Consider the following 72089-nt stretch of genomic DNA (forward strand, 5'->3'; position numbering starts at 1 on the left):
TTTGTCACTGATTCCTGGACATTGGTCTCCAGAATCTGCTGATACTGAGTGGAATCCATGCGTCCTTCAACTTTGACAAGATTCCCAGTCCCTGCACTGGCCACACAGCCCCACAGAATGATGGAACCACCACCATATTTTACTATAGGTAGCAGGTGTTTTTCTTGGAATGCTGTGTTCTTTTTCCTTCATGCATAATGCCCCTTGTTATGCCCAAATAACTCAATTTTAGTTTCATAAGTCCACAGCACCTTATTCCAAAATGAAGCTGGCTTGTCCAAATGTGCTTGAGCAGACCTCAAGCGGCTCTGTTTGTGCTTCCTCTGCATCACTCTCGCATACAGCATCTCCTTGTGTAAAGTGCGCCGAATGGTTGAACGATGCACAGTGACTCCATCTGCTGCAAGATGATGTTGTAGGTCTTTGGTGCTGGTCTGTGGGTTGACTCTGACTGTTCTCACCATTTGTCGCTTCTGTCTATCCGAAATCTTTCTTGGTCTGCCACTTCGAGCCTTAACTTGAACTGAGCCTGTGGTCTTCAATTTCCTCAATATGTTCCTAACTGTGGACAGCTTAAATCTCTGGGACAGCTTTCTGTATCCTTCCCCTAAACCATGATGGTAAACAATCTTAGTCTTCAGGTCATTTGAGAGTTGTTTTGTGACCCCCATGTTGCTACTCTTCAGAGAAAATTAAAGGAGGAGGGAAACTTACAATTGACCCCCTTAAATACTCAGATTCACCTGTGTATGTAGGTCAGGGGTCACTGAGCTTACCAAGCCAATTTGAGTTCCAATAATTAGTTCTAAAAGTTTTAGAATCAATAAAATGACAACGGTGCCCAAATTTATGCACCTGCCTGATTTTGTTTGAACAATTATTGCACACTTTCTGTAAATCCAATAAATTTCATTTCACTTCTCAAATATCACTGTGTGTGTCTCCTATATGATATGTTTAACTGACATTTTTTATCGTAACAACCAACGATTTATACAGGAAAATAATGACTATTAAGAAGGTTGCCCAAACTTTTGCATCCCACTGTATATATACTAGGGGCTCTGCCCCCTGCTCGCTTCGCTCGCCCACCCCTGGGTTTGGTTTAGCGAATATACAATTTAAAGAGATTGTTAGTTTCATGGGAATTGTTACATATGCATTATTTTCACTTTTATTTTAAAACTTTTGTAAAAACAATTATTTCCGTCCCCAGGTGTGGTTACATCTCTCTCTCGCAGGACATATAACGCTGCTTGCATTGTGAAGGGGTGCGGCTGAACGCACGCTAAGGAGATGCCATTGGATAATTTGCTGTCTTTCTGCTACTGGCAAGCTGCTTATTCTGCTTGCCTCGCTGCCCAATCATTTCAAAGCCTGTACAGCAGCTGACCTTTTGCCACTTTGCATCTCTCGCTCGCATTGTGAAGGGGGTGGCGAGGATTAGTTTGGCTGAACGCACGCCAAGGAGAAGCATTGTGATCATCTGCAGGCTTTTTGCTGCTGGCGAGCTACGTGTTTTGCTTGTCTCTTGTTGTTGTTTTAAGAGCTGGGAGCACATGAAGCGTGTCTGCCAACAGCAATCCAACAACTGCTAGGATAGATGTTAGATACTGAACACTGGAGAATTGGAAAACATTACCTGGTGTGTTGAATTCTAGTTTGTGCTGGAAGTAGTGGACATAAACACTACTACAGTATATGGCAAAAATCAACAATGTCAATGGACGGATTCCTACTGGGTGTTGCCAATGCCGTCTGGTGGATCCAATAAAAGGACCTTTCTAAAAGCAGTGCAACAAATGAATGGCATGAGAAATATGAACATCACTGTTTATCAGATTTATTCCTTCAAGGTTGAAGTGAATCCATCTGTAGTTGTACTCCTCATCCAAAATCTAAGAAAGTACTAGACGTTTATCAGCAACAAAATAGTGAATTTAACTTAATGCATGGACCTCTACAGTCAATGGTTTTTAATCCAATCAATCATGTGTGGGATGAGATAAAAAAATATATTGAGAGTAGTACACCAACAACTATGAGGAGATATATATATATATATAGGTGGTGCTGAAAACAATACGTTCCAACAATACTGTGCCACACTTTTGACACCTTAACGAGTCAATGCCCAACTTGCTATTCTGAAGATGTAGGTAATAAAGTAACCATACAGTATATAACATGTACATATGGCAATATATAATCATAGTTATACCACTTGACAAAGAGAATTGGGAAAGAAGTTGCACCAATATGGCATAAGGAGAGGAAGTATAGGAAACTAGCCATATTAAAAAAATAAAGGGCTCTACCAGGTGCTCATAATTTACAGTCAGTGCCCAAGGGTGTTGGGGTGGGGGTTTAATGTGCTATGTCTACCAGACCAACAAGTGGTAGTGTAAAATTGCCACTGCAAAAGACAGAAAGCCAATGAGCAAACCTGGGCATGCAGCATTTTAAATGAATTTTGGGATTGATGGACCACTGTGTCCTAGTGGCTCTGTTTACCCTGCAGACTGTGCTCTATCCCTGGGAATGTGTCCTTTTAAACTGAAATTTTTTGGAGTCAAATGTTTACCTCAACTCTCTAAAGGCCAAAATGTTAGGTTATTATTTTAATTGTGGTTTACCATAGAGATTATAACCATCCCAAGGAAACCGTGGAAACAATGTGGCATCCAAATGTCTCTGTTCTAGTTCTCCAAAAGTAGTAGGTGACTGTGTTGACCTTCCTGGCAAGCTTCGACTCCAGGGTCTTTTTTTTATCCAAAAGTGGTGGACATTTTAGAACACTAACTTTGTACAGTTTTTTGTTTTCAAAAATCTCACAAATACAGTACATATATTATTTAACTGTAACTAGACTATTCTTTGGCTTTGTTTCTATTCTTATTTTGTTACAAGTGAGAAATATTTAGTTTTCCTTTGTGTATGATCATTGCATTCTGTTTATTTTTGAATAAACCTAAAATCTTCACTGTCTCTTTCATACTTCCTAGGTGTTTCCTACCACCAATTACTGTATGCCTTTCTCTATATTTTTACAGAATCTGGATTGAACTCATTTTCCTATTTCTATAAATGTATAAGCATCTAAATTAATATTTGCACATATGGCAATTATACAAACAGATTACAGCTACATACTGATTATCTGTTGCCGATTATTTTTTATCTCTGGCTGCTCCTTGTACCCACCTCTCCATGACCTGTCCATGACTGTGTGTGTTTTGGCTATGAAATGTTGTAGGTGGAAGTCACACCTCAGCAGATATCTTTGGATGGTGGAGTGGTGAGCTTTTTCTTTTTTCCAGAAATAAGACATTGGTAGGGACCAAATAGTTAAACACATACCCCTAGTTCCAGAAATCTCCACAAAATGACCATCTCCTTCCCTGATACAATGGATTTGTATCCATTATTGGCTGTAATATTTCTATTATGTCTGATTGTTTAAGTCTTTTGATTCTATGTTGCATCGCTTCTCCTTGATCATAAATACACCTGACAGAATTGTGGTTTCTTCGAAATTAAACTTGTCATAGCTTTATTTGTTGCCGGACCACAGATTCTCATAGCGTATGGACCATTATTGTGTAAATGTACATTTTGTGCATCGAATGATGCGAATGCGAAAAGATTATTGTAGACGTGTATATTTTGCCTGTAGTGTTTGTGGATTTCACTTTCACCAAACAACAAATCTTTTAATTCTCGTGGATACGCTTCTTCATTGGGAAGCAACACTACTTTTTCATTGTGGCAACACAAATTAGATGATCTACAAGTCACCGACTTAAACTTTAAAGCTGAACAATATCTACATGCTTCTGACATATCACTTATGTCCATATATTCAATCTCTTTTTGCTGTTCCGTTATTTCACAGAGTTATAATTTCCGTTTGCTTGCACTAATGCGATCTTTACTCTCATTTTTTTTGATACTTTATAATTCTACTACTTTCATAAGCTTTAACTTGCTCTGCATGTGTATCGCGCCAACTTTCTTCTTCAATTAGTCGTTGCTTACTTTCCTTATTTTCAGATTATGCACATAGATTGTTATTGTTCTTTTTTGCATTTTTTTGTGCATTCTTTTCTCTCCAACGGTTTTGGGTCTCTTTTCGACGTGCTGCTCTATCTTCTTCACTTAATTGTGGACATGTCATCTTTAACTTAGAAATTTTTTTGGAGCTGCTCTTTCTTCTTCGCTTAGTCGTTTTTGAGGTTCTAGCCAACAACTGAGAGGTTAGATGACCGTGATCTTGTTTGAAAATGTTTGTAAGTAGGGCGTGACTTGCAAAGGTCACCATTTTACAGGACTTGCTTCCAAAGGATGTCAGTATGACATGACTTGACCGTGTCGTGGGACGTGAAAGTGTCTCTCTGTCTCTCATTAATGTGTCTCTCTTCAAAAGATCACATCTTGTCGCCAAAAAGTCTAATCCCAAGTTTTTTTTTTATAATAGAGAGGCTCGTTTTTATTTACTCTGTCATTGCAGTACTTCCTCTAATTATATTTAATAGCCATAACCCCTGGACTTCAAAAGAGGTAATATGCCTGAAGCTAAGCTTTTGAGCCTGGCCAGTACTTGGATGGAAGACTACTGTATCTAGGAAAAGTTTGGGTTGCTTCAGGAAAATATGTTGTTGACACTGGCCTGGGGCACTTACTCTGTGGTCTCTTCCGAGGACCAATGCCCCAGACAAGGACACTATGCTATAAAAATTGGCACCTTCCTTTTGATAAGATGTAAAACCAAGGTCCTGATTCTCCATGGTTATAAAAGATCTCTGGGCATCTTTCGAGAAGACTGGGGTGTTTCCTGATGTCCTGTCTAATTATGCCTTTGGTTCTTTTAGTCTAGACTGGTTCAAACTAATCCCTGTATATGCTATGCTTTGTATCTACCATGACCTTGTGCTGCCCACTTCTTGAAGGATGGATGTAATTACTTTATTTCATAACTATATGTTATTCTACTCACAGTTTATGCTACATGCCAACCTTTAAAATAAAAATACACACAAACCTAGCTTTATGTTTTTTTTTCTTTTTTTTAAGCTTTTGCTGTGGCTCATGGCTTATTCATGGTCATGTTTTTTAACTAACAATGATGGAGATAAGAGGTGTAGCTTTATTCCAGATGCCAGCCAATTCCTCATCAATGCAAGCGCTGAAAGCAATTTTTTAAAACCGTCCCTGAATTATATGTCAGCTAGTTCATTTATTTGAGAAATGGATAGTGGTTTCTCAGTCCATGCTTATCTTTGAATGAGCACATAATTCTATACATTCCAGGCTCATCTCAGTAAATGGCATAATCAGGTCATGCAAGGTAGTATTTATATGTTACCTCTGAATTGTTGGCCGTTAAAGTCCAAATTCAGCTTTTCTTCTCTTATTTTCTTTCTGCTGGAGGCCCCTAGGAAATTGTACTTGAACATAAGATGCATTTCTCTCCTTGCTGAATTTATATTATAGGACCCTTTTAACAAACACAAGTTCAGTATAGCCTTTTCTCTATCAAATTCATCCCCCTTTTACTAAGGAGGATTGGTGACTTTTTACTTTTTACCATACTCTGTTGCTTGAGGGCTGTTGGATTTTGTTCCATTCAAGATATTATTTAGATAGATAGATAGATACTTTATTAATCCCAAGGGGAAATTCACATACTCCAGCAGCAGTATACTGATAAAGAACAATATTAATTAAATAAAAATGCAGTGCAAGTTAAAAAATGTAAGGTGGAGAGTGTGAGACAAGTATAACAATCTATAATCTTGTGTCGTGTTAATGTTTAGCCCGGGTGGGCTAATTGGGGCTAATTGGGCCCGGGTGCAACATCTTATTGCAGATGTTGAAGGACGCCAGCCTTCTAAGGAAGTATAGTCGGCTCTGTCCTCTCTTCCACAGAGCATCCGTATTGGTAGTCCAGTCCAATTTATCATCCAACTGCACTCCAATTTTATTTATAGGCCTGCACCCTCTGCACACAGTCACCTCTAATGATCATGGGGTCCGGGAGGGGCCTGGGCCTCCTAAAATCCACCACCAGCTCCTTGGTTTTGCTGGCGTTAAGTTGTAGATGGTTTGAGCACCATTTAACAAAGTCCTTGATTAGGTTCCTATACTCCTCCACCTGCCCACTCCTGATGCAGCCCACAATAGCAGTGTCGTCAGCAAACTTTTGCACATGGCAGGACTCCAAGTTGTATTGGAAGTCTGATGTATATAGGCTGAACAGGACTGGAGAAAGCACAGTCCCCTGCGGCGCTATATATTTGTATTACTATATAGAGTATCTATCTTATGAATGTATCCAAGACAACTTACAAATTTAGAATACAGAGCAATTTTTTATAACAGTAGGTTAGGTGACTAGGGGCAGGATTTGAACTGGCAGTCTTAGTTAGTGATGTCCATTGTCTTTGCTGCTTCACCTCACAACTTCATTGAAATCAAAATCTATTGTCTAACTGATGTGCTTCCCAAACCAGGTTCTTCTATTTCCACACAATGTACAATATGTGAGCTTAATAGAGCATTGTTTTGAAAGAAGATTAATATTAGCTCACATGCTTTGTGTTGTATTATCCATCTATCCATTATTGATCTACTCAACCACTTGAGGGTCACAAGAAGCCAGTTCCTATACTGGCAGCATTAAAGCAAAAGCAGGAATCAACTCAATGTAGGGTGTCAATCTATTGCAGAGCACATTCATACTGTTCTGTGACTTTTACAGGAACTAATTTAAAGAGGACACTGACGACAGTGTATGTGGTTGCATAGATTGACTTATTTGTTTCTTTTTTAAAAATATGGAAGTATATGACAAGAAGAAGACCTACCGTACAACACTGCCATCAGCTATGCCCATCTTCTCAGTGCTGTGTTTAAATGAGAAAGCAGGGAGTCAGATTGACACTACTACTAATTGCCTGTGTATCTAACAGGACAAAGGCAAGCAGTTATTGCAGCCCTTCTGATTATTTAGAGGTGCATCACATATAGCATAATGTTTGATGTGATGTAGAGATCACTTATGGCCATTTTTATCATATAATACTGGTCTTAGTAAATCTGAAGTCTGTATATTAGAGTAGGCAGTTGGCAAGAGAATATCACCCTGGCAGGGGTACAGAGATGCAAGACAAATGTAGCAGTAAATGATCACTTGTGCAACCGAAAGTGAAAGTGTAAAACTGTGCCTATTATAGTGCTGACCTGTTGAGAGGGACTAAATATGTTCTTACACCTCTGTCACAATTTAAAAATGTATTTCAGGGGATAGCATTTAAGGACATTTACTGGGGCAATAACTACATTCAAGCTGAATCTGTTGTATATTATTAGGCCTGGAAATTTGCTGCAACAGAAAAACAGACCCCATCTATTAATGATGGCTCAGTAGTTAGCACTGCAGCCTTACAGATGCAGTATTAGGATCTCAATCAGAAAGTTCATCTTGTTTAGTTATCTAATAGGTGAGTTGTCACAAAATGACATCCAGGCATTTTTGGAAAGGTTATAAGGGTCTCCTGTAAATATGGTACCATTTTTATATACCTTCTTGAGCCGAAGTGCTTTCTATCTTCAAATCACTTTCTCTTAATTTCTGTCTGTTGCAACCTGTGTATATTTCAACTTCCTATAAAATAGTTTCAGAAACGGTGTATGTAATAGACTGAGGTCCCATCTTTTACTGTTTGAACCAGAGGATTAGGATACAATGGGCTGGAGTTGGATGGGTGTTTGCGTATTTAATATTGTACTTTAAAACCTGAATCCTTAAGAGAGTCAAAGTATCCACCCAGCAGAAGGGCCTGTTCAGTTGTACTGTGGAGGAGTGATTTATTTGATGCAAAGTATATAAACGAATTAAATAGATTTTTTAATAAGTTAAACAATAATGCAACAAGCAATAATTGTAGCATAACAATTCTTTATATCTGAAGCTGCAATAGATATAAAACCACAGCCTATTTCTAATGAGGTTGCAGTTATTTCTAATACAGTGTTAATGAACACATTTGGGTCACAGTTGGGTGTGCTCCACTTCCAAAACACACAACATAGAGTCTGGAACTAAAATGTTGCAACAAAAATTCAATTACAATGAACAGGGGACCAAAATAGAGATGTTTTCCCTTTGTTAGTAAACTTGTCATCCTGCCATAGACCACATGCTCCTGCAGCACAGTTCAAGATCAAATGTTTGCTAGCTGGGAACAGCCATTTTTTATTTGCTGCTTAGATCCTATACCTTTACCTAGAAGGCAAAATTATCTTCTGGTGCAGCCTCCATAGTTACGAAATAAACTACTTAAACTGTAGATCATTGTTCACTCAGTCCATATGCCCCAAGTATGTCTGATGGAGATTCTTCCTGCTGTTGCCAGGGACTTGCATTCTGTAGTCTGGTTCAGTCTTTGAACATGAAATGTGTCTGAAATCTGTATCCTTAATGTGGGGGTATTTCTGTTTTGACTAGTTGGAAATCCATCTCGGGGCAGAGGTACCCTGTTACAGGTGATCCAGATTAAAATGAATGAAAAAATAAATAAACTAAAATAAAATCATGCAGTGCAAGTTCACATGCTATGTATCTCTGGCCTCAATTCGTTTTCATGTAATGATCTGGCACTGTTCCTACTTTTTTTTTTTTTTTAAATGTCAGCATAGTCTAAGAGCATGCCTAACAATTCATAAGCAAAAAGGAAGAGGTTAAAAAACAGTAGGATTTATAGTTGGAAAAGACAAGTCTGTGCCCTTGTCTTTCAGGATTAATCCAAGAAGGTTCTGTTCATTTGTCAGCCTCTATCCGCATGCATTACTAATTAAGAGCTCTTTCCATGGGCTTCTAAAACGAGATTATCCTTCCTTTTATTGCTAAAAATCTTCTATAGCCATTTCCTTAAAATCACAACCTTTACTGCCCTTGTTCCTACATCTGCATTATAATTATCTAATTTAAGGAATGCTTTGTTATTATTTCCTTATAGTGAAAAGTCAAGCAAAATTGCCCATTTTATTGGCTAACTAAAAAGATTACAATATGCAAGCTTTCGAGGCAACTCAGGCCCCTTCTTCAGGCAAGATGTAATGATTATTATTTCCTTAAAATTTGGCTTATATGAATGAATAGAAAGTGCACCAAGATTCTTTTTTGACTAAGTTATTCAAACCAGGAACTGGCATTGTTCTCAGCCATAGATGCTTTTAGTTTTGAGGCAGTGTGGTGGCAGAATTGGGAGTGTTTTAATCTCACAGCCATAGAGACAAGGAATACTCCACCCATACATGATGGCTGAGAAAAACTTTTAACGTCAAGCTTTCACAGAGAATGGATAACACAGAATTCCTGGTACAATGGGCTTCAATGGACACTCAGCTTGAACAACAACAAACAATATCAAATCACCCATGAAAAAAAAATTCTGCTAAGTCATGTTACATAATCCACATTTTCGGTCATTAGTCATATCCTCCCAGTGTCCCAGACACACAAATACATTGTTAAATAAACCACTTATGGAAAATGCTGTCATACATGAGAAAGAGAAACACGTTCAAATGGAATCAACCCTTTAATAAGAATATTAATCTACCATCATGTTTCAATGAGCCAGGGTAACGAGGACAGGTATATGTTATGGATAAAAGCAGGAAAATGCAAGATATGGTGAAATGAAATTTCTTCTAAATAAGTTATCTAGTTTAAGTTACTTGACAATTAAATATGTGAGCATGCTGAACCTTTGGTAACATTATGATTATTTCAGTATCTGTAAGTAATTGCTTCATATTAAAACCTTTTCTTTCTTTGCTTTTTAAAGCGTAAGAGTGAGAGTACCTGATCTTTTGTGCTGAAAAGAAAGTGCTGTATGTCTTTGTGATTCATAATTTATTCATTGTAATGCAATACTAAAATCAGTAAACTAAACTAAAAATTATATATTTACTGTTCTATAGATATTGTTTAAAAGGTTAAAAATAATACAATAGTTGAAAAACACCAATTGTTGCATAAATTGTTGTGAGTAGGGCTTCTGCATTCATTAGCTTCTTTGGAAGGATTAATTGCAAGGTCTTCTAGAACAGGCTGAAGCTGCCTCACTGTTGATTGGAGGGCATGTTGTTCCCCCTTTAGAGGCCGTCAAATGACTGACTAGTGTTATTTACACGTATTCTTATCTCCCAAAGTTGGGTGTGTGTGTGTATATATATACCAGGGGTGCCCAATGCGTTGATTGCAATCGACCGGTAGATCACAAAGGTAGTGCAGGTAGATCGCGTTGCATTCAAAACATTTTTTTAAGCGTTAGTCTATCATGTATCCTCCCTATGGCATTTGCCACTTGATTAACATACAGGGCGACCAGTCTGAGATCTCTTTTCTTCTAACACACTGGTCATCCCGCACGTACGATTAAATGCACGAGCTACTGCAAAATTCCGGCTGTGATCTAGTTAGCCTTCCAATTTATATCAACTAAAGAAGGGATTTTAAAAAAAAATGTAAAATTGTATGTATGGGGTGGATGTGGAATTGGAAGAGGATTTTTTTTCTCACAATGTCACAATCAAAGTACATTTGTCTGACGTCCGAGGTTTGATCGCCAATGAGGGGTGCAGTGCAGTGTGTACGCCTGATGAGCCCAAAATAAGGTGAAACACGTGTCGCGTACTCTTTGCATTATTTGACATTTAACTATGTAACATTCTATGATCTGCTTCTCTCAACTGAGAGGGCACCCATGGTGGATGTTTGCCAACTTGCAGACCATCCACACGGGTTATCTGGTAGGTAACCACCCATACAATTAGATTGTGATTCAGACTATGAATGCCATGAATGTAATTAACCCGATCTACATACATGTGTATATATTTGTATATATATATATATATATATATATATATTGTGAACGATAGGGGGCGCTCTCTCCCTTGAACCCCTGTCCACGACTCCAGACACCAGGTAAAAGTCCAAATGTTGACTTTATTTCTCTTCCACAGTGCACAAAGCACACTCTCCTCCACAATACTCATAAATCTCACAATAATACAATAATAAACAAATAACCAATCCTCCAGCTCCCAGACGCGTTGCCACCCTTCCACCCAGCTCAGCTCATTGTCTGTGAGTTCCCAAAGTCCTTTTATAATCCCTGACCCGGAAGTGTTTCTGCCCAATAGTCCACAAGTCCTTTTCCCTTCCGGGTCAGGGTAAATCGTCCCTTTCTTCAACCCGGAAGTCCGTCGCTCTTCCTGTGACGAACCTCCGGGTCACAGGGCACGAAAGCCCTCGGTCCTCCCTGCAGCTCCCTCCTGTGGCCCCACGGCATCCAGCAGGGCTTTGCATAAAACTCCAATGTCCATGATGCCCTGCTGGTCTTCTGGGGATCTCCACGCTGCAAGGAGGGCTCCACCTGGCGGCTTGGGGGTATTGGCCGGGATAAATGGCCGGCCATCCATTACAGTATTCCCCCCCCAGCGACGAATTATTATTCGGAGCGGCCTGCCCCGAGAGGGAAGTCTTCCTCCAAGAGGACGTCCTGGTTGAGCCTTGATTAAAGCGAACATCTTGGTCCCTGGAGAACCTAGGGGGAATATTATTCCAAATTGACCTCTTGTCCCCCTCTCTCCAAGGACAGTTCCGCCAAATATGGCCCAACCTTCGGCACCCGTAACATTGCCTCTGTCCTCCTGGTATTCTTCCCCTACGGGACTGAAAACAATAAGGAACTGTTAGGTCCGCCCTTTTGCTGGGAGAGAAACCCTGCCGCCTCTACTGGTGCTTTTCTCTTTTGACTCTTTCCCTTTCTTGTCAGGAGACCCCCGTTTTATTATCGGGATCTCCTGCTTAATCTGGGGCTTGTCCACAGTCTGAGTCTCTCTATTAAGTAAAGAGAGACCCTTTACTGTTGCACCCCTTTACTTTTATAAATTACGGCGGCGGCGTCTTCAGGGCTGCCTCGCTCCGGGAGTCAGCACTGTCTAGCTGCCCCGGATCGATTAGCCCTTCCGCCGACCACTCGGTTAACGTACCGACCTCTTTTGTAGGGTACGCCGTGTATTGGCACCCGCTACTTATTAAACGCGGGCCCGGATCACACAGCGTCCCTCTATTATATACGATACGGGTCTCGCTTACCTGTATCGCCGCATCATTCATTACGGGAGGCTCCTCACCAAATCGCCGCACGTAGGCCCTCACCTTTTCCAACGGCTCTCTGGCTGCCGCTCCCAAATCCCGACGATCTTTTCAATGGTCGTCAGGACCTGTAAGATACTCGCTACGGGCTCGATTAGTTTTTCGAGCTCCCGTAAGTCAATATAATTATTTATTTCGACCGGCAGAACACTCACTTCCTCGTTTGTGTTACCTGCCGACCGGGAGCCAATGAGCACGCCCGCTTCAGGCACGTGCTCTGGCGGACGCGGAGGCTTCTGGGATTTGGAGTTCTCGGAGGGTCGAGTTGCCTTCTTCGGCGAACTGCGGTCTGCCTTTAATATTTTTTCGACATCCCGATCAGCTAATTCCCGACCCTCCTTACCTTCTTGTGTGTTGAGCGATGCCTCGCTCGCCTCCCCCTTCCCCTTCGGAAAAACCAAGTCCGTTCCTTCGGGCTTGAAGGTGCAAACTGCAGAACGCGGAGCTCCTCCTTCCCAGGATGCACCGGGTTTGCTACCGTGTCCCTCGTCGGCTGCCATCATGCGGAAGTCGATTTCTAGGTGCTCTGGCTTCGACAAGAGAAGGCCGTCGTCTTCGGGGCAGTCTCCTTTTCCCCTCGGAGCCTCCAGGTGGTCATCTCCAAGGTACATGCACGGGACAAGGTGAGAAACAATAAAAGGATTTTTAAAGTCGTTCCCGGCACGTACCTTAGAGGGATCGTTGCTTCCTGGAGGTTTCTCCGGACTTGTAAGGCCTCTCCTTAACTCCTCCCGAGCGTCGGCCATTGCACCTACGGCACTCCCGCTGGCGTTGTCGCTTTGCTTGCCCTTCTTCTTTCCCATTTTGGACTCGGTTTTTTCGGGTTTTGGCGATGCTGTGGTGATTCCTGATTCCGCAGTCTTCTCGGGGTTCGTTTCCCACAGAAATTTTTGATTCAGGTCCTCTGCAAACGACGCTAGAGTATCCTGCCGACTACGCCACTGTGAACGATAGGGGGCGCCCTCGCTCCCTTGAACCCCTGTCCACGACTCCAGACACCAGGTAAAAGTCCAAATGTTGACTTTATTTCTCTTCCACAGTGCACAAAGCACACTCTCCTCCACAATACTCATAAATCTCACAATAATACAATAATAAACAAATAACCAATCCTCCAGCTCCCAGACGCGTTGCCACCCTTCCACCCAGCTCAGCTCATTGTCTGTGAGTTCCCAAAGTCCTTTTATAATCCCTGACCCGGAAGTGTTTCTGCCCAATAGTCCACAAGTCCTTTTCCCTTCCGGGTCAGGGTAAATCGTCCCTTTCTTCAACCCGGAAGTCCGTCGCTCTTCCTGTGACGAACCTCCGGGTCACAGGGCACTGAAAAGCCCTCGGTCCTCCCTGCAGCTCCCTCCTGTGGCCCCACGGCATCCAGCAGGGCTTTGCATAAAACTCCAATGTCCATGATGCCCTGCTGGTCTTCTGGGGACCTCCACGCTGCAAGGAGGGCTCCACCTGGCGGCTTGGGGGTATTGGCCGGGATAAATGGCCGGCCATCCATTACAATATATATACTGTATATATATATATATATATATGTATGTATGTGTGTGTGTATGTATATATATATATATATATATATATATATATATATACATATATATGTATATATACTGTATATATACAGTATATATATATGTATGTATACAGTATAGCATTTTTAATGTAGGTAGGTCATTTCACCCTGGTCATTTTAAAAGTAGCTCGCAAGCCGAAAAAGTGTGGGCACCCCTGGTATATACTATATACTGTATAATATATACTGTATAAAGTGGAACCTCGGTTTGCGAGTAACTTGGTTTATGAGTGTTTTGCAAGACAGGCTAAAAACGAGCGAGGTCTTGCAATACGTAGTATGGATACACTTTGTCTGCTGAGCGTCATGTGATCACAACTGAGCTGATGGTTCTTCTCTCTCTCGGGTGTGTGTGTGTCTATGTCTCTCTCTCGCGCAATGTTCCTTGTATCACCCATTGATGGCAGGCGCTTATAGCATGTCTGCAATCTTTTTGGATATGCTTTTACGGCAAACTATTACTGCGCTGGGAGACTGCGATTGCTTTGGGATGCTCTTCCGGGTGTTGTCCTGTTGGGTGGAATCCCACAAGAGTTTAGAAACTCACTCACACCAGCCACGATTCTTTTCAAAGATAAAGTGCAGGTTAATTTGTTTTATGTATTTTTACTTTATATTTTGTATTAATCATTTTTATATGAATAGTTTTGGGTTGTGGAACGAATCATCTGAGTTTCCATTATTTCTTATGGAGAAATTCACTTTGATATACAAGTGCTTTGGACTGTGAGCACGTTTCCGGAACGAATTATGCTCGCAAACCGAGGTTCCACTGTATTCTCTAAATGCCTGAAGGCATTGAATCTTAAAATAAACATTTGTCAAAAAAATGGGAGCTGTTAATTTAGAATGGACTTGAACTTGGTTTAAAGCCTGCTTTTTTTATGGAAGAGTGAAGCACTGTTGGCAGCTGGCTTTGTAAGTGCAGCCCAGTTCTACTCTAATTCTATGACTGCATTTTTAGCTACAGTGCTGCAAACAAGAAAGAAAACAATAGACTTTAAAAAAGGTCTGCAAGCACAATACATTTACACCTGTTTAGACACTGTGCTGTGCTCTTTTGTAAAACAAACACTCAGGCTGGCAAAAACACCAAGGAAGTTATCCATCTCAAGCATTATTAGCCATTTGAATAGTGCACTGCTATTTTTCGCCATAGTTAAACCGCATCCTTCATAATCTGATGCAAATAATCAATAGTAATTTACAATATTGTTTAGTAATTGCCTAAATGAATAATAACAGTTGTCAAAGTACAATATTAGTTATAACCAAGATCAAAATTACACGTTTTTTGTGCCTCCTACTGGGCAGAAGTCTGGCTATGAGGTGTCCTGGCTGGTATGCCAGAGTCCTAAGTAACAATTCCAAGGACAGTCTAATAATAGTATTTTATGTCCATATGCGAGGATAGAAAGCTGGCCACTTAGTGCCCGGGGGAACACGGCATGTTTCTACCTAGGGAATGCTACTTTTGCATTAGTAATTGCTTCACTGCCTGTAGCCCTCCTGAGAAACACCACACACTGAAGGCGTACATACTACTCCTGGCAGTATCCACAGTCTAGTACTACCCAGAATAAATAGTATTGAGGCCATATACTGTACAGTATTCCCATGTTCTTGTCCTGAACAATCTAAAAATGCCCTCAGTCCTATTTTTGACTGGGCTCCACACTACAATGTTAAAATGAAACTTAATTTGCAGTAATCTAATTAATTTCACACAATATTTCACACAAAATAGGAGTGTCTTGTTGTAGGTGAGTCTTGTAAATGAAATGTATGTCAATGTAAATTACCACAAATCTTTCTTTTTAAAAAACATTTCCCCCTTTACATTTTTTTTCTGTCATTCTTCTATATTATATTCATATTGAAAGTGAAGTTTCTTTTCTCTAAACCTATGCAGGAGTAAGGAGGGTCTCTATTACTTTCATGTGATCATGATCAAAAATTTGCTATTGAGTTTAGTAAGTTCAGACTCTACAAAGTTCATTACGTTAAGAAAAATTGATTGTAGAGTGGGTTTTTGCATTGTGGAGAGCTTCTAGATGACTACATCCTAGCAAATATACAAACAATAAGAGCAAGTTGTTTCTGAGATAGCTACCCTGCACATCGAGACTGTAATTTAAGCAAGTTGCATCTTATTTGCCTTGTTACGTTCTCAAGGCCTATTTCTTGTGGTTCAGTTTAGTGCTATACTTATTCCCATATTTTTAAAAAACAGTTTGACATATGTCCAAATATAACTGCCGTAGACATTGTTTAATTTAACCTGGGGTTTTTGAAGTCTGTGCTGTTTAGTCACGGAACCAGGCCTATTGATTTGCTACATTTTTATACAAAAAAGCCTTTATTCAGCGGCCTGAGCTCCAAATCCACACGTACATACAATTGTAATCTGTTTCATGTAACACATGACACATAAATCAGATCAAGCCCAGTACCCGACTCAAGCTTAGAGTTGCTGTTTCTTTCTGCCGTGATCGGATAGTACATTTTCAGGGGGAAAAAAGTGTAGATTCATTTGTAATTGGGTTGATCACATTACATACTGAGATGGTGAGAAAAGAAAGCAGTGCTCAGTACTTGACTGATTAATACCACCGATGATCAAAGCCCCTCTTTTACAGCGTGTAGGTTAGGTTGTCCGTGAGATCTCAACACCAACCCTGGAGGCACACTGGAAAGTAAATGTTTAGTGTTCAGAATAAATTATTCCCCAAATACAATGCAGATGGAAAATGTACGATAATGACAAGTGTTTAAAAAGGGTCGAAGTTTGAAAAGCAGGCTGTAAATCGTACCTGATTTATGGCACTTTTTTTTGGATTAACTATGTCTGCCTGAGTGTTCAAAATATATGAGAACAGTGCAGTAAAATGTATGAGTAACAGAGGCACTTGTACCTCATGCCTGGTAATTAAGGACATGCTGAAACTTTGTGGTAATTTAATCAAAAAATTTTACCACCTAGGCACTTCTTTCTTTTTTTTCTGGATGCTACACAATACAATAAAATATGCTGACACATGATAGAATTTGCCAGTTGGCACTTCCATTTGTTATTGTATTATAATAATGAAAAATAATGGAATTATTTTAACATATTTCAAAGTGAAATATAATTTTATATATATAATAAGAAGCAAGTGGTCATATTTAGAAAAAGAAAATCTTATTATGCAGGTCAAAAATCATGATTTGCTTTATAATTGCATTGAATCGTACACTGTGATGTGAGCATAATCAGGTATAAATAGGGTTGTGATGTTTAGTTTTCAGGCAAAAGCAAAGAGACCGGCTACCACAATGGGGTAGTTAGTGCAGAAGGCTCATTGACGTCACAATTATCTAGGCTGTTATGGGCATGCGTCTGTGAAATGCGTACCCCCAATAATTTGGAAAGTTTGCTGCCTATGGCCACTATTGATCTGTAAAGGTCAGTGTTCACAGATGTATTTAGCCACCCTTGTACCAATTTATCTATCTATGCAGCTTGCTTCCTTTATTCGACTCAGTGCTTTGTGAGAAAAGAGCAAGAGAGAGACAAAAAGAGGTTTGGGCCTCTACCGTGTATATTCCCAATAGCACACAAAAAAAGCAAACTAATATGTATGACTGAGTAGTCACTTGAAACTGAGTCCAAAATGGGACTAACTAAATAAAGAAAAGGTAGCTGGTTTTATAGTCGGAGAGAAGGAAGTGGCGTGTCCAAGGGGCTATAGGCGGAAATGAGGTCAGGAGCACAGTGGGAACCAGAAGTGGAGTATGTTTGGGATTACAGATTACAAAGGCTTCCCTTCTGAGGATCTGCAGAGGAAGAAGAAAAGGTGGTAGTGCACTCTGTTAAGCCCTGGTCTGGCATACGGTGTTTAGTATCAAAGTAATTGTCATTTAGGTTATTCACTTTTGTGGTTATTTAACTCTTCATTTATTTGTGTATACATTTTTTATTTTTCTTATAATTTTATTGATTTTATTGTAATCATTCCATACAGATCAATTTTTACAAAAAATAGGACTGAAAACAAATCAACCCAACCCCCTCCCCTGGGAAAGAAAGCATGGCCAACGGAGTAAAACTAAAAGTTAGTCAAAATACATAAATTGATGAATTTACTAGGCGGATAAAAAAAAAAAAAAAGGATATTGGAAGAGAATATTTTTCCTCAGTGCTTTAAGAGCTTATTCTAAAATATTATTAATTAGATGCTGCCAGGTTTTGAAAATGTTCTGCACAGATCCTCTAACTGAGAATTTATTTTTTTTCCAATTTCAAATAGTACAGTGGGATGCAAAAGATTGGGCAACCTTGTTAATAGTCATTATTTTCCTGTATAAATTGTTGGTTGTTACGATAAAAAATGTCAGTTAAATATATCATATAGGAGACACACACAGTGATATTTGAGAAGTGAAATTAAGTTTATTGGATTTACAGAAAGTGTGCAATAATTGTTCAAATCAAAATTTGGGCACCACAAAAAAGAAATGAAATCAATATTTAGTAGATCCGCCTTTTGCAGAAATTACAGCCTCCAGACGCTTCCTGTAGGTCCCAATGAGAGTCTGGATTGTGGTTGAAGGTATTTTGGACCATTCCCCTTTACAAAATATCTCTAGTTCATTCAGGATTGATGGCTTCTGAGCATGGACAGCTCTCTTTAACTCACACCACAGATTTTCAATTATATTCAGGTCTGGGGACTGAGATGGCCATTCCAGAACGTTGTACTTGAGGCTGGAATTTGACTGCAACGTTCGCAGGTTGGATCCTGCCCTAGAAACATTTTGGACAGTTTTAAGCAAGATGAATGTACTCGATATTTGATTTTGAGTTGAATAACTGTATGCTTTGCGCATATGGAGCTCGAATGAATTCTCTGCATTGCTACCTTCTACTCCTTTTCTGAGATGCTGAGTGAGAAATGCTTTTCCCACTGTCCTCTTGGATCATTGAAAGGGAGGGACTGTAAAATAATTTTATATATTGCGACATGCTGTCTGAGTCCTCCAAACTGAGCAATATTTTTTCCAGCATTGAGGAAGGTGCGAGATAAGGGAAATCGGGCAGGTTCTGTTAACAAAGTTTATAATTTGAAGATAGTGAAAGAAATGTGTTGCTGGAAAGTTAAATATGTTTAATATTTGTTTGTGAGGGTTGGAAAAGGTGGTTTTCATGCAGAGGTGCCACAGACAAAGGATTCTCCATCTTAAAATGCTTCCTACATTGGTTCCATATTCTGAGTGAGTGAAGCATAATTGGGTTATAAGTATATTGGCGATAACTTGCATTTATTGGGGCACAAAACAGGGAATATAAAGAAGTACTGCAGGATTTTATTTCTATTGTTGACCAAACCTGTGTATGTTCATCTATTTGTGTCCAGGCTTTTATATGTTGTATGTTTGCTGCCCAGTAATAAAACTGAAAGTTAGGTAGAGCCATGCCACCTTCTGCCTTAGGTCTTTGTAGGGTCGCTCTTTGAATACGTGGATGTTTTGAGTTCCAAATAAATGAGGTTATGGTTGAATCTAATTGCTTAAAAAATGACTTATTGATGTATATTGGAATGTTTTGAAATAAAAAGAGAAGCTTAGGAAGGATATCCATCTTAACAACGTTAATTCTTCCAGCTAGAGTGAGATGAAGGGTTGACCATCTATGCAAGTGTTTCTTAATTTTTTCCATGCAGACGGCGAAATTTTGTACCATATCATCTGCATAATCCCCTTTATCTGATAAGCATTTCGACAGTGAACTGCCAGTGGTTTAATGGCGATTGCAAATAGCAGTGATGACAAGGGGGATCCTTGTCTGGTACCAAGTTCTAATTTAAAGTAGTCTGAACAAATGTTGTTAATATAAACTGAAGCTTCTGGATTGGTATACAGTCCAGTAGTAGTTTGATCAATGCACAAATATTCGGGTCAAACCCAAGTTTCTCTAATGTAGTGAACAGGTAGTTCCATTCAATCATGTCGAATGCTTTTTCTGAATCCAACGATAATAATATCTCTGGGGTGTTTGACTTTGCTGGTCAATATATTACATTAAACAGGCGCCGAAGATTGGAACCTAAGTGTCGGCCTTTAATAAATCCAGTTTGATCTTGTGATATTATCAAAGGCAGCATTTTCTCCGTCCTTCTAGCTAGGATTCTGAGAGTATCTTAACATCATTATTCAGAAGTGAAATTGGTCTGTATGATGCATATTGTAATAAGTCCTTATTTTGTTTAGGAAAGACAGTGATTAATGCTTGGCGAAAAGTTTGAGGTAGAATTTGATTGTCTCTAGCTTCTGTAAATGTTGCTAATAAGAGGGGAGCTAGCTGAGTGGAGAATTTCTTATAAAATTCTACAGGGTAGCCATTAGGACCAGCTGCTTTCCCGCTTTGAAGTGACTTTATAGTAGGGGTGCCCACACTTTTTCAGCTTGCAAACTACTTTTAAAATGACCAGGTCGAAATGATCTACCTACATTAAAAATGCTATATATATATATATATATATACAGTAATCCCTCCTCGATCACGGGGGTTGCATTCCAGACCCCCCTGCGATAGGTGAAAATCCGCAAAGTAGAAACCATATGTTTCTATGGTTATTTTTATATATTTTAAGCCCTTATAAACTCTCCCACACTGTTTATAAATATTCCCCGCATAGTTATACAGCATAATCCCGTTGTATTCTCTTAGATATTAGGTAAGATTCACTGAAATTATGTATATAAACACACTGTTTATATACAGTAAAACCTAAATATTATTTTAAAGATATTGAGTGTCTCCGATATCACATGTTACAGCCATTACGATAGACAGGCCACCAGCAATAAATACGTACAATACAAGAAAAATACTATACAGTAAATGTGTGTACAGTGACACTAAATGCACGTACATGTACTAAACACTGTAAGTAGAAAATTAATTATGGTTACTCACCAACAATGACACAATGACTTGTCCGATAACAATGAGTTTTATTTTACTGCACAACAAAAGAGAGCGTTACAGCCCTTAAAGGAGCCTCTTCAGGCAAATGTGTAGCACTGCCGTTGTTCTTCTTCTGGCAGTCTTCAATCCAAATCCCTAAAGCAGATTCCATCCAGACTACTGCCTTATTACATCCACTTACAACTCGTTTTGCACCCTGGTTAAAAGGACACTGCGCGTAGATCTTATATTCCTTTCCTACTTTTTAAATAAAAAGAATCGTAGCCTTCAACAAATCCAAAACGTTTACCTTTTCGGCAATCATTAACATCTTCCGTTTGCACTTGGGCACAGCCCCTGAAGCAGTAGCAGATCGTTTTGGAGCCATAATGAAGGGCTTGACTATGCACAAAGATAAACACAAAAGAGCACAACTCTTTACACAGCGAAACACGTTGATGCTGAATGAGTGAGACGAGACTTCCTGGTTAACACTACATTCAACAGGCAGGAACTTAACTGCGTGCTCTGATTGGTTAGCTTCTCAGTCATCCGCCAATAGCGTCCCTTGTATGAAATCAACTGGGCAAACCAACTGAGGAAGCATGTACAAGGAAGTAAAAGACACATTGTCCGCAGAACCCGCGAAGCAGCGAAAAATCTGCGTTATATATTTAGTTATGCTTTCATATAAAATCCACGATAGAGCGAAACCGAAAGTCAAAGCGATATAGCGAGGATTACTGTATATATATATATATATATATATATATATACATACTGAATATACTTTATACATAAAATGTATGTTGTCGTACCTTGCATAACTGAATAACCTTTATGGCACAAAAACTACAGTATTTGGATTTAATAATCGTCATGTGGGAAAAGGCTGACTCGCATAAATAAGTAGAGCTGAATAATGCAGTCCAATTAACTGCGATTTTAGGTACCTGTCCTTTCTCTTTCTTAGATGGCATTTTGGAAGGACGTCAGTTTTGTAGTTTTTATGAACAGTTTGAAAATGCCTTTCCACATTTTCCTTCTTTGGAATAGCAATGATAGATTGACAGATCAGACAAACGCACTTCGATTATGACATTGTGAGAAAAAAATCCTCTTCCAATTCCACATCCAGCCCATACCCTCCCCAAACAATTTTTTTTTCATCCCTTCTTTAGTCGATATAAATTGGAAGGCTAACTAGATCACAGCCGGAGTTTTGGAGTAGCTCATGCGTTTGATCGTGCGTGTGGGATGACCAGTGTGTTAGAAGAGAAGAGATCTCAGACTGGCCACCCTGTATGTCAATCAAGTGGAAAATGCCATAGGGATGATATATGATAGACTAAAGTTTAAAAAAATTTTTTTTGAATGCAACGCGATCTACCTGCACTCCCTTTGCGATCTACCGGTCGATCGCGATCGACGCATTGGGCACCCGTGTTTTATAGCATCTAGTAATTCTGGCAGCACCAAAGGTTTATCCAATTCCTCTGCACTAAGAGTATCTATTTGTAGTATCTGTAATGTATCTAGAAATGCATTAGATTGTGTGTTGTCTTCTTTAAACTCAGTAGAATATAAGGATTTATAGTAGTCTTTAAATGTGTGCATTATATTTTTATGGTCAATGATTTTATCTCCATTCGTGTTGGTGATGGCTGGGATTGCATTACGAACGTCTTGCTTGTGGATTTGTTGAGCTAAGAGCTTATTAGCTTTGTCATCGTGTTCATAGTAATGATGTCTTGATTTACAAATGAGTTGTTCAGTTTCTTTGGATGTTAAGAGGACAAGCTGTGAGTGCAGAGCCTGCCTTTTCCTATGAATAGCCTCACTTGGACACCTGGCATGTTCTTCATCTATTCTAGTAATTTCACTGGTTAGCTCTGATACCTTATTGGTTTCTAATTTATTTCCATTGGAAAGATATGAAATAATCTGTCCTCTTAAGAAGGCCTTTAGAGTTTCCCAGAGTATTCCTACAGAGACCTCTGAGGATGTATTTGTCTCTAGGAAGAAACTGATTTATTTGGATATAAATTCTGTACAGTTCTCGTCTGCTAATAGAAGTAGGTTAAGACGCCATCTGCGAGATGAGTGTGTGGGGCCTAATGATTTTAGCTCCAAAATCAAAGGCGCATGGTTGGAAATAACAATAGCGTCAATCAAGATTTGATCGTAGGCAAGAAATTATTATCTATAAAGAAATAATCAATTCTTGAGCAGCAATGATGCACTGGTGAGTAGAAGGAATATGTTCTTGAGTTTGGGGTTAGAAACCTCCAGGGGTCTGATAAGTTGTGGTCAGTTAAAAACTGTGTAATTGTCTTTGCAGTGTTAGATGTCATTCCCCCTGTGACAGGAGTCCATTCCAAGAGTGGATTTAAAACACAATTAAAGTCCCCAGCCATTATACTTTTATGAGTGTTAACATTGGGAATGGATGCAAATACATTTTGCATGAATTCCCTATCATCAACATTGGTGCAAACATTTATCAAAATCACTTTACAGTTACATAAATTGCCCATGACAATCACATACCTCACTTCAGGATCAGATACTACATCTGATGCTACAAATGAGACTGTTCTATGTATAAGAATTCCCACACCTCTAGTTTTCTTTGTGAAGTTGGAATGGAACATTTGGCCAGTCCAGTCTTTAGCAGCCGGAACTGATTCTTGCTTAGTAAGTGGGTCTCCTGTAAAAATACTATTTTAGCTTTTAGACCTGTTAGGTGACAGAATACTTTCTTTCTCTTTAATTCGTGATTATTTTACATTCCAGCTCACAAAGTTAACTGTCCCATCATGGAGACATTGATTCTGAATTTTTGATGTCATTTTTAGTCTTAACTGGAAGTGAGACTTTTTCCTTAATTTCCAATTTTCCTAAGAGTTATTGCATTTGTGTATACATTTTTAAAGTTAATGTGCTTGATTTTATATTATTGTACCTGTACAGTACAATTGGTTGTATGCTAAAATCTTCTGTTGAGTGATTTTGTACAGTATCACTAAAATGTCATTTATATGGAAGTACTGCATAGGCCATTCTATTCAATTTTTGGTATTTTGTTTTTGCTTATGTAAATTGTATACATTTATATAAAACATGTATTGTTGCACCTTGAAAAAAGTCTGAGCTATTTTTTTCTGCAGAAGGAGCTGAAGTATTTCTCACCTGGAGAATGCCACATACTAAAGGTGGTTTTACTTGTTGTTATTTTGTAGCATTTATTGTAGCACTGCCTGTGAGTGCTTTATTTGTATATGAATGCAGTAAAATTCTGCCTAAATGGCAGAATGTTCCCACTCATTCCATCATCCATAAATTCATCCTAACCTACACCACGAAACCCTCCTGAGAATGCCAGTCGCTAGCATTTTGTCAGCATACATTTCATTAAAAACTGAACATGGATCAATAATTCTGCTCTATGTTAACATACTGTGCCTTCATTTTAAAGGATTTCATAAGGGACTGGTTGTTCTGTGTTCATGCCTGTTGTCATTTTTGCCTGCAATGTTTGGAGTTTTCTTTTATTACTGGAATGGTGAATACCTCAAAAGTGGCAAGGCAAAGGAAGATTCTGGATGGATTTGGCTGCATGGCTTTCTTGACGGTGCCCTCAAGATGAATCACTCATCATTTTTGGATCATCTCCTATAAGGCATAGGACTTAAGTAGCTGCTACATAACTGCTCCCCACTCAGCCTTCTGTTCCCAGACTCTGCAGTAGTCCAATTTTAAAATAGCCCCTGATGTCTTTAAGAGACTGGTGGCTGTGGTGGCATTTAGGGGTGGAAAGTAACAGTTAATTAATTTCTCTTCTCTCTTGCCTGACAGGTTTGCCTTGTTCCCAGGACTACTCTTTGCACCGCTGAATTATTTAAACCGTTACTTCACTAGGGCACTCAAAGTTTGCTGAGGGATGGCTTTTTCCTGCTTGTCAGAGGCCACCAAGCTGGAGGGTATTGCTTTTTTAACTTAAGAAAAGAATAATGCATATTCATTTGATAAATAATGCATCAGCATGTCTGCTGCACAGTGGAACTCTTTTTTCAGGCTTGTTTATTTGAAGCTTAAGCAAGCAGCAAGGATCTTGAAGCTCCTGAGATTTCTTTCATATGTATGCCACTCTCAGCAGATAGTGTTGTCACCTTGAAGTATGTGTACTCCTGTGTTATGTTCTTCCTGTGACAGTGTAGTTTTCATCTTGGAAGCCAGTTTTTCTCCTGTAGTAGAAAAAATCTGGTTGAGTTTTTACAATAAACTGGCCTGGGGTGAGTACTTTGTGATGAACTGGTATGCCACCTAGGTGTGGTAATATTCTTCAGCCTGTGGCTTCTTGGGTAGACTCCAAATCTTGGTGGCCTTGAACTGGAGTAGCAGGTCATGTAATTTACTGTGCGCATGGACATATAGATGCTAGCATCTAACAGTCTCACACTGTGGCAAACACAAACTGGGCTGTGACACATGCCACCTGCATTTAGTTTGTTTCTCTCTTTAATTAAAAACTGGATTGCTGATGTTAACCGCCAAGCAAGCATTTCTGTATAGTTGCTCCCTGCACTGCATGCACTTGTCAGACTTTGTCTGGCATGAGAGAGATAAAGTATCTCTATCGTAATTTGAACTGAAATCACATGTTTTTGACTGTTTTTTATCCAGTTTCCTTCAGTGAGTCTTTATTCAGTGACCTGAGCTCCAATTCCACACTTTGTGCCATATGCATGGGCAGTAATTAGGAAAGGTGTTTTACCCTGAGAGGACTGTGACCTTAGATAATAATTTAAGAGGCAATTTAAAAAACTTAAATCCATCCACTAAGCTCAGTTTAAAAAAAAAAGAGAAAAATGTTGCAATGCATTCAGATGGGTGTTGACATACATGCTTAAATTATAGAACTGCATCCATTTATTTTTCGAGTCCTATTATTTCAACAAGTGTACCAACACCAGGAATCAACTCTATAAAGGATGGCAGTCCATCACAGGGTACTCCATTTAGAAAATCACTTGAACATATGTCATCATCACAGAGAGGCAGCAGCCCATCCCACTATACAAACATGTCTCCTATAAAAATGTCTGCACAGTTAATACCCTGCCAAGCAAAAGGCAATCAATTTGCATATAATGGACTGAGTAGGAATTGTGGGCAATTACAATCTATTTGTACTCCAAATTTGGGAGTTGTCAGGACTTGAATGGGACTCCATCCCTAGTTGCTGCTTTCAAACGCAAACTGCGTAATTAATTCAATGGCAGTGACTTTAATGGGAGAGTAAACAGAAATACTGTAGAAGGGGGGGCTAGAATTGGGTACTTTTCTCTGGCACTGTGCAGTCTGCTTTTGTAAATGGTTCTTTCTTGCTCCTTCTGGTTATTAGATTAATTTTGTGTTTTCTAATGCTTTTGATTTTCATGTAAGGATTTTCTGCTTTTTGCTTTTTTGATTGTTCCTGTTTTTTCCTGTTTTGTCCATTTGCCTGTTGAGACCATTAATCTTTAGTTTACAGGCTTGAATAAACATTTATGGTTTTTACACACATCATACCTTTCCTTGATTTTCACAATACATCCTACCTCACCCTGATCTGCACTTCAGACTAGATTCAGATTCATGTTGTCAACTTTGCTTTACAGAGGCCAACATACTGTTTTGTAGTGTAGCTGCTTGGCTTTTAATGCCCGTAAGTCAGTGCTGATCACACTCTTACTTCTGTGGGTATGACTGGTCAGTGTGGGCCTAAATCTATTGCATGCCACCCTTGGGGGTGGTTGCCATTGCATCAACTGAAAATAAGTGTTCTAAAATCATCTTGGTGGTGTAAGAGTGCTCGTTTGAGAACCTTACTATAGAAGATAGTCTTCTGGGTAACACAGTCAATTGTAGGCTCCCAAAAGCAGTATATTTTCATAGGCTGAGAACATCTGCTCTCATTGGAAGTTTTTTTAAGTTTTTTTTTTTGATATTTTGATAAAGAAATTTAAACTGTGTGTGTGAGTACACCCCGTGATTAACTGTAATCCTATCTAGAATTTGTTCCTGCTGTTCAACTCATGCTTTTGAGATACGCTTCATCTTTGCACAACTCTAATGGGAAATGTGAATTAAGAATATGTGTGGACAGATGAACATTTATGCCAATAGTGTGATATAATAGCCTGTTAGAGAGCTACATATACAGTAAATTATGCTTCAGACTTTAGATAAACAATGTAGTTTATCATTGTATGATATGCTTGTGTGTATATGTACTGTATGTGTAGGTGTATAAAATTTCACGTTTCCTAAATGATAACTCGGACTATTTGATGATGAAATCGTTATTAACAAAAAAAGTAAAGAAGCTTTTATTTAAAGTCCTGTGTTACCTTTCATTGCTCACTCTTAAATATGTTTTGTAGACTCCAGCTTTACTTGGCCAAAAAGGGAAATGACCTGCCACCAATTCATCCCGGCTGTGACTAATAAGAAATAGACCAGTCCTGGCCCTAGTGAATTTTTGGTGAGAGACAGGTAAGGTGATATTAAACCTGGTCACTTACATCATACAAGTGCATTAAAGCCCACTTTTTTCCTGGTTTAAGATAAACATAGTAAATACCAAAAAATATTTAATTTATATCTGTTGATGCCATTTGTAACTGATACCACATCTCCTGTACTCCCATAGTACAGCAATGGAATTTACAGCTCCTAAGAATCCTAAAAAATGTAAATTTTTTTGTTCTTTCTTTTTTTTAATTTGTGGATACTGTGTATCCATATTTCTTGGAAGTCATGGTGGCGTCATAGGGTGCAATGCCTCCTTAAAATGCTTGAATCCAGAGGTATTTTACCAGCCGATACACATTCTGTGTTTGCCTGCTGTATCTGTATTAAAATGAGTTTTTTTGGAAGACTGTAGGTTCTTCCCACAGCAGCAAAACCATACAGTCTTAAAACTGTCTGCGTGTGACCACATGTGAATGTGACAGTGTCCTCCATGAACATCTTAAAACCCTTTTGAAATGAAGTCCTGTTTAGTGCCTATTGCAGTTCAGAAACTGAATTTCCTTGTTTCTGCCCCAGAGGGTTCTTAAATCACTAAGATTAGGTGATCCTGTAAACCTCAGTGGCTCGTCTTCCACCCGAGAGTAGACTAGAACCCTCACTTTTTCATCCCTGCTGTATATTAAAATAAGTGGGACTTGTGTGTCACTAAGATGAGCACCAGGTAATCTTGTGTGTAATGAACTATGTTGCTTCCATTTTCCTGGATTGTGCAATATCAAGTCACATTTTCTATTATTCACATTCTGACAAAAAATTATACAAGACAGGTACTTAACTTAGGAATTTTTGAGCCTCTTGTTGTCATTAATCATCCAACCCAATGCTGTCGTTAGGGAAGAAAAATCCATTGAATAGGTTATAGTCATTGAAATTTACTTTGATTAGACCTGTGTATTTAAGCCCTAAAGGGATTATTCAAATCACCATTTATGTTTTACATACTTCTCCAATTTAATTTGAAAAACAGTATATCTTTTCATTAGATGTGCACTTATACTATACAGCAAGAATATGCTTATTGTACAGTGAAAACTGTATTCAGAATTGTTGCTTGATAGGCCGATAAAATGCCCAAAATCCCAAGTGGCAGAAACTGAAGCCAAGGACTAACAAATTCAAATCCACCAATATGACTGATGTCAAGTTATTTAAATGGGAAGTTCTGCATAGTAAAAGTATCCTCTATGCCGTAGACTTTTTTTTTTAAAAAGAATTACCATTGTACTTAAAAATGCTCTTTCTTGTAAAAAAGAAACATGACAAATGAATCTTCAGTTGTAAATGAATGCTTACTCACCCAAATCTGTTGCTCATACTGCTCTTAGTTATAAATAACTGTAAGAAGTACAAGGTTTCCATTTATTAAAGTGAAGGAGGGTTGTTTAAAAAATAATTCAATGACCTTGTACAGAATATGACAAACAAATTTGCTATGAGCTAAAAACTACATGAACATTTAATTAGGTAGAAAAATTAATAAGATTATTGTAAGCGCTTGGACTTTACTAATATTAAGATTCAACAAGGATGGACACAGAAATTACACAAATTCTCTTACTGCCAGTGTGCATTTAACCAATCAAAACACAGATTTCATCAAGAATAATTCTGCTCATTCTGTTTACCAAAACTTGTTTTCCTTGTTCTAAATATCAGATATTTAAGGCTTTCTCTCTCTCCCTGTCATGGCAATTCCCATAGTCTTCAGTATAGGGATCCAATTTTTATTCACAATTTCTCCTTTGGATAACAGATATAAACAAATAATCTTGTGTTGACATCTGTTAAATATTTTTCAAAATAATTTTAATTGCTCGTAGAAAGAGATGTAGACCTGAATGTGATCCATCCCTCTTGTCAGACTCTGTTCTCCAGCAGTATTATTTGCTCTGCAGTCACATGGTGACATTGGCAAGGTAATTTAAAGTCGGAGTCTGACCAAAGTTTATTACTATAGCATTGTTGCCTGTACATTACAAAAGACTTCAGCTTGACATCTGTTGTGCTTATGGCCTAGGGTTTGTTCTTTTCACCTTTGTCTGTCCTTTTGGATTTAGATTTTCCCTAGTAGTTTTTTGAAGACCCTTTTCCTTGTATTGTGCTTTACCGTTTTGCACCTTTTGACCACTGCCTGTTTTTGAGCTGCTTTTTAGATGCCAGAATTTAGTCAATATTATATATTTTTCCAAACCTACTTGTTGTCTTTTGCTCATTCAGATCTCTACTCATGTGAGGTGTGCCCTATCCTGAAACATCTACACAGGAATGCAGGAACATTTTTAGCACAGTCCCTTGTTGCTGACATTTCAGATGAAAAACCAAATTGCTGGCACTATTTATCTTGGTTGATGTGCAGATCAAGACAAGTATGGCATGATTAAACAAAGCAGCAACATAAATTACTAGTATGTGGTCGTACAGAAATGAGCAGAAAGGGAATAAACAAAAGGTACAATAAATGTAACACAAAGGTCATATACAAACAACAAAGATTAAAAAAAAGGTTTGGATCTCAAGGAAGCTCAGCAGATTCTAAATCAATACACTTTTTCAGATGAGCTCCCTCTTTTATTTCCTTTGACTCTTCCATCACATGAATGTGACCTAATTAATGCTGCATAGCTACAAACACTGACAAGAGGAGCCAGGTACAATTGTAGGAAAGTGGAGAGCTCATCAAACTCGGGCAACCCTGCTTTGACTCACATGGCCATCCGGCTTGGCTTATTGGGATGGATATCTGCTTTCCAGTCCCAAAGTTTGATAAAGCACATCACATCCCCCCAATCTGCCCCAAACCACCAAGAGCCAATGTCACAATGGGCGTTGTACTAATAATAGGCATGTTACATTGTTTTAAGATTTGATCAAATAGATCACCTATCCTCACACATTTCTAAATACTGCAGCCACTATATATGGACATTTATTGTTGCCAGCTGACCTGAGAAATGTATTTTACACTTCCTCAAGGATTTTTATCTCCTCTGATTCTTCTTCCTGAATGTCACCATGGACATTAAAAACACTAGGGCATTCTACACAGTATCTGATAAATATCAGGCCATTAATTGGCACAATTTTGAGTATGTGTCTTGGTAAACATAGTCTGTACATCAACACAGCTTTTAAATAAGCAACTGATTGCTTATTAGCAAAGCATGAAAATATTAATTGTCAAATTTATCTATGTTTTCTCAAAGATTGTAGGTGATCTAATTTGTCTCAGCTTATTTATTTATTTTTGTTACAGAGTTTTAATATGCAGCCATAATGAGACTTACTTACTACTGGATCCAATTTTTGTAGTGTTGAAATTTTCATCTAAATATTACATTTTGCAGTTTGATTCATTATGAAAGGTGTCTGTCATTTAAGGTACTTAACATTTAAATTATATTTTAGAAAGGAAACTAAAATACTGATGTGCAAGTCCGAAAATGAAAAGCCACTTTGAAATAAATAAAAATGAACTGGACACTAAGCACACAAGATCAGCAAAAACAACAGCCCCATTCATTAAAGCTAATCTTTTAAAAGACTTTAGTTATGCAAGATGCAAAATTGGTAATCCCAGTTCATTAAGTATCTTATATTATCCATAAGCTCATATTCCAGAGAAACAAGGCAATCACAATTTCCTTTCATAACATCATCATACAGAAATTCTGCTTGTCTGAAATAAGGGTAATTTGATTTCTCCACCAGGGCCAGGAACAGATAGGCCTCTTTGTGTAACCTTTCTCTGTCTCTCTCCCTCTCTCTTGTCTTTCTTTCTTTCTCTTAACAGGTGGGCAAGCTGCCTAGACTCAGAATGTTAACACCAGAGATTTCCACCAATGCTGAAAATGAGAATCATTTCTAAAAGAACAGTGAGGATTTCAAAGCAAACTGCAGCAGATAGTCAGAATTAATATCCGGTTTGGTGACAAAGCTGCTTGAACTGCTTTTTTTCTTTTGGCTCTACAATCCTTATCGTGATTTTGGGTTGGTGACAGAATAGGTATCATGTCTGCAAATGCATTTCTGGTGAACAAAGAGAGATGCCTTTCTATCAGTGAGCTTCTTTTGAGTTGGTTCTTAAGGAGTAAATAAATCAAAGGTATTTATTTTGCTAAGTGTATCGGCAAATATGGTCTTGGGTTAATATTAGGATTAACTATATGTTAGTATATATTTGTTTTTTGGGAAAACTCTGGTAAATACCAAATATAATTAAACATAGCTATCAAAATGACCAAAATCAAGTACAATATAATAAAAGCAAGCTTACAAAAAGGTCAATATATTGCTATCCATTGCTCATTCTATACACTTAGGGCCTGTTCTAAAAAATTGTACCCTACTAAAGTGTAAACTTTAAATAAAAACATTAAAGATTAACAGAGTTGTAAAAGCAAAATCCTTTCTACTGTAGAGCTGTTGTTGAAGTTGAGTGGGGATCGGCACTGGCTATTGCTCATTAGCAGTTATAGTGGAGTTAATTCCACCTGGTTCTGAGATGGAGAGTGATGGATTCTGGGAATTATTTAAAAGGAATTTTGGTGTATGGAGTGAGCTCAGTATCTAGTTTTTCCTCCTGGGCTGCAATGTCAAGATACGGAAAGAAAAAGAAAAATAAGTAATATCCCTGATAGCAGTTTTAACACTTTCCTCGGTTCTGTTTATTTTAGTGCCTGTAAATGCATCAGAATGGTTACATTCCTACCAATATAATTACAGTATGCACAGCATAAAATATAAAAAAAGGTACCTAAAACATAATTATCATTAAGCATATCCAGTTATCCTCTGTGTTGTAATAGGTGGTCATAAATCATCTTTAGTCAACTAATAGGTGGTGTTAAAGCTGTGGTTCTCAAGTTCAGCTCTGAGGGCTCAACTAACTTCTGCTTTTAATTGGACTCCTTACTTATTTAAGCAAGCTGTTATTTCTGGGATTTTGTGTTTTGGTGTTAATTCAGTTGTTATATAACTAGGTTTGCTAAATTGCATTAGAATGTAGCAAGCAGTTACGTATGCTATATGGAAAGATTTCTTTTTGGTTATGTAAGATTTTTATCATCATTATTCCATACTTCTTTTCCAAGTGTTCTGGTTATATAAGCTGCCGTATACTCATGTTCTCAATAGTATGAATTACTGGTTACCATTGAAACATCTAGTGTGGATATCACGTCCATCAAAATAATATTAAGGGACAAGATGCACTGTTGATGGAGTCTACAACCAACACTGGAAAGTCTTGACTTAATACCAGTGCTCTTGCCCCAGAAGTACAGCGACTCATTGGCACAGAACAGAAGTCCCAGAAACTCATGCCATTATAGCAGTTTACACAGTAATGAGCTTTTTTCAGTACCATAGCACAGACTTTTCCAGGATGAAAAGTTGGATGTGCATGATTCCAAGCCAAGGACTTCTGAGTATTCCCACAACTGGGGCAATGCTAGAGCGTGAGAAAGACCAACTTTGATTGATTTTGATTTAGAAACATTTGTGTTTCCGGAGCCAATGTTGTGTGTAGAGGTGAATCTGGCTATATTTTTCCAGCATTTTTCAGTTTCCCACATGAATTACAGCTATTTCCTACATGTCCCAAGAGGTGGTTTCTATTGTTGAGGTCAGATAAAACTGTGTCTGTGGAACTGTTGCATGTAACCTCAGTGGCATTGCATCTGATGTTCACCTGAGAGTAATGGAACCCATTTTTGGAAGAGAGATAAAACTAATATCAAGGTTGATCAGGCAGGCATGCTCAGTCAGTTTAGCATTAGTAAGTACTGGCTTTATAAACAATTTGATGGCAGAAAATGTAAAAATAATGTGCCAAGCCAGTAGCAAACTAGAAACATTTAGCTCAACCAGTGACCAATGATTTAACCTCTGAATTATAGAGTAAAGATTATCAGCTGTAGAACATTCAGAAAACTTTAACACATTAATGGTATCATCTGCTAATAACCTCTGGTTGGGGTATTGATTGCATTAATGTATGTAAATGTCACAATTAGTGCAAGGAAGTAGAGAGAAAGGTGACTGAAGTACATGGCTTTCCTCCTTACCCACTTGGACACATAATCCTTCACCCTCTTACTCAAAATCATCACTAACTGCTTGCACTGGTACAGAGTGTTGCCACCCCCACTACATAACGAAACAGCTCGGGATCCTCACCCAGGCAGAGACACAGTCCAGTCATACCCTCTGGAAATGACCCTCTATCTGCCACAGTCAGGTGTTACATGGGAATCCAGCCACTCGGGTCATCAATAAGTAGGATCTTGCAAGCCAGATCACCCTAATGGCCATAGTGACGTAACTGATGTTCCCTCACAATTTAGGTAATGTACCTCGTTCTGGACTCCATGATGAGTAACTGATTATTCGACACAAAGTCAAACCAGTGGTAAACAAGGATTCTCTGAAGAGACACAGTACTGAAGGAGCCCATTCTTCGTCTCAAGTCACTGGATAGCGACCATGTCTTGCAAATATATAGCAAGACAGGAAGCACCAGGACTCTAAAGACTTGGACCTTGGTGCTTTTGCATAGATTTCGGGAGCACCTCATGATCACCCCTGCTCTCCCAATCCATATACTGACTTCATAGGAAGAGTCACCTGAGATATAAATATGTCTACAGAGGTAAGTAAACCTCTCAATGAGGTCAGCATTCTCTCCTCAGACATATAAACTGTTGACGGCTGTGCCCAAGAGGTTATTAAAGGCCTGGTTCTTGGTTTTTATCCAAGACGCTCTCGTTAGGGAAGGTTGTGGGGTCCAGAGGCTGGGGGCACCTGTTAGTAAAGATTCACTGATCTTGACATTACTGACTATGCTGTGATCTTCGAGGAATCAATGGAGGGTCTGATCGGGGCTCTCAAGAGACTGAGTGAGGAGTCCGATTTGCCCTTTCCAGTTCCTTCTAGTCTATAGGCTTTGTTTTTTTGTTTTTTTTTTTTTAACTTTTTTTTAATTTCTCTTTTGTTAATGTCATTTTGGGGGAGCTTGAAATAATCCTGGCAGCATGAGTTACAAGACCACAAATAACCCTGGACCCAAGTTCAGTGGAGGTTAGTACATGACCTTCAGCAACCTGAATTAATTTAAAGATGGCAGTATCCATCTAGTAGAGCATGTGAAATAAGATTAAAGCTGCCAATGAAAACATACGTTAAAATGCTGAGAATATGCATACTCCCCTCTTTGATTCGGTGGAATTTGAACCCAGGTGTCAGGAGCTGTGAGCCAGCAACACAAAATAATATGCAACTTAACAGCCCTTTGTCTAAACCACTTTCCTTATTTTCTACCTTCATAATAGCAGCTTCCTATGATATTTCCTTTATATAACTGAAACATCAAGATCCATACATTATTGTTGGCCTCTTGATTTTGCTGGACATATAAGTAAAAAGATTACAATATGCAAGCTTTCGAGGCAACTCAGGCCCCTTCTTCAGGCAATCTTTTTAGTTAGCCAATAAAAGGTTTCATTTTGCTTGACTTTTCAATACATTCATAATGGCTAACACAATACAACACCCTAGTACTACTGGACATATAATACAGTAAATACTTTCTATTCTATCCCATTTTCTACATACAGTAATTTAATTCTTGTAGTGAACTTGTGGCTGCAATCACAATATTATATAATGTATAACTTACCAGCTGCCTTATCCTTTATACTGAATCTTTTTTTGAGTAATGAAGTTTCATGAATGTTTTCCATGTAACTGATAAATCTGTTTTTCATTTAGATTTCAATTGTAGCATTCTGTTAATTTGTGCCCTATGTTTGGGTTAACCATGGATTAAATTACAAAGTTGTCTTCTTTCTTGATGCCAATACAGAGCCATAGAGGTGCCCTGTATGCTTATCTTTTGTACTTGATTTCCTTGTTAACCGCACAATGCAAGTTAAGTGCTCCTCAATTGAAGTATTAGTTTTTAGAATCATTATGAGAATTATTAATCAGTTAATATTGTTAAGCATTTAAATTCAAAGAAACAGCTAGAACTAATTTAATGAATGTAGCTATCAGGAATTTCCCACACAATATAATCCACAGTATACTGACAAAGGTGTAACATTTTAACATAATATTCTCAAAACCTCAATGCAGTTCTTGGGTGGGATTTGGAGTCATGCACTGGGCAGGAAACAACCCTGGACCAAGGGCCAGTCATTCACAGGACTAAGTGTAACATTGTAAATGTGATAATTGCTTCCATTGTACGCATCTATGAAAATAGGACTGAAAAAGTAAAGGGTGAGTATACAGAAGAGTTACAATGAAGCCACTTGCATGGCAGGCTCATAGGCAGTCATCATCAACAGTAGAAGTTTAGTTTTTGGTTGTGTAATATTGCAAAGGAGAAATCTTAATTAAATGGACTGGTTCCTAAATACAAGGAATCATGATCAGCTGTGTTAGAAAAGCACCTTGCATTACCGTTTTGATTCTTGTATTCTGTTCAGCTTCCATGTGATTTTGACACAGTGTATTGCAACTGAAAGTATATAATGGTCATCAATCTGTCTTTGTTCTGTATAGTCCTTTTCATAGGAAGGTGCTGGTAAAAAGTAGTTAAATGCTGTTGTAAAACTAACAAGAGACCAGCACAACTTCTCAGGGCCAGCAGATGGCAGCAAAGGTAACTAATTTGAAATTGGTAGGACCCTATTGCTCAAGAGATCAGGCAACCCAGAAACTGCTCTGGATGTCCAGTTTTTTTCAGTCCTCTTAGGGTCATAGTTTTTACCGGGCCACTATGAAATGAACTTGAAGAGAATACCCTTGCACCTGAGGGTTTAGCCTGGAAGGTGAATCCAGAATGGGTGTTAAGGTCCTCTCCCTACCAGTGCTACAGTGAGTCTAGGAGTCTGAAAGCAAGGTGGGTGAAGGCTTACCGGCAGGGATAATGATGAGTGCAGGATGGAAGGATATAGAAACACATCATACTTTTTACTCTCCCTACATACACCATAGGAATGCACAGGGGAGAGTATTGGGAGGTCAAAATTCAGAGCTGTATTTTTCCAAAAAATTTCCAAGTTTTAGACATCCCAGAACACAATTTGAGCAGTTTCAGAGTGATATGTGTTTGTGTGTCTGAATGTCAGTATGTGAATCTATGGACAAGACAAATCAGTCTTAATGAAACATAGCATAAACATATTAGGAACATAAAGTGCTAGATGCTTGATTTTTTAACAAAATCATTCCAGTAGATCTTTCTGAACAGAGAAAGTGATTATGTGTTATTGTGCCCATTGGGGTGAAAGATATTAACTACTGAACTTAATTCTGTATAAGTATGACTAGTGAGAATGTCTTTCATGAAAATGAAGAGATTTTCTTTGATGGTTAATTTTATTTTACAGGTAACAGATGTTCTAAAGACTTAAATTGTGATTGTCAGTTGATTTGGCAAAGATTTTGTATCAAAGAAATTGAGTAACTCTTGAGAGTCTTTCCTTATTTTTTTTCCATACAAGGAATCAACAAGAGGTTTTACCAGCCTCATATTCTTAAGTATGGTGGCATCAACATGCCACTAAAAGTGTACACAAAAGCACAATGGCAACAGAGAAGCATCCTTAGATGCATGATGCAGCTCTCATGGTAATTATATTAACAAACCAGCAGCAAATAACATAGATAATACATTTAAAAATATATTGCTAGAAAGCCCAATATAAAAAAAAAAATATTTAGGAGGAAGCAAAATAAACTGAATTCATGGAGGATCCTGACACTAACAAAGTCATGAGCTAGAAACATATTTTTTTGGGCCGTTAGAACAAAGTGTTTGTGGAAGGACAAGTATTATTGTATTGTTACCCTTTCAGAATTTTTTATTCTCCCTATAATCAAGCATTTGATGTTTCTGATAACTTTCATGATACTTGATATTGGACATTTTCTGTCTCCAGGGTAGAAGTGACACTCAGTGGTGCTCATTCTAATATATTTTAGTGAAAGTACCATGGTGAATATAGGCAGCACAAATGTTTTACATCTCTAACTGTGTTCTAGTGTTCAGGTTTTGAAGAGCCATATACAATAAAAGGCCATTAACTGAGAAGTGCATGTATTGGAAAAGCATTTCCCTAAATGCTTGAAGTCTGAGGCTCCTCTGATGCCATGGGAGTATGAGGAGAGGTGTGTCATCCAGTTGCCAGCAGTCATTATCACTGAATTTCTTTGGGCCAGAAGCAGCTGAGAAGGATACCTCCATTAGTTAGCATTAAATAAGAACAATGTGGTTATTAACAAGAGAAAAAAGAATTAAGCTATGATCCTAATTGGATCAGACACAATTAGGTTTCAGGGCTGAAATATATCTGGGAATATAAATTATCAAGATAATGCCAAGAATAAGGAATTAGTTGTAAAACATCAGTTCTGTCTTTTGAAAAAGAGGAACAAGTCAGGTGTGGGTCTGTAAGAAGCATGGTTTCTGTTGATATCCACTTCTCTTTAGTACATGACTACCTGAATTAACTTAGTTAAAATATCTCACTGTCACATCTCTCCTAAAGAGATTGATTTTGTGATGAATTATTAAATGTTGCATGGGCTGATTCATGTAGGCATGAGAGACCTTTCATGAGCTGGTAGGATTTCTTACCACCACTTGGCTATAGTGAATGGCGTATTAGCTGACTCTGCCTTGTCCATGGAACATAAAAGTTTAGGTTGCCTCTTAGGTGAGGATGGGATTCAAGATGAGCAAAATTTTAACTTTTTGGGGACAAAAACATAATCTACTGGTATTTGAACATGAGCATATTTGTTGCTTTTCATTGCTTACATTTTCACATTTTTCTATGCAGCTCTCTATGATGTTTGATCAAAGACCTTCCATTGACTTTTATTTCAATTTTTCAAGTCAAGGACTCATCCAAATGGCACATGCCATTATTTTCAAGCAGAAAGAATTCCGATAAAATAAACTGCTATCAATTGACAGACTGACTAAGTGCACATTTTGGAAGGATGCTTTATACTTTCATATTTTATTATTACTTCCATTTTACAGCCTCCATTGTACAAGTCACATTTTTGTCACTGTGTTAGTAAGATCATTAATCAGTATGACCTACTTTGTTGGACTGCATATGTGTTGACGAATGACCATGGCTTTAACTTGGTACTGCTGGTATTGAGGCCTACAGGCCCCTAAGTGCTTATACCTCTCCATTAAGGCTATACAGTCCACAAAATGTTTTCATATTATTTTGTGTTTTGGGACTGTCAAGCCCAGATATAAACATGCTGAGTAAGAGACAGTATAGCTGATGCTGCAAACTAGTGGCCTCTGTGGAGTGTAACACTTTAACGTTATGTGTGTAAGCCTAATTAATTTTATCATTCTGTATTACCTCCTAGGAATGTCTAACCTATATATGGTGTAGGAGGTGAAAAGCAGCATATCTGCTACTTCATTCTCTTAGGTAATGACACTTCATCGTCAGTGTTATACCATCCTCTAAATGCTGTTATATGGCACTGTTTTCTGGTAATGTTAAACAAATATTGACTTGGGATTGAGAAACAATATCATTGGTGCAACAGACTGGAGAACACTAGATTTTAGGTAACATTAGAACTATACAGGCTACCAAATGTCTGGATTTTATTATAGAGCACTAGTAGAGATTAGCTTCTCAGAATAAATCAATCTTGTACTGATGACTTGAAGTCAACAGGGACCTTGAGAATGGTAGTAAAATGTACCACACAATGTTTTATGATACTGCTTACTAGGTGTAACAAATCCAGGGACATCTCAAGGATGTGGCCAAATTGATGCTGGCCAAGGATAGCCAACTAAGTTAGCTACGTGGTGACGATAGACCTTCTTATCTCAAGTAGAGCAGCAATTACTTAAGTTAGAAAGGAAAATAACAGCAGCCTAAGTGGCAAGCAATAGTTTTTGAAATATCACAATCAGTTTAACAGCATTGTGCTAATTGGAGACCCTCCAACCCAAACATCATTGGAGCAGTAAGAGATTGATAATGAAAACCATTTCCAATTTGCCAGCAAAATATCAAGAAGGGACACAATACCCTCTTAATCTTGGTGTCAAAATGACAATTTCCGTTACCTGGGATGTTAGATGAAAGGTACTACATAAATAAAACTTATTATTATTATTATTATCCTATGGGGCTGCTTCATATAATGAGCATATAGTGAAATAGGTTTGGGAGTTAGTATAACTGTTACTGCAGAGCAGAAGGTATTAGAACCTTGACATTGTGAACATTTTTTTTTATATTTTACCTCTGATTGGAGTGTAAAAAGACAGTAAGAGGCATGAATACTATTAGATGCAAGAAAGGTAGCTATACCCCTCTTCATGAGGGAATGATCTTGATTTTTTTACATATTGCAATTCTCTGTTTGCTAAATGAAGAAATTATATTGTTTACATTATGGAGTCTTGCAGACAAGGTGATAAAACTGTTATTTTGCCTTTATTGTCAATTAGCTCACCAATTAGGTAACAAATAGGCATAGAAAAAGAAGCAGAATTTGCAATATAGAAAGAATGATTAAGTTTTCTTAACTATGACATCCAGCTTACATCGCCACATTAGTACAATCACACTTTGTTTTTCTATCTTGTAATCTTTTTAGTTCTGCTTCAGGGTTTTCCGTTACACCGTAGAACAATTTTTGCTCAGTACAATGCAGGCTCACTGCATGAATAAATCAATGCGCCTGGTGGGCTGTGTGATTTAACCTTTTCTCTAGCTAGATGAGCACCGCTGGGCAGCCATTGGTACTGAGAAAGTGAAACCAGAAAGAAATGAGATTACATGAGACGACTTGCCCATGACCAAGGCAAAGTGCCGCAGACAGTGAATGTTTTGCTAACAAATGCATTGTGTTTTGTTTCAAATATGCTAACGATTTATGGGCTAAATACAGCAGGGACTGAAACCAAGGGAGAAGTATGGAAGATGGCCAAGCGGCAAGTGCCGATTTTAAGGATTATTTGGGTTCAGTTTGTTTTCTGGCTTTTTTCCAAAAGTGTTGGAAATTATGATTGCCCTCCTCTGTTTTCTATTATTTATCACATTATTCTTATGTTATATTCTTTTTGTACCACTATCCTTGATGCTGTGTTGAACCGTATTTACCAGTGACCACCTGGAGCAAATGAACATTAACCCAATGCTACAGGATCACCAAGTGATCAGCTGGTGCAGAACCTGTGTAAATATTTAGCTAAACTGAGTTCACAAGATCATTGCACCTGCCCCAAGAAGCACCTTCCTTCAGAGTTATTCTGAACTCTACCCCTTGTGGCACCATTCATGCGCGTCCAACTACACATCTTACAGGATGCATTATTAGGATGCATTAGTTTCATGATAGGTGCCTTTTGGCACAGTAGAAAGAAGCTCTGAAGTGATGCATTTGACAGTTGAAATGTCTCGGTAGAGTTGATTGTCAATGTGAGCATAAAAGTGCTGCTTTCTTTTGTACAAGTCTGCTGTCTGATTGGAAAGCATATAAGCAGAACATGAAGAAATGCTGGCTGGGGAGGACATATGTCTTTCATAAATTTATACCTACAGAAGTACAATGACAGAGATAGGAGCCAAAGAGCTTTTTTGTGTAAGAGGCAAGACCAAGGTCAAGAAGTACAAGAATAACCAAGGGAAACGCTAACCAGAGGGAAAAAAAGTTAACAGAGAAAAGTTCCAGGCTTTTTTCCAAAAAAAAAAAAAAAATCCAAAACACTACACCAAGCTCAAAAATTGTTCACAGATGCAAAAGACACAATGCTTGTTATTCCTCTGGCATATTAATTACGTTTCTCATCTTATGCTTCGGCTGTATCCCCAGAATTCACTTGTACTAAGCGAGTGGTATTGATACAGAATAAGGAGTGCCTAATATAAACTGATTTGTTTTACATTAGAAGAATATATAACTACTAAAATGCAAACATACAGGTAGGTTGAGGTACCATTCCATCTGCACTTTTAAGAAAATTTGAATAGCAACCATGAATACAGAATAAATAAAAATCATCTTCCATCCAACTAAGAACAACAACAACAACAACATTTATTTATATAGCACATTTTCATACAAACAGTAGCTCAAAGTGCTTTACATATTAAAGAATAGAAAAATGAAAGACATAATTATAAAAAATAAATCAACATTAACATCGAATAAGAGTAAGGTTCAATGGCCAGGGGGGACAGAAAAAACAAAAACTCCAGACGGCTGGAGAAAAAATAAAATCTGTAGGGATTCCAGACCATGATACCGCCCAGTCCCCTCTGGGCATTCTACCTAACATAAATGAAACAGTCCTCTTTGGATTTAGGGTTCTCACGGAAGGGCTTGATGATGATGATGGTCACGTAGACTTCTTCCTTTTAATCCGTCCATCATTGTTGGAGCATCATGAAGCTTTGAGTAGGTGGAGGTGGCGAGGCCACCACCACAAAGAAACCGGAAAAGAAACAGAAAAGAGAGTAGGGGTCAGTACCGATTTTAGAGCCACCATGAATAGTTGTTATGATGAATTGAACATACAGAGTATCAGGATTAAGTTAAATTACGATTAAAATGAAGTTATAAAAGGCCATGTTAAAGTAATGTGTTTTCAGCAGTGTTTTAAAGTGCTCTACTGTATCAGCCTGGCGAATTCCTATTGGCAGGCTATTCCAGATTTTAGGTGCATAACAGCAGAAGGCCGCCTCACCACTTCTTTTAAGTTTTGTTCTTGGAATTCTAAGGAGACACTCATTTGAGGATCTGAGGTTACGATTTGGAATATAAGGTGTCAGACATTCCGATATATAAGATGGGGCGAGATTATTTAAGGCTTTATAAACCATAAGCAGAATTTTAAAGTCAATTCTGAATGACACAGGTAACCAGTGTAGTGACATCAAAACTGGAGTAATGTGTTCTGATTTTCTTTTCCTAGTTAGGATTCTAGCAGCTGCATTCTGCACTAGTTGCAAACGATTTATATCTTTTTTGGGTAGTCCTGAGAGGAGTGCGTTACAGTAATCTAGTCGACTGAAAACAAACGCGTGAACTAATTTCTCAGCATCTTTCAGTGATAAAAGAGGTCTAACTTTACTTATGTTTCTTAAGTGAAAAAATGCTGTCCTAATGATCTGATTAATATGTGATTTAAAATTCAGATTACAGTCAACAATCACCCCTAAGCTTTTTACCTCCGTCTTGACTTTTAATCCTAATGTATCCAGTTTATTTCTAATAGCCTCATTGTATCCATTATTGCTGATCACTAAAATTTCAGTTTTCTCTTTATTTAACTTGAGAAAATTACTATTCATCCATTCTGAGATACTAGTCAGACATTCTGTTAGTGAATCAATAGAATCAGGGTCATCAGGAGCTATTGATAAGTACAGCTGTGTGTCATCAGCATAGCTGTGGTAGCTCACGTTGTGCCCTGAGATAATCTGACCTAACGGAAGCATGTAGATTGAGAATAACAGCGGACCCAGGATAGAGCCTTGTGGAACACCATATTGGATATCATGTGTCTTCGAGTTGTAATTCCCACAACTAACAAAATATTTTCTCCCTGTCAGGTAGGATTCAAACCAATTTAAGACACTGCCAGAGAGGCCCACCCATTGACTAAGGCGATTTCTAAGAATGTTGTGATCAATGGTGTCAAATGCAGCACTCAGATCTAAGAGGATGAGAACAGATAAATGGCCTCTGTCTGCATTTACCCGCAAATCATTTACTACTTTAACGAGTGCAGTTTCTGTGCTGTGATTTGTTCTAAAACCTGACTGAAATTTATCAAGAATAGCATGTTTATTTAGGTGGTCATTTAACTGCATAATGACTGCCTTCTCTAGAACTAAGGAGATGGTGGTGTACTTTATAAAGAGCAAGGCTTACTCCACTGCAATTTCCTTACTGGGAATAGACATTAGGTGGTATAGCTATGTAGGTGCCATGTCTGAGCTGGGCCAGAAATCTTGTTTGGGCTGTACACAAAGAAAGGTTATACAGAAAAGGCCTACTATGCTTACTTACTTACTACTATACCAGTGACAGCTCTCATCCTTTAGTGTGGGTGGAACATTCCTTTGTCTACCACAGTTTTATATTGGGGTGGCTTGAGAACAAAATCATCAGGAAGGGCTTACTCGGTTCTTACTTGCCTGAATTGTCTCGAGTCAGGAACAGAGAGGGGGTTGTTGGCTGAGCTACTAGCTATCATGAAAAGTGTATTTCGCCTTGAGCATGACACCTTGGTCATCCTGCAGAGTGTTTTCTTTTAAAGACTGATATTCCCATTCTACTCCAGGGAGTGCTACTGCAGGGTTATTATTACCAGTTGCCATCATACTCTACAACATGTCCGCCGAATAGACAATGTTCTCTGTCATGTTAGTATGCAACATTGAACAGCTTATTTATTTTTTTATAGTTAATCCTTGCACTGTAAAATAAATTAAGCCTGTTCTGTACAGTTTATCTGTACATGAATGCTGTTAATAAGTGTACACTGCCGTAAAACTGCAGTTTCCTCTTAGGTTATAAATGGAATACATGTTGTTGCATTAGTCCACAACACATGGCACACCTCAGATTACTTCATCTAAGTACACAGTTCTGTACTCCAGTAATATCATTTCAATGATATTCAAGACTTTATTTATGCAAATACCATCCTAATATTGTGCTAGTCTAAGCATAATCTTTTTATATGGCAATTCACACTGCTGTAGGAGTATATAAATTTTATGATGCAGCCAAAATGACAGGTGAAGAAAAAAAAATTATAATTGTGGTATTCCATGGGCCTGGATAATTTTTTGCATATATCTGTAAGCAAAAAATATTTTTCTTGAGGTTTAATGCAGTAGATTATTCTCCACAAGCAGTGTTTTTTGTATCCATTTATTTTTCTGTTTTTAATGAAATCAGTTTTATGATTTATGTACAGACCTTCGCACAACACTCGTTATTTGTGAGTTCATCAATCCTAACTGATACCATAAATATTCAGCAGCAGCAGCAGCATGGATCAAAAGGAATGCCAGTTTGCCATCCAGCCTGTAGTGAAATGAGAATATAAGACAGAGTAGAAAAATATATAAATCAATAGAAATATAAAAAAGAAACTGAGGGAGAATGAGAGATCAAAGCAGTGAATAAGAGGTTAGACATGTATTGAAAGCATTCATAGAAATATATAGTTGATGCTAAACATGTACCTTATTTATTATAATTGTTTATTATTTGTATAAGGTGCCATTTTGTTTTTAGCAGTGTGTGTCTACTGTAAAACACTCTGCATTTAAGCAAAGGGCTGTTCCAAAAGTCAGTTGAAGTGAGATGTTCATGCCTATCAGTTTTGTTAAGTAGTGTCTTCTTTCTATATTTTACTATTAATGTAGCATTTTAATTGAAATGTATGTTTCATTAAGATTTATGTGTATGTATAAATGTATGTCCTCTTCATATCCCAATGGGTTGCAAATCTGATTATTTGGAGATTGTAATTTGGCCCTGTGACCACTGATGCCTCTGCCAAGATTTGGTTCTAGCTTTGCAGCTGCTGCCGGGGGGGGCCTCAGCCCCCACAACACTGAATTTTATTAATGATGTTAGAAGATGATATACTACATTGTTTTGTACATTCATTTTGCATATGCCAACATTATTATAATATTGACAGTTTTATTAATATAAAATTGACAGGCCCACCAAGAGAACACCTTGGAATTGATGTCATCTGTATTGAAATGAAGTAGAACTGCATTTCTTGTTTACAGCAAAATATATGCACACATTGAGACCTGTTTCCATTTTTTGGATATACATTTATTCGACCCACAGCCCTGTAACAGCACTGCACTTCTTACATTCTTTTTAATGAAGATTTTTGTCTAATGTAGAATTTTGGTAGCTAGTTCCATGGAACACCTGAATCCCAAGAGATGTCAATCACTGTGTTTCATTAACCTACTTAATGTGCATTTTGAAATTACAAAACAAAAAAAACAGTAATAGAAACATATATGATTAAAAAAAACTCTCAAAAATTGCAAAAAAGTTTATACACTCATTTGAGGTGGTTTTTCAGGCGATTCAACTAAGCAATATTTCACAAAACTGCAATGGAAATGCTTTTTTCGCATTTAGGTCACATGACATGACGTAAAATTATTTTTTCAAATACCTGTGCAAATGTGATGTGGTGAATACAGCAGCATCATGAGCATTACTGGGTGACCCAACACAAACGTCTTTGAATATTCATCTGTCATCAGTGACCGCCTGCAGAACAATAGATGCCCAGCCGATTATAGATGCAATTGAAGTAACAGAACCAACGCCCATCACTATTAATAAATAATAAACTAAATAACTAATAAAACAAAATTTATTCTTATAAAATCACTCATTGGAAACGCATACAATTTGCATTTGTGTTTTGTTGACTTTTCAGAAGTGTCACTTCTATTTTGCACATAACTGCAATGGAAACGCAGCTACTGTTTGGTCACCCCAGGGTTCTAGGCAAAGTATGTATCCTGATCACAATATAACTAAGTATCTTGTATTGCATGTTGATCATTTATGAAAGGTACCTAATGTTTAAAATATACTTAATCATACAGTCTTAACATTACACTACAGCAGTGGAAAGGTGTAAAATGTTATAACCTTGTTGGAAAAAGAAACCTATGAAAGGGGGCACAGAGGGCAAACTTAGATACACCGCTACTCTGGGTCTTTCCATTTTTGTGTCCAGTTATGCTTATTTCTTTTTGAGATTTTTGATAATTTCTATCACTTTATCTTGCACTTTGCATATACTGTACAAAGAGGTAGTCAGTTAAAGACATTTCTTTGACCAATTGTTGGAAATGCTAAACAAAATTTGTTGCTGATTTCAGTTTTTATTGAAATGGCAAGATGTAGCAAATGGGAACCCAAGAGGTTTATGGGTAGTGCTGCTGGCAAAGGCATTGGTCAAGCAAATAGGGAACTGTCATACTTGTCTGGCTAATTACATGAAAGACAAGGGACATGCAAAACAATGGGCAGGAGCCAACAGAAATCAGAACCGCTTTTTTATAGCAACAACTGACCCTATAAACATCTCCATTAATGACTTAAATGTGGTCTCTAGTCCAAGGCATACTGTACATGATTATCCATTCTACAGAGAGAGCAGTTTTGTTTAGAAAGGTTATTGAAATTTGAATACTAGGTGGCCCACATAATTCACTGCTTATTGTTTATTTATGCCCAAAGCAGGCCCCTAAACCTTTATTAGGGATGTGCACTGCAGATGTTCATCCAATTTACTTTGGAAGTGTTTTTTATTCTTTATTTCTCTCTATTTGCTTGTTTTGGACTTTATTTCATTTCATTCAAAATGGAAGAACATTAACAGTGGAAATTGACAGAAGAATTAAACATGTCTTAGACTTTCAATGATGTAGTGTGCTCTTCTTTAATTTCTTTTTGGAGGTCCTGTGTTATTTGAACATTGGCACTTTGCAGTACTACAGAGTCTTGGTAGATGGCACTGTTTGATACATTGATAAATCGATAAAAATTAACCCTAACCCCTAAACTGCAGTTCAAGATAAAATGCAAGCAATATCCTGGTACTCTTTAAGAGAGTAAAAGTTAATGCCAAGCCCATTTCAGCAAAATATGGCTCATTGTAGAGTGCTACAGCTGCTACCAATCTGCGGCAGTGCACTTGGTCCATTTTTCTGCTCAACATGCTCCTCTGTTTAGGGACAATGGTACACAAATCATAAGTGTCTTTGTTCATAATGGCTAGTAGATTTATTAAATGTCATTCTTTCAGCTGATGTACTGTAACTGCATTTACAGTAGATACCTGTATTGCTGACAAATATGTGGTGTCAACACAAACTTTACCAAACTAAAATGAATCAATCAGAATTGATATTGTAAGCAGGGGGGATGAACGCACCCCTAGAAGACACTGACACTTTTAAAAAAAACCCTCCTAAAAACGCCGACACACTACCTTTACCTTGCTCCTTTACTTGCTGGGCTTACTTGCGGCTGCTCTGTCGCACGATATGCTTTCTGCGCGGTACTCCGCATACTTAAAAGCCTGAACAGCACCTGTTGGTCATTTTTGGCTGATTGCTTTGTTTTCTCTCTCCTCCCTCGGTCATCCTCTGATCCTGTTGGGGGTCCCGCTCCCGTTGTGCTCCCCTATGATGTCTATTTTTTAATTGAGAACCAACTGCATACTGAGCTCGTTTTACTTCCGAAAGAGACATGTTTGTTTGAAGTGTTTGAATAAAGTTCCTGTCTCTACAATCTCCTGTGTTTTCTGTGCAATTCTGTGACCCAAGCGTGACAATATGTTCATATTAGCTAAAGTAAATAGCTAGCATAGGTAACTAACTGTGAAGTTGTGCTTTTTGAAAGTGGAGTAGGATTGGCAATTATTTTGCTTGTTCTGCTTAATGCATCTAAACAGTCAATGGTACCCTGGGACTAAGAGGACTGTGGTAAAGAAGCCAATTCAGACTAAAAACAAAGGTGAACCAGAAGTATAGTAAAATATTGTGATTCATTTTGGGAGAAATCCACATCTACAGTTTACATTTCTAAAATTATTGTCACATTCTGTACTTTTATATAAACACAATGAGTAATGAATCCTAGAAAATGTAAGGAAATATTAATTAAAAAATGAAAATACAAATAATTATTTTGGCAAACCCAAATAATCCAAATCGTGGTGTCAGCGGGCCAGAGCAATATCCCAGCAACATCATAAATATGGCAGGAACTAGCCCCGGTCAGGACAGCAATCCATCGTAGGATTCACCTACAGAGCTCTATTAACCAAGCCTAACTAGAATATCTTTAGAGATGTGGAAGAAAAAAACTCACAAACGCAGGGAGAACATATAACCACTCAATGCAAGTATAAACCAGGATGCTGGATCTGTGAGGTGGCACAACTACCCACTCAGCAACATTGCTGTCATGAATACAAAAAACCTCATAGAAAACTATGCAAGTACAATAGTTTAACTGCATTTGTTCAGTGAAATAGCATTTAAATAATATAACTTGACCTACATACACATCTTCAATATACACAATAATAAAATTACACAAGAGTGCAAATAAACATATATATTAAGATCTTAACATTATTTCTAAAGTTTTACAAGTTTTAACAGAATGTGTTAACTGTCTAAATTGTATTTCCATCCATACATTTTCAAGGCTTTGTTGGTTCAAGGTTTTGGGGGACCAAAGCCTGTACTGGTGGCATCAAATGCAAAACTGGAACCAGCAATATTTGGTATGCCATTGCATCACAGAGAACACACACACACACTTGTCAAGGTCAATTTAGAGTCACCTTTCAGTGTAACATGTTTAGGGTATGGGAAGAAAAGACAAATCTGCATGGGGACAACATGCAAACTTCACACAGGCAATTTCTGGGCTCGGATCTGAACCCATGACTCTGAGGCTGTGAAACCACCACAAACCACTTAATTTCATTTATATTATGTATTAATGAATACCAGTCCATGTGTCTATCAACTTTTATCTTTGTTTTTGGAAAAAAGGTAATGAAATGAAAATTAAATTATAATTTGTATTTAATACTATTTAAGTTTCGTAATGTTTGGTGTCATACACTATATTACTGATAATTATGTTTTTAAGTATTTAAGTCAGAATCCATGAACCGTATAAAATAAGCACAGAGATCTTACTCCTTCTCTTTAGTGTACTCCTCCTTCTCTTTAGATATCCTATGGCAACTAGCTGTAGCTTCACCCAGTATTTTCCTTGGGCATACATTAACATTATTAATTCCTATACTACTTAATTCAGCAAAGTATGCTGGCCCTCCGTCTTTAAAGGATATGAAATGCAGCTGTATACTCAGCTAAAATGCATCAATTTTATTTTCATATGCACTCTTTTACACCTCCTTTATAATTCATGGAAGTTATTTGGATTATCTCTTAAGTGCATGCCCCTTTTTGGCCAACTTTGCATGTGCTTAACATGCATGCCTAGGTTTCACAGTCCAACTCACAATAAATGCTGTAAAAAATAATCATTTGCCAATTTTCTGCATTATGAAAACATAGATTATGTCAGATATAACAGAACTGTTTGGCTTATTGTCTATATAAATCTGAACAAAATCTCTGCTCATCTAAATGAGAGAGTGTACCTTTTATGTTTAAAATACATTTTCTGCAGTAATGCTTTCCTTTGTGTCATACCACTTAATGAAGCAGTTTATTATTAGAAAAAAAAAGAACTAAAAACAATTAATTATTGGTACTAGGTATTCTGAATCTCAGAAAAGCATTCAAGGAAACAATGAGGTTTGTAAGGGCCTGCTCTATTAAAATTGATGGCTAAAAGTATCAAGCGCAATTGACTGCGTGCATTTCTGCTCATTTCATTAATAGCAAAGTTAACAAGGCAATTTGATCATTTAATAAAATAATGAGTAACACATACCAACAAGGGAATACATGGATGCCTTAGTGCGAGAGGATATGCCACCTCAATGCAGTGAAATGAGCTGATGGCTGCCATAGTCCACAACCAAAAGCTGCAAGGCACATGCTTCTCAAATAATCTTTTTTCCATTTTTTTCTTCCACAGTAGACCAGTGTTTGATATTTGGTTAGCTTTTGTCCTGCACTCAGTTCTGCCAGTATAATCTTCAGTTTTCAGCCGCCTCCTTACCCTGCATTGAAATAAGCATGTTTTGAAAATTGATGAATAGACAGATAGAGTTTCTTTGTTATTTGTGCTAAACTAGCAACCCATTGTAAATCAGTTCATGCCTCAGAGCCAATGCTTATGGGACAGAAATGAGTTCCTTGCAACCTTGTGGTGGAAAGAGTGGATTCAGAAAATGAATAAATGGATGTAGGACCTTTTTCCCCTCATTCATTCTGGTAAATGACCCATTGCGCAGATATGAATATTTGTAGCCATTTGATTTTGAATTACAACAGTCATGGGATCTGTGCTTTTTCATTTTTTATGTTTTTTTTTTATTTTAACTAGTGTAACATGTACAGTACAGCAGGGGTCGAATTAATGTCTTTTGGATCGTGCCATCCGCTTCGTTTCAGTTTTTATTCATAAGACCTGGAAAGAGAGCAAGCATTTTCTTTTCTCAAAATTTTTCATGGATGGTTTCCTAGAACCCTGGAAATATATGTTTTGAAGAGAGATGAATAACCCCATTCATATTTAATTTTTCTTCAATCAATCTAAACTTCTTATTTGGGAACAATGTAAATTTGTAGTCAGAAAAGTTAAATCATGAACCTGCAATTCATAAACAAAGGTGCATTTAACCATTTCTTCATGTTAAGAGTTTTCACTTTGCTTTTTAAGTAAAGTTCCAACAAGGTGCTACTTGAACTTTTCACTCTTAAATAACAGTGTGTCATATTTTTCAACAATTGACACATGAGCAATGGTGTCACAGCAGCAGAAAAGCATCTGCAGATGCAAATCCATCACAACTCAATGACCAAGGCTGCACAAAGGAAAACAGACAGTAATATACATTAAAAAAAACAGAGCAGAAATGGCTCCAATCCAAGAACCACAAATACCTACACATCTTGACAATATTTAAAATAACATGATTGCATACAAGCTGTGAGTCTTCTTAATGTGTTTTGTGTATCAAATGTGTGCAATTCTTCACAGGCATAAGGAAAACTAAGTATTTATTTTTAAAAATATGTTTAAGTGGGGTTAGTCCTGTGGTGAAAGTGTTGTGCACTGCCATCCAGGGTTTATTTCTAACAACCATGGAAAGTCAAGGGATTCCAGAGTAAATTCAACAGGAGTTTAAGTAAGAGTGACCCAAACTAGCAATAGTAATATAGAAGCTACACTAACATTTCACATAAACAAATCATGTTATTGCCTGTTCCCCTTTGCTTGCTTGTTCTTTTTTCAAGGCACTCTTGTTTCTTCCAATGTCTCTACAAAGTAGCACATTATAGGACAGGGTTAATTGGTAATTCTGGTTTGCCCTACTGCAGATATGTGTGTTGAGGGATCCTAAGATTTACTGATATGCTGTCCAGGTTTAGTTCTTATCTTGGACTCAGTGCTGCCACGATAGACTTCAGCCCTCTGCTGTCCTGAATTTTATTAAATGAGTACGAGTATGTTATGTTCCAAACCTCTTCTCTTTTTTGGATTCAATTACCCATTTGTTGGTGTTATGTCTTTGAAAAACAATGTTTAGGTTTGTTGTGATGTGAGATTTAGCATATAGCTTGATAAATATTTTGTATATCTTTATTTGTAACTTAGGCAAAGCAATGTAATATTAGTGTTACATTATTGATAATAACAGCAATGGTTTAATGGTTTAAGAACCCCTTCCCCCCACCAGGACTGAGTCTCTTTGAATTTTATGACAGGATTTGGGGGAAGTGCCTAAAACCAGTTTGGCAAGTGTTTCTCTGCTAAAGTCTTTCAACCCCCATAGGAAAGCCAGGCTGCCTAACTGCCAAGCTTTACCTTAACTTATGGTTTTGGGGGATGGCAGGTGTGAAGATGTTACATTCCCCCATTGGTCTGAAGTATGGCTGTTTGGAATTGGCTTGTATCAGAAGCCTTTAAGTACCATGACGTCCTATTGGCTCTAGGGGTTGGACAGAGAATATATAAATTTGCTTGCTTAACCTCACTCTCTCTCTTACCAAACTGATGAATGACCATCTCACACCATAACTGAAAGGACAACACAATGGAGAGCACAGCTTGTCAGCCATATTGAGACAGGCATGCGGCCTGTTCTGAAGAAAGCTGACCACAAATGATGCCTTAATTAGAGACATTTTTAAGTAACTAACAAGTCTGTGTGCTGCCTGAAACTACACATCACCATTTAATCCGGTTGTATGGTTGCCAATATTCAAATGTACTTTGCATATTGTTATTATTTATATTACCAATGATACATTGTTTAAATTGTAACTTAACTCCTGCTTGTCTTTTACTACACCTAATTGCCTGAGGTTATAGGTGTAGGGGGAAGGTGGGGAGAAGTTATATACTATAATGCCTTATATAAACAGTGGTGAGTCTGGGAGATTTGAGGCATTCTTATTATTATTCTTATTATTATTTGAGGCTACTTATTAATAATACAAATGGGGAAAGTAGAGCAATATATTACTCTACCAAGACTAACAAGGTGTAAATTTGTCTCTGTCCAAATTTTATTCTCATTGTCATGACTAACACCAACGGCTTTTATCCATCCATTTTCCAACCAGCTGAATCCGAACACAGGGTCACGGGGGTCTGCTGGAGCCAATCCCAGCCAACACAGGGCACAAGGCAGGAACCAATCCTGGGTAGGGTGCCAACCCACCGCAGGACACACACAAACACACCCACACACCAAGCACACACTAGGGCCAATTTATTTACTATTTATTAATATAATTGTGTTTGTATAGTAAAGTGTCTTGCAATGATTTTTGCACTCAAAGATACTGCATAAACTGATCGAGTGACTGGGTGTTTTAACTAACTAATTGCTTCATCAATCAATTGATAAATTAACTTGTTTGATTGATCGATCAGCTGCATATTGATTGGCTAATTGGTGAGTTGAATTTTTAGTCCCACTGGCTGCATACATTTTAATCATTTAGTACACTTTTCTTACAGACTGGTTTCCCTGTTCACGCAATAAGTATTCAACATGGTTGTTGTTTTCTGGTTAGCTACACTGAGTCTGCAATATGGCAGAGGGCTAAAGATTAACCATGGAATGTAGCCTAGATTCTTACCTGCATGTCTGACCAACATGAAGCATGTTGCCATCCTCCAGTGCCATGACAAACAAGAACATATTTAAGTACACAACTTAATTGAATTTAATAGAAAGTACAAATTCACTTACCTGATGGCAAAGCCACATATAAGACATGGACTCCTGTGCCTCAGTTTCCAAAATTTGTTTGTCTATACTATGTCATTCATGGCAAATATCAAGTAATAGAATTGGCCAGTGTTTAGAATTTTGGTTGTTTAACTGACTTACTGATCAATTAATTAATCATTCTAAGTTTGTTTATTGTTTATCTATAAGTCAATCAAATAAACATTTTAATCTGTCTATCAGTGTATCATCAACTAATTATAACTGGTTGCTTTAATGTTTAACTGATCTATACTAATAAAAGGCAAAGCCCTCACTCACTCACTCACTCACTCACTCACTCACTCACTCACTCACTCACTCACTCGCTGACTGACTGACTGACTGACTCATCACTAATTCTCCAACTTCCCGTGTGGGTGGAAGGCTGAAATTTGGCAGGTTCATTCCTTACAGCTTCCTTACAAAAGTTGGGCAGGTTTCATTTCGAAATTCTACGCGTAATGGTCATAACTGGAAGCTGTTTTCTCCATTTACTGTAATGGAGATGAGCTTGAACGCCGTGGGGGCGGAGTTTCGTGACATCATCACGCCTCCCACGTAATCACGCAGTACATAGAAAACCAGGAAGACCTCCAAAAAGCGCTGAAGAAAACATGCATTATATAATTGAGAAGGCAGCGAAACAATAAGAAGCGAGCGAGTGACATATACAACCATATTCATGAGTTCTGCTACTTCGGAAACAAAGCACGATGTAAACCTACACTTTAAATTAAGTTCATAGACAGGCTGCCGCTGGCGTTTGTAATTTAGTGCCTGCCCATATAAGGCCGTCCGTCAGCGGCAATCCAATAGCAAACTCCCACTAAATATTCACGGGTGAAGGACTGTGCTTATGCAGAGGAAGATGAGATGGTCAGGGTGGTGTTTGGCACAAACTCAGCGAAACTGCGAGAGAAAGTTTTAAGTGCCAGGACTAAGGTAACATTAAATACAGCCATGGACATAGCACGAGATGGCACCAGCACAGCTGGGAACCTTCGATGCATGTACACGAGCGCTCACGTGAACTGACGCGTGCACAGAAAAGCAACAGTTCCAAAGAGCTGAACAAAACCTGAATTACACAATTGAAAAGGCAGCAAAAATATGAAGCGCCTGATACATACAAGCATATTCATAAATCCAGCTACTGCGGAAACAAAGCACACGGTGGAAAAAGTCAATGTCCCGCTAAAGGAAGACAGTGTAAAAAAACCCGTGCATGCAGTGTGTCAGGTCTCAGATAAAGAAGAAGACGAGCTGTTTATTGATGCAGTAAGAAACAAATCGATGAATGAAACCTGTCATCTTTACAACGATTGACAAACACGGAATGTAACTTGAACACAACACATCCTACAAATACAACCTGATTGAAAGAAATAATGATAATCAAATCCTTGATGACAGCAACACTCAGTAACACTCACAAAACAAATACTGTATATTGACAGTCATGTTACGTTATTTTTAAAATGTTCCCTTTTCTTTTCTAGCTTTTTAACACACTACTTCTCGCTGATACGCTGGTATATATATATATATATATATATATATCCCGATCTACATACTCGAATAATGGATACTTTATTCGCCATCAATGATTGTTTTGGTAAAGCCATACTCAGTGTATTCATTAGATGAACGGTAAAAAAGTAAGAGCGAGGGGAGGATGACTTATTGAGGCATGCAGGCTGTAGTGCGCGTCAACTCTATCTGAATTGCGATCACATTTGAAAAATATATCTTTTCAAGTTCTATTTAGTCCATATGTGTCAAACTCAAGGGGGCGTGTAATTATATCCGGCCCGCGAGATCATTTTATATACTGTATTATTGTTATTAATGGCCCGGTATATGAAGCGCTGGTAACACAATAAACTACAGATCCCATAATGCAGCGCTTCAGCTGCCTTGCCAACACTTACCGCTTAATCAAGTCTAGCTTATGATGCTGCAAGTTATTGCGAAGCTAGCTCACATGATGCTGAAGAGAAAAGTTGATTCTGAAAATAGAGCCTTTAAAAACCGATGGGAGGCTGAGTATATGTTTACTGAACCCTGTGTCTCATTTGTGGAGCTAATGTGGCTGTAATTACAGAATTTAATCTAAGATGGCACTATGAGACAAAACATCAGGGTAACCTGAAAGACCTGAATGCAATGCAGAAGATACAGAAAGCAGAAGAATTAAATAAGAATCTGACACTTCAGCGGACGTTTTACCGTGCACAATCACAAAGTGATTTCAAGTGAAGCTGCTTTTATGGGAGACACAAATGCACCAGTGCAACTTGCCCCACTTTCCCTGTTGCCAAGTAATGTTAAACCAAGTCGTCACTACGGTGTTCCCAAATCGCACTTTGCTGATAAACTGAGCGCACTGAGTTTGCACGGCGCTTTGGTGACTTTGAAGAACAAAAAGTCCGTCTACATGCGGCTCAACCTTGTGCATGTTTGGTAGCACATATCTGTGTGAGAAGCTCTTCTCAGTGATAAAGACTAACAAAACAGCACACAGGAGTCGCCTCACTGATGAGCACCTGCAATCCATCCTGAGAATCTCCACAACACAGAACCTCACAGCAAACAGAAACGAACCTGTGGCCAAAAAAAGATGCCAGGCGTCCAGCTCTAAAATGACATATGAGCAAAGACAACTGAATGATTTGATTTGTTATTGCTGAAAGGAACACATTTTATTTATATTTCCAGGTTTTGTTATGCAGCATGTTCATATTTGAATTTGTATAATTTTGACAGGATATATTTTTATGGAGAGCAAAATCTTTTGGGATATTTAAAATCTAAGTTTATTTTTATATAAAATTACATAAGAGTAAAGAAATTTGAATGTTTGTTCTTTTAACGTTTACTTTATTTCTAACTTGTATAATTTAGACAGGATATATTTTTATGGAGAGCAAAATATTATAAGTTGTTTAAGGTTTGAGTTGATTTATTCAGGAATAATATTCCTGTCTGTTTTACCATTCCTACCAAAGATATTTCTGTCGACTAAATAAAAATTCCTTCTATTTAAAATTTAAATAGAACTTGAACAAATACGATAGTTCATAATATCCACGCAGACTTGCACGTAAGAGCGGAGTTATCCGTTTTAACAAGCAGCGTATTGCACTGATACTGAAATAGCTGTGTGTGTATATATGTAGATATGTATGTATATGTATATATATGTTTATATATGTGTGTGTGTATGTATATATATATATATGTATTTGTGTGTATATATGTGTGTGTATATATATATGTGTATATGTATAGATATGTATATATATATGTTTATGTGTGTGTGTAAATATATATATATATATATATATATGACAGCAACACTCATCACTCACAACAGTGACAAAACAATTACATTGACAATCATGTTACATTATTTTCAAAATGTTTCCTTTTCTTTTTCATTGCTTCTTTAACACACTACTTCCCCGCTGCGAAGCGCGGGTATTTTGCTAGTAATACAATAAATTGATGAATCAATGTGCTGTTTTTACAGTGGGATGCAAAAGTTTGTGCAACCTTGTTAATAGTCATTATTTTCCTGTATAAATCATTGGTTGTTACGATAAAAAATGTCAGTTAAATATATCATACTAGCAAATAAAGAATAGTTAGTAATCAACAGCTAGACAAGTACAACATTAGAAGTATTTGAGGCAGGAGGAGAGTGGAGATCCATATGATAATTGACATTGCCATAATGAGTGAAAAGGTATGGTTTAGTAGGATGCTTAGGGCAAAAGTGCATACTGTAAATACAGTAAATGCCACATATTTCAAGGAATATGATAGCTAGCTACAGAAGAGAGAGAATGTAACAAATAGAATAAAAAATAGGTAATTAGACATCAGACATTGGAATTTCCAGAGCCCAGATTTAATTAAAAACATCACCAAGAGTCACAATTAACTAGACACGACCAACACAACTAGGATATGTGGTTTACCAACAATAAAAAGGCTGGATTATTGACAATCAGAGTACGTGAATGTAATTTTGGGAGCAAGCCCAGACTCTTTATGGTATATCCACAATGCATATGAAATTAAAGAAACCCAATCTGGCAGCACTAGATTAAAATTTTATGGCTTCATTCAGCACAAGAGGGCTAAAGATTTAGCAGTTAGTGTAGCCTATATTGGCTAAGTTCATGAAGGGACCATAATATCAGATGGTCACATATTCCATTCCTACTTCACCTTCACCTTGTAACCCTATGCAGGACTGTAACCTCTGTGAATCATTTTCTTTTTTCTGAAAATCATCAGGTCCGTGTGGTGACACAGTTGCTACTGCTGCTACCTCATTGCTCCAGAGCAGGTTTGAATCTAGGCCCTGTCACTGTCAAAGAAAGTGATGGTCCCTGAAAAAGTTTATTTTTTTAACCTTTATTTTGTCATAGACAAGCAAATTTTTTGCTTAATATATGTTACTGAATGGCTGTAAATTAAAACTTAAATTTGCATGCCATTCATACAGCTTTATGATTTATATCATTCCTAGACAGATTTCCAGCCCTTTATGTCCCAAATCCAGGAGAAAGAGCTCAATGAAGTGAAACAACATAGGTATCTCACACTATAAATAAATCTTTGACAGTGCCATGTCTGTCTCCTGGGAGAGCAATGTGATGACATTGGACGAACGAATGGATTTATGAGAATTTTGGGATGCACAAGGGACCCTGGCGTTCATTATCCTTGCTCATAATCATAAGATTATGAATTATTTGCCACCTATTACTTCCTCTGCTGGTTGCGTCTGGATAGGAACAATCTGATTACTCTTGGGATGCTAGGAAGCGAAGTTGTGATATGTGACAATGTCATTTCTGAAATAATAATTTGCATCACAGTGATGGGGCAAGGGTTTATTTATCTTATTTTTGCTTTGGGTGTTCAGGAAGCATTTTTACAGGATAAAGCTGCAGCCATATCGGTTTGAATTGCTACTCATTTTAAACTCTATTGTTGGCTGCTCCAGACAAAACCAAAGAAGCAATGTTGAATAAGTGACAAGAAGTAATATGTATATTTGTTTGGTTTTCTATATTGTATATTTTGAAATGAATAATATTAAATATGCTTGCATACAATCTTGGGTCAGTTCCTGGTATGTGCCTCAGGGCTGCTGGAACAGGCTGTTTTCCCGTGACTCTCTACTGAAAAAGAAGTTTGGAAAATGAAAAAGTTGAATATATAAACCCTATTTTCTTGTTTCAGAGATGTGCTCCTGCACATTTGGCACTGGATTTCCCTTACCTGCTACTCTCTACTGTAAATTGACGAGTGGAATAAACTATCTGCTCTCAACTCTACACTTCACTTTGCTAAGGATTAGGGAAGCAGATTGTTATCCATTGAGGATCAGTTCCGCTTGTTGAAACTCATAGGATTATTATATCTTTGATCGGATTCTGAACCTGCAGATTTGTGAAAAAGACTCAAAGATGACTCGCCTGGTGTACCGCAGTTGAGTCTATCAGCAAGCCATAGTTGATTTCATTTAATATTGGAAATCCATCAGTCCTGTAGCTATCCACTTCTCATTCAAATTCAAAACCTCATTATTGGCATAATTATACATTTTATGTTGCTGACACTGCGGTGGGTTGGCACCCTGCCCAGGATTGGTTCCTGCCTTGTGCCCTGTGTTGGCTGGGATTGGCTCCAGCAGACCCCCGTGACCCTGTAAACGGATTCAGCGGGTTAGAAAATGGATGGATGGATGGATGTTGCTGACAATTAATAATACATTAAAATAAGGGTTATAGATAAACATGGTATGGTGGCACAGTATTGCTGTCCCATTATACCAGGGTTTAGATTTTAATTCTGGGCCCTGATAATGTCTATGTGACTACTGTAACTTAGTCATGGATGTAAGTGAGTAGGATTGTTGGTATTTGGAACTTTAGCCTAGTGCTGTCAGGACAGTGTTCAGCTAGGGTTTAAGAAAATGCTGACTTGGTTGGATTACAGAAGAATAAATATAAATAAAGGGACAAACAAAAAGAAAGAACCATTATATTCTTTTATATTCTTATTTCTTCATAAGGAGATTTTCCTTTTGGAAATAACTACTGGATTTGGAGTAAAAAAAATTCAGCATAAAATTCTCAAATCCAGTTATAGAGGTGCTAGCCCTACAGCATCTGGCACAAGATAGCAGTCAACCCTGGGCAGGGTGACAGTCTATCATAGGGCCCAGTCATGGGGCCAATTTAGAATAATCGGTTAAAAAAAAAATAAAACCTACATATTTAGGAATATGGACTGCCTGCTTGTGCACTGTGTAAATACAGTATAGTGTTTTAATTGCTATATTTATTGCACATCTCAATATATCTTGAGCTTGTGGCCCTGAGACCTGGTGTCAAGGCCAAGGAGATCTGGGCCATTCTTTGAGTTTATTGAGAGTTAATAGTGAAAATAGATAGGAACTCCTCGCTGCATCCCCTTTATCAATAATCTGCTTGTTACCACAGTTGACAGAAAATTCTCAATGTACTTGTGACACTTCCGTGAATGAAAAGCCTGCAGGTCTTTTTTCCTTAGACAATCCTTCTAGCACATCTTATATCCTTCACAATGCAACTTAAACCTTTACCTTTGACCATTCTCCTTTTGCATTGTGCATATCCCCTCCTACCAACCCCCAGCAGCCCACAACACGTAGTCCATATATACTGTAACTACCTGCATTAAACAGTGCTGTCTGCAGATACAATGCTGTCACTGACTGAGTGTTAATTATGTGCAAGCAGCTACCAGAACAACTTTCTCTTTTCAAATTATTGGCAAGGAGTGCTGCCTGATAACCTACACATATAACATAATTATTTCATTTTTTTTTTTTAGGCTTGATGCATGACAGTGGCTTCAGGTCTTATACTTGTACTTACAAAGCTCTAAAACCAGACAGCCAGGAGTTCCTGTTTATCTTCACTGTCAACCCTCAGTAATCATAAAGAATGGTCCAGATCTCCTTGGCTAAGAATTTTCTGTCAACTGTGATCATACTTCGCTGATAAAGGGGATGACAGAAGCTGACATAACATGTGCACGTGAATACATTGGATACAGTCAGCCAGCTGGTTTCTAACTGTGATGATGACATTGAAAGACGCATACCTGAATGCACAAATTGCTGTCACAGATTGGGCTGCCATAAAATGGGTCCATTGTTGTCAACAAAATGTCTAGCTGAGATTGTTTTAAAGTATTCAGGCTTTTATGAGTGCAAGTAGGAGGCTAATTCACTTTTTGACAGCAGGACATTCAGTTTATCATATCATAATAGTAATAATGGCAAAAAAGGAGCAACTAGTGATGTCATTGCTCACTAGGAACTTCAAAATAAGTATCATAAATACAATGAAGCTTTTCCATTTTGCGGGTTCTGATAATTTCTTTTGACCTTTGGAAGAATCAGAAGAATATACTTACAGTATGTGACCTAAGGTTAGAATAAGGATGTTGTCTGTCTTGCATGTCACTAAAGGTGACTAAAGCAGTTTGGCATCAACCATAAAAATTTCATCCTCAATACCCACCTAGTCAGTAGGGAGCTGGCCAACCTGTGTGGACCCAGATGGCCATTAACTTAGACGAAGGAGAGAGAAAGAAAGAGAAGAATCTGCTGAAACCTAATTTTAGTCAGTAATCATTTAATAGTTTCACTGTAGGGGCTGAGACAACAATGAACTGTTTGAACTGTAGAGACTTTTGAAGAGCATGAACCTTGGTTAACAAAAAATTTAATGGGAGATGAAAGCATGAGAATTTTAAGCTTATCAGATAAGTGCATCTCCATATAAATGCATGCCCAGCCCACAGATTAGCATTTTAATAGCTGCTTCACAATACCATTTCTTCTCTTAAAAAACTATGGCAGGCAAGATGTTTTATTTTAGCTGACAGGACATTTTACTTCTTTGCAGTATAGCAAATATCATGGTCAGTTTATACTTCCAATATTGACGATGACACCTAACAACCGAACAAGCCTTTTTTCACCCTCTATCTCTGAAATATGCAGAATATTTCAGCAAATCAGTGATGTGCCATGATGTGTAAGGAGATTGTAATGTCAGAGTACTAAATGTAACTTGAGTCTCAATACATAACAGCCTGCAGCTTATTTAATATTGATAAGAACACTAAGTTAATCAATACATCTGTCAGTGACTGCAATACTGCAATGGCAGGGACACCTTTTGCCTCTGGAAGAGCCAGAATATTTTGAGATATAGATTCAACAAGGTGCTATAAATATAACTTAAGAATTTTAGTCTGTCTCTTCCCCCAAACGTAGTACTATGCAAATCCTGTAGAATGCATTTCCCAACCTGATTTTCATGGCAGCATTGCAGGTGGGCTGTGGCTAATCCCAGAGATAACCTAATTCCCTGATTTAAAAAATTGCAAATCAATCTGACAATCATACTCGATTCACAGCAGCACCATTGCAAGTGGGTCATGGCCAACTCTGGATGAAACCCCATCCCACCAGTCTAATGGTTGTACTAATTCATAGGAGAATAAGTGTTGGCAATCGGGCTTGATTCGTCTAACTCTCTGACACTTTGCTGATTGCACAAGCCACACAGCTGATTTGACAATCATACCCCACCCCAGTCCCCTTGCTCAGATGATTCCACTAAATTTACAGAAAAAGACATGTCCTTGGTGGGTGTCAAAAACTGGGTTGTGACACCCCAAAGGCTGGGAAACACTACTGTAGAATTTTCATGCAGCGAACTTGCCATTCCACATTATCCCAAAGGTGCCCTCTTGGATTTAGAACTAGGAACTTAGAGCCATTAGAGTAGACTTATTGTGACTGTCCATAAGGGGAGTGACTGAGTGCAGTTGAAAGGATACATCAAAAGAATCATTGGACTTAGCAGACATCAGTAAAAAGAGGCTGATATCAATAAGTAGGGATGGTACAGTAACACTAAACTCATAGTTGTGCACTAAGTCATAACCAGGAGATAACTAAAGTGATTTGATCAAACACTAGAATCTGTTTATTAGGTCCTGTTTTTGATTTAAATCAAAGTTGAAAAAATACTTTACCTGTGCAGCCATCTTGAATGTGAATCATGCAATGACCAGCCACACACAATGGCTACACAAATGGAAACTAGAGACACGAAATGGAGGCATTTATGCAGTTAGTGTGGTGGTCGCAGAGTTTACAAAATTCAAAAACAGGCGTGCACTCTGACAGACCTGAAAATTATTAGGTAGCTCTTGCTAAGTGGCCTACACACCAAAATAAAAGTCATAGATTAATTATTTGAGAAACTGTGAAACCCCTTGCCCAAATTGAGAAAAATAATGTTTTAATATAAAATTTATTATCATGTTATTCAAAAACTAACCAAGAACAAAAAGTCACAAAGGGATGTATAAGAGACCAAAAAAAAGAGAAGAAAACAGTTTATTTGGATATGTTAAACTATTTGGCTGTATATTCATTTATGGCACACACAGTTTAATAGATGATAGGATGTTCTGCTTTAACCCCTACAGTGTTTTAGTTTATTTTCTTGTCATTCTGAGTAAACACTCATGCAGTCTTTGTTGTGCCTTGCAATTGACAAGGTAACGGTAGACTAGCAGTTTCAAACTGTAATATAATATGACTTATAAATAAGTTTATTAGAATACACTAAGAAATGTAACAATTATAAGTATAGAATGTAACTGAAGCTTAGCATGAGAAAACTAAGATTGTAACAACATAGAGAAGAAATATTATTTTACTTTCTTTTTGTGTGTGATAACTTTTTCCTGAATTGTTTGTGAGTTTGTCCCATAACTGAGTCTGCCCTTTCAATTAACTTGTTGATTTGGTGGTCTTTCTTAAAGCTATGTTAAGAGCCCAGCACACTACAGTGTAGAAAATCACTCTGACCATCACAAAGTTGTAGGAGATGTTAAGGGTGTCACCACCACATTAAAGGAACGCTGTCTCCTAAGAAATCTGTTTCTTATATAGTTCCTCTGTGTTCTAAGACCATTTCAACATGTCATTGATGTGGACTCCCAAGTAACTTGTAGGAGTGGAACACCTCTACATCCAATCCCTGAATAGTGACCGGACCCAGAGGCTTTTCGTTTTGGCTAAAGTCAATAACCAGTTGCATAGTTTTGTTGATGTGAAGTTGCACCAACAGTCTGTGTTATATGCTTGTCTTTTTCTGGACTGTAGTTTTCCAGCTAGATAGTTGCTAAACTTTGGTAACCTAGAAAAGTTGGTATTATGGAACCTAATGATTACCAAAAAAACTTCCCCTTTCCATTGTACTACCACTACCACCAAACTGTAGTGTTTCTAAATAGTAAGATGGATCCTGTTTGTATCAGATTCTTGCCCTACTATCTGCATGTTGTAGTAGGAAATTAGGTCCATCCATGAGACCAGGTGACATTTTTCAGTTTTTACATTATCCACTTGTATGATCATGTGCCCACTGCAGCAGCATCTGCTTGTTCTTTGATGACAAGTGTGGAATCATTCATGATTTTCTGCCTCTGTAGCCCATCTTCTGCATATTCTGCTGTATTGTGCATTTCAAGATGCCCTTCAACACACCATTGTTCTTAAAAGCCGTTAAGAGTTTTTTGTGTCCTTTCTATTAGCTTCAGTGAGTGTACACTGCCCCTTAACCTTTCTAATTATCAGTGTGTTTTTGCCCACAGAACTGGTGGTTACAGGCAGGATTTGTTTATTTATGAATTGGAGCAGGTAGATAACCTTCCATCCCCTCTGGGCTAATTTACTAGACCTTAAATGGTGGCTTGGTTCTTTCTTTTTATTTTTATTTTCTTTACAATGCCAATACATCAGCATGTGAAGTACTCTTCACACAATCCATTTTTGTATTTGTCTGCTAAACCAAATAAAGAGAGCTGCCTGTGGAGAAGGACATCTTGCTCACTGGGAGCAACATATTTCTGCATTTTGCATCTATGCACAAATGCCACTCCACAGCAGGCACTTTCATGTGATTATCAGTTATCAATATTTCTCTCAGTGGTACTTGTGTCCACACAAGCTGTGAGAAACTGTTTGTATTTTGCTTAAACACAAGCTGGCTAGAAGGGGAGACTCCAGTTTGCTAAAATGTATTATTCAAATAGTTTTATACATTATGTGTACAAAAAATAATGGCATCACACCCAGTGGTGTTCATTTTGTGCTTGAGAATGGGCCCCTGTCACTGTGTATTATCAAAATAAATAAAGCAATTGGATGGATGAATTTATAAATAAAAAGTTGTCACAGCCAGCTGCACTTGAGTAGCGAATGTTTCAACAGTAACAGGGCATTAGACATGCTGATATCCCATAGCATCTCCTTTTCCATGCTGCATATCTCTTCCTGAAAGCCATATTTCGGCAAAAAGATGTGGCCACACCCCTTGAAAACCAAATTTTCTGTGAACATGTAGAGCCATGCCAGTATAGCTATATAGGAAAGGAGAGGAGAAAAAGGGATGTTATTATGGTAATATAATTATTAGTTGGAATTCAGTAGGGGTGTCCACTTGGAGGAGGCTCTAGGCCGATCTATTAAAAATGGTTAATTTAAATATGCAGAAGCTACTGAAGAGGCTACTTTGGGCCTGTCAGTATGGGATCATGTGGAAAAAGTGAATGGCTTCTATGGAATAACTTTTAAAATTTGTTTTCTTCAGCACTGGCATGTTGATGACATCATAAATTGTGACTTTTAGCCACCACATGGTGGCAATGCTACCATATTCCAAAATGCTCAAAATGGTAGTTAATTATTATTACATGAATAAAAAATAGTTGCTTTGTTCAAAATAAATAAGGTATAGTATATACTTAAGATAAATAAAAATATATAATTCACTTTTTTAAGATTTGCATGTGAACAACTGCATTAACATTTCATTGCCTAATGCATTATTTATTAGCAAATGCATCAGCTATTTATGAGTGACACAGATCCCTAACGGATCATTCTTTTTTAGCTGATACTGAGTTATTTGTAACTACAGGGTGACACAAAAAAACAGGAACTTTTGAAAAACCCAATAAAAATTGAAGAAATCCAACAAAAAAAGTTTATTGACAGCAATTGAACCACTTCAACTTGCCTTTTAAGAGACAGTAATCCATATTATTACGTCCTGTAGATGGCGTCCTCCTGTATGTATACATTCTTCCAATCTGCTGTTGAGGTTTCCCATTGATCACTGCAACATCTCAGCTGGGATACCACGAATTTCATCTTGAATTCTTTGTTTCAATTCATTCAGTGTCCTTGGCTGAGTCATGTAGACCTGACTCTTAAGGTAGCCCCACAAGAAAAAATCACAAACGGACAAATCCGGTGATCTTGAGGGCCAGGGAATGTCACCAAATTTTCAGATGACACAGTTACCGAGCAATTCTCGCACAGCTGCCGTTGATTGCCTTGCAGTGTGCGATGTTGCACCATCGTGTTGAAACCAGGTTTCGTGAAGTTGTGGAAAATGCAGAAAAAGCATTCAACATGATTGAATGGAAATACCTGTTTACTACATTGGAGAAGTTTGGGTTTGGCCCGAATATTTGTGCATGGATTAAATTACTGTATACTAACCCAGAAGCTTCAGTTTGCATCAACAACATTTGCTCAGACTACTTTAAACTAGACTGTGTACTAGACAAGGATGCCCCTTGTCACTGCTGCTGTTTGCAATTGCCATTGAACCACTGGCAATACATTGTCAGAATACTGATCAGATAAAGGGGATTAGCAGAGAAGGACTGGAACAGAAAATTTCATCATATGCAGATGATATGGCATTGTATATATCGGACCCAGAAAATTCTGTGCCTGCAGTCTTAAAAGCACTCAAAGAATTTCAAAATATCTCTGGTCTCAGAATTAATCTGAATTAAAGTGTACTCTTTCCAGTGAATTCTCGAGCATATAATATTAGATTAGATACCCTACCTTTTATCTTTGCAGAACAGTTTAAATACCTAGGGGTAAACATCACAAGTAAACATAAAGCTCTTTATCAACAAAATTTTGCCGTCTGCATGGAAAAAATTAAGCAAGACTTGCATAGATGGTCAACCCTTCATCTCACACTAGCTGGAAGAATTAACACTGTTAAGATGAATATTCTTCCTAAGTTCCTTTTTATTTCAAAACATTCCAATATACATTAATAAATCATTCTTTAAGCAATTAGATTCAACAATAACCTCATTTATTTGGAATTCAAAACATCCACGCATCCAAAGAGCGACCCTACAAAGACAAAAGGCAGAAGGCGGCATGGCTCTACCTAACTTCCAGTTTTATTACTGGGCAGCAAATATACAGGCGATAAGAATCTGGACACAAATAGAAGAACATATACAAGCTTGGTCTGCAATAGAAGTAAAATCCTGCAGTACTTCTTTATCGGCAATATACTAATAACCCAATTGTGCTCCACTCACTTAGAATCTGGAACCAATGTAGAAAGCATTTTAAGACGGAGACGCTTCTATATGTGGCACCTCTGCAAGAGAACCACCTCTTTCAACCTTCACAAACATATGCAGTTTTTAATATCTGGAAAAAAATTGGAATTAACTTGCTTAGAGATCTTTATATAGACAACGTCTTTGCATCCTATGAACAATTACATTCCAAATTTAACATTCCAGCTATCCAGCTACACATTTCTTTTACTATCTTCAAATCAGAAACTTTGTTAAACAGAACCTTCCAGATTTTTCTCATCTTGCACCCTCCTCCATGCTGGAAAAAATATTGCTCAATCTCAAAGACTTAGACACCATCTCTACAATATATAAAATCATTTTACAATCCCTCCCTTTCAAAGATCAAAGAGGACACTGGGAAAAAGATCTCTCAGTTAATATATCAGAAAAGGAGTGGAAAGCAGCAATGCAGAGAATTCACTCGAGCTCCATATGCACAAAGCATACAATTATACAACTCAAAATTATATATCGAGCACATCTGTCTCGTCTAAAAATCTCCAAATGTTTCCAGGGCATGATCCAACCGGTGAACGCTGCAACCAAGTCACAGCCTCACTGGGTCACATGTTCTGGGCCTGCACCAAATTAACATTATTCTGGACAAAAATTTTTGATTACCTTTCAGACAGCCTTGGTGTCACAATCCCTCCTAACCCATTAACAGCTGTGTTTGGGGTTCTTCCAGAGGGGTTTAAAGTGGAGGAAGACAAACAAATTGTGATTGCATTCACTACACTCTTGGCACGCAGACTTATTCTGATAAACTGGAAGAACCCAAACTCTCCTCTTTTAAGTCAGTGGAAAACCGATGTGTTATATTATTTGAAATTGGAAAAATTCAAATACTCAGAGGATCCGTACAGACTTTTTTCAAAACATGGCTGGATCTAATCAGTAATATTTTAAAATAAGCTCATAAAGCACAGAGAATTTATTAACTTAGGTATGTTTACAAGCCTCAAATATCACGCCGTTTGGCTTGCTCTCTCTCTCAGGGGTGGGGATCGATTTGTCCTTAACTCAATTTTTCTTTTTGTAAAAACTTGATTGATTTGTATGGATTGCAATAAAACTAATAATAAAAAAAGAAACCAGGTTTCGTGAAGTTGTGAAAAATTGTTCAATGCATTTTCGAGGGAACCCGACCATGACACCCTAAGTTGAAAAAACATCGGAACTCCCTCTGCACACCTTCCAAACTATCATTGTTTTTGTAAAACATTTTTATGGCGAAAGCACGCTGTTGACCGTTCCACTGATCCATGATTACTAAATGGCGAGATTGTTTACAGCTCAAGGTCCCTGTTCCGCAGTGCTGCCAACTGTACATGGCTGCCACTACGCATTTCAAAAGTTCCCATTTTTCTGTGTCACCCTGTATAATTAAAACATGGTTCAGCACAATTCAGATGTGCAAGTGACAGGCCAAACTTAAAGCCTCACATACACAGCTAATATTGTAACACCAATATTACAGGCCATGTAGCACTCATGTTTCCTATTGGAGCAATGCATTCCTATAGTGTAAGCTAAGCTAAATAGACGGCACATCTGTCAGAAAAAAAGCAAACCTTATTGAAAGAGTAAGGGAAACTCAAGTTAGCATTTTTTTATATAATATAAACTTATGCATACAAGTTCTGTCAATAAATAATGTAGTGATAATGAACGGGTGCTCCTTTATCTACTGTGAAGTGTCTAATACTAGAGATACTGCCACAAGCTGAAATGAGGGACGACATGGACATAATGACCTGGGCTTCCATAAAATATTGTTTCATGGTACTATTACTTGATGTAATGGTATGATGTAATTTCAAAATGAGGAGATGAGAGATCTTTTAAATAATTAAAACATACCATATGATCTCTTTCATTGGTCTAAAAAATGTTTGAAAGGCTCATTGTATTAATCATTACAACCTGAATAGGCAAGGTATTTGGGCTTTTTGATTTTAACCAAATCAGCTGAGGCCTGTGCAGGGTTGCTGGGATCACTGTGAGTGTGAGGAGCTGCTAGTGCACTGCTGCTTCTCTGAATCACAAGTAGTTAGCTGATGTAGTTGGGATGCTTCCAGGTGTCTTACACAGTGGTGGCTAAGGAGTGCCAGAGTTTTTTCTTGCAGGAGCTCCTGTAAGTTGGTAATGGTAGAGGACTTAATCAGTCCAGTACAATGTGTTACCATCACCACTCTCACCAAGAAGAGAGGAATGAAAAGAAGGAGGATGGTAATGATGTCTGCCTGAAAATATTTACTGACTAAGGATGTCATTTATCATTTAGTGTGTCTAAGATAATTTTTATACAAATATCAGGGTTAACGTTTTAATATGAAAAAAATGAATATGTGTAAAATTATATAAAACAAAGGGACAGACTTTTTGCCAGTTTCCACTTCGTACCATTTTATTTTTCACTGGTACAGAATAAGTTATCTACCCATGAAATGTTTTATAACTGCTACAGAGATAAGGAGTGGTTTCCTGTCCAGGGGTAATTCCTGCCTTTCATCCAGTGCTGCCGGAATTGACTCTGACACCTAATACACTTGATTGGATTAAGCATTTTTGAGAAAGACAGACTGACAAAGCCACTTAGAGCCAAAGTCTGCCTCAGCAAGTTGTGACCAAGTCAGATAAATATAATATAATATCTTCTTGCTTGCTTAGAAATACTTTTAAGATTAAATAATAAACAAAACATAAGTATAAGTCATGTATGTATGTATGGCTAAGATTTTTAGTAGGCTACAAAGCACATATGGCTAAAATCGATAAGATGTATTTCCATAATGTATATTGGCAAACAAACATCTTTTATGTTGTGCCATTATATAGTAAGCACAACCCATGATGCTTAACACATTCATAACTGTAGTGCAATTTTCTTCATATATATTTTTTGATATGGACCACAGACAGATTATGTGAGGGGGAGATGGTGCTTGAACAGGAAATATTTGTGGTTTAAGGACGAAAACCTTAGCAACTAATAAAGTAATTCCCCATTGATCACTAGGTCAAAAGCTTATGCGTAAGGCAAGCCACTGAACATCTTTGTTCACTGTATTTATTCTTCTAGCAAATTGCTTTATCTGGAATTCTGGGTACGTTAGATTAGATTACAACTCAAATAAGAATTAGCAACTGTATGTACTGTATGTTTGTTATGTATGTTCCAAGGAGGACAGAATGGCATCCTGATCATGAAGGGGTGGGGTTTCCTTTCATGGACAAGAGGCCATAAGGGAAGGATATGGGTGGACAGGTGTCTCAGCCGGGGTAGTTCCTTTCCTACCTGGGAATTTACAGGAACACGCAGACAGGAAAGGATTGACTCTTGGTGTTGTAAAAACACTAATAGGTCAGATGGCATCATCACTTGGGTAGAGCTTCCATTTGTACATCAGCAGGAATTGCACCTCCTGATGGACAGCCCTGTCGGTATTCATGAGGGCACCCAAAGGGAGCTTTGGACAGAGGACACACACATGTTAAGGTGGTTCTGCCTGACCCAGAAGTGCTTCCAGGATGTAATTATGTGACAGTGGAAGTACTCCCGGGTCGGGTATAAAATGAGTCACTCAACCTCATCCAGGTGAGCTGGAGTCAGGTGGAAGAAGGACAAAGTTTGCTTGAAGGAGAGAGGAAAATGGAGAAGAATTGTGTTGGTTTATGTAACATTTGCAGCCTTTGTACAAAGTATGTGCTGTGAAGAAAGCTTTTATTTACACTGGAACTATTGCCTGTGAGGATGTGTCTGAGGTTTGGGGTACTGCAACGGCCCCTGGTGGTCACACCTAGGTGAAACGTACTGAAACAGTGGTTTAACTTCCCAAAGCTATGTTTTCCATACTTTTTGAAATAGTGTTTTTTTTTCTTAAAAATTTGCAAATGGAGCTAAATAAATAAAAAGCAGAAAGAGGATGTAATTTCATTTGCATCCAGGAATCATTCTGGCATTCATCCTCATGGAATCCATGCCTTCCCTTCGGCAATTATGGGCATTTGTCTTGCTCTGTCTGTACCAGTTATGCTAAAGGTGCTTAACCCTGAGCTGGATTCAGGCTTTATCCTTTGTATTTAGGAAGCATTGTGATTGATTTGGACAGTTTTGCGTGGGCCATGTTCAGTCATCTATAAATAAAACTTTGTTTTCACGCCTCCACAGTTAAAGATCCTCAGGCATATTAAGCAACATGCGGATTTTGCAAAATGTTTGTGTGTGAAAAAGACAACAAATTTAAGAATTTTAGTTCTTTGCCTTGGGCAACAGAGAGGTTTGTCACCATAAAAGTTGCATAAGCCTGATAAGCTAAAATAACATTACCTCAGACCAGGAGGGTTAGTGAAAGAGCCTTCTATTTATCCATTGTTCATATCTTGTGCATATCTTGTACTTTGTCTTAAGTTCCTTCAACCGTTAATGGCAAGATTTCTAGAGAAATGCTCAATGTAGTGAAAGATAGACACCTAAGGAAAAGGAGGTGAACAGTTAGTAGGTTGTGCATCTCAAGTCAGTGAAGAGAGATTCCCAGTGTCTGGTTTGTATGTAGTGGTCAGTAGTATTTTTCTTTATGGATCAGCTCTTAAATAAATAAAACAAGGGATTCTGGGCATGAGAGAAATGCAGGTCATCAGTGCACAGGATCCTCAGAGTTGCCTGATGTGTGGAGGAAATTTGGGTAAACTATTGAAATCATGGCAGGTTTCTACACCTTACTGGGATGTATATATAAACCCATCCTTCCTATCAGCTGACAGTAGGAAACTCCAAAACCATAGAATTAATGTGCCTTGCCAATTCCTGAATTTCCTTTAAGTGTGTCATAGATCAGGGTGCATTTAAATCCGGTGGCATTTGAGGGGACTGTAACCAGACAAACCCATATATTTTTTTGTTCTTTTTAATGGCAGACCTTGGATCATGGAAAGTGACAATACATAGTATTAAGATAGTTACTGTACATGTACAGAGCACAGTGACATTCTTGCTTGTCCAGCCAAGTAATAACAAAAATGCCCCAAACAGTGATTTCTAAAAGGTTGTTCTCTGTTGTCACTTGTTCTTGGGAAGATTTTAATTTTGGTTTTAAATTTGCAGAAATGTTTGATTATTTTTAAAGTACAGAAGATATACATTACA

At 37.9% G+C, this 72089-nt stretch overlaps 2 long non-coding RNA genes across 2 annotated transcripts; one reads left to right on the plus strand and one right to left on the minus strand.

Moving 5' to 3' along the window:
- The first annotated feature begins 24627 nt into the window (after positions 1 to 24627).
- On the plus strand, positions 24628 to 31633 carry LOC120540788. The gene is made up of 3 exons (XR_005635864.1): positions 24628 to 24746; positions 27192 to 27303; positions 31133 to 31633. It is a non-coding gene; the product is annotated as an uncharacterized LOC120540788 (long non-coding RNA).
- Positions 31634 to 43177: 11544 nt separating this feature from the next.
- LOC120540789 lies at positions 43178 to 49985 on the minus strand. The gene is made up of 3 exons (XR_005635865.1): positions 49912 to 49985; positions 45581 to 45678; positions 43178 to 44451 (listed from the first exon to the last, which is right to left on the minus strand). It is a non-coding gene; the product is annotated as an uncharacterized LOC120540789 (long non-coding RNA).
- Positions 49986 to 72089: the final 22104 nt, after the last annotated feature.

This window comes from Polypterus senegalus, chromosome 12 (assembly GCF_016835505.1).
Source record: "Polypterus senegalus isolate Bchr_013 chromosome 12, ASM1683550v1, whole genome shotgun sequence".
NCBI lineage: Eukaryota > Metazoa > Chordata > Cladistia > Polypteriformes > Polypteridae > Polypterus > Polypterus senegalus.